This window comes from Abrus precatorius, unplaced genomic scaffold (genome assembly GCF_003935025.1).
Source record: "Abrus precatorius isolate BTA unplaced genomic scaffold, Abrus_2018 Scaffold5, whole genome shotgun sequence".
NCBI classification, from domain to species: domain Eukaryota; kingdom Viridiplantae; phylum Streptophyta; class Magnoliopsida; order Fabales; family Fabaceae; genus Abrus; species Abrus precatorius.
Window position 1 is genome coordinate 18,582,137 of NW_020874395.1, and position 72,089 is coordinate 18,654,225.

General features: G+C 33.3%; 2 protein-coding genes across 6 annotated transcripts; both read left to right on the top strand.

The window, feature by feature from the left end:
- The first annotated feature begins 16,181 nt into the window (after positions 1-16,181).
- On the top strand, positions 16,182-30,310 carry LOC113866996 (5-formyltetrahydrofolate cyclo-ligase-like protein COG0212). 5 transcript variants are annotated; one of them, XM_027501882.1, is made up of 7 exons: positions 16,196-16,592; positions 23,298-23,388; positions 28,000-28,226; positions 28,913-28,988; positions 29,513-29,638; positions 29,761-29,777; positions 29,859-29,967. In XM_027501882.1, exons 1-6 carry the CDS (start codon positions 16,245-16,247, stop codon positions 29,772-29,774), a joined length of 882 nt encoding a protein of 293 aa, XP_027357683.1. In that variant the 5' UTR covers positions 16,196-16,244; the 3' UTR covers positions 29,775-29,777; positions 29,859-29,967. The 5 variants fall into 5 exon arrangements, with proteins under 5 accessions (XP_027357680.1, XP_027357683.1, XP_027357681.1 ...); XM_027501879.1 differs by lacking the exon at positions 29,761-29,777 and having other exon boundaries at positions 16,182-16,592; positions 29,859-30,310; XM_027501880.1 differs by lacking the exon at positions 29,761-29,777 and having other exon boundaries at positions 23,322-23,388; positions 29,859-30,180.
- Positions 30,311-53,985: 23,675 nt separating this feature from the next.
- LOC113866859 lies at positions 53,986-55,360 on the top strand. Its single transcript, XM_027501658.1, has 5 exons — positions 53,986-54,153; positions 54,243-54,506; positions 54,601-54,887; positions 54,985-55,155; positions 55,255-55,360. Exons 1-5 carry the CDS (start codon positions 53,986-53,988, stop codon positions 55,358-55,360), a joined length of 996 nt encoding a protein of 331 aa, XP_027357459.1.
- Positions 55,361-72,089: the final 16,729 nt, after the last annotated feature.

The following is a 72,089-nucleotide window of genomic DNA, read 5'->3' on the forward strand; positions in this document are numbered from 1 at the left end:
TTCTCTCAGACAAAACTCCCTCAAACTCCGATTAGTCCACAAATCTAAGCTTGGACATTGGATATAAACAACTCCAAGTAAATTTCTTTGGATTAAACATTGTTTTCTCTGATCGTTTCTCATATTTTTTTATTCCTCACGGATATCTCTTAGTACTCAGGAGAACTTCCGTAGTTGAACTCTAATCTTTGTCAATATCTCTCCACATACTCTAGTTGAGATAAGAAGAGCTCTATTTTGTCGTTATAATAAAGTGTTTATTTTATGCTCATTAGAGCACTATTACATAAGGATTTTGTGAGAATGTGTTTGAAATACATTATGTATGAATGATAACTGAGAATATGCATGTTTGGTTGTTTGGATTGAATGACTATGATATGTTCACATGAAATATATGATGAGTACTCAATGTGGAATGTTATCAAAACATGTTGAGTGATTATGGTGTGATTATATGAAATATATCTATATGAGGTGTTATGATGAAGTATGATATTGCATTTGTGAGTTGAAATGTATAGACTATATTTCGAGATATGTATATGAACAATTGCGGCTATAAAGTATGATGTTGGTTTGAAGGAGTTAATAATTGAAACTATATTCTAATGGTGTTAGTGAGGTGGACTTAGTCGGAAGTGTTTTACTAAGCACGATCTTATGAGTGGAGAAGGAAATGATTATGAAATTAACTATAAATGTCAAATAAGGAATTGATCTAGTGTGAATAGTTACAGAGATACACTGGTGGTATATAGTCCAAAGACAATGGAAATATAGGGGAAACGTAGGATGGTGAGTGACATTCGCGTATGTGTACACACTCTTTTTGAGAGTGAATGCGTCACATGGTCTCACACTCATTTTCTGACTATACCTTTGCTAAGGGATCTGATTATTGTATACATTGTATCCATGTACATGGACTAATCGGCGACTATTTACCTAACTGAGTAAGACCTCAAGAAATGTCAGAGACATTGTTGTCTATGATCACAGTGCACTGTAGGGATAGCAATGGGTAGGATACTATAGTACCCATCCCCATACTCGCTTGGGTATGAACAATAATCTCTATACTTGTACCTATTACCCGCGCTTGTTTGAGAAAAAATATTTATTAAAAAAAAGTTTATATAACTTCACATAAGTAGCATAATAATACAAAAATGCAATATGTAGTTGCCGATCAACATACAAACATAGATAAAAAATAAATATTCAAATATCACAAGTGCTAAATATATCTTGATATAATAATTTTCTAAACTAAAATTCTTAAAAACAATAAGTGAAACTAAACACACAAGTTATTTGTCGGTAATAACCCTATCTTGTGTGAGATTCGATCAATCGGCAATGTCAGAGCGACAACGAAATATATCTGCACAATGGGTGGTCCTTCGTGTGAGATCACTTGGTGACTTCTTGTGGCGGCATTGACAACAAACTCTAATGAATAACATTTCATAGTTGTCAGGTTTTAATGAGACAGACTTTGAGAATGAGAGTAGAGTTAGAGCAAAGAAGTTCAAGTCCTAACAACGAAAAGTAAATATATAAAATATTTTTTTTAACTTTTGAATTTGAAATTGTAAGAAAAATAATAAATTTAATTAAAATAATATATATATATATATATGTATTAATACTAATATTTTTAACTCATATTATACGAAAGTATTTTGTCAAAAATATAAATTTTAAAAAAATAATTTTAATAAATTAAATATTTATAATGTATATAAATTTTGAAAGAAAGAATTTGAATAAAAAAAAATAGTCACAATAAAATTTTATAATAAAAAAATTATACTTTTTTATTTCAAGAAAAAATTAAATAAAAATTAACAATAATTTTTTATATTTTATATCTTTTCAAAAACTTCTCTGAACGTAAATAAATAGTAAGAATAATATTATTTAGATTCAATAGATTATAGTTGTCCTGGTAATGCATATGTTGCATAAAAAATATTATTTTAAATTAAAATATAAAAAATAAAATTTAAATATTATCAATAAATAATAAGTTTCCAGTAATAGTAGGTAATTGTAAAATTTATAAAATATTTACAATATGTTTATTATTTATTATTCACTTTATGATTTAAATATCAATATGACTTTATTAACAAAAATATTTGGGTGAAAAATATTTTATGTGTGTCATATATAAATAATATTTTTAAAAAAAAGTCAATCTCATATCAATTATGTAATAATTAAATTGTATTAGCCTAATTAAATGATATAAAATAGTAAATAATTTTTTTATTAAAAGTATAATCCAAAATAACTTTTTTGCTTTACTTTATTATTAAATATGTTTTTATATTAATCTTATATAACTTTACATAAGTAGTATAATAATACAAAAATTCAATACTTAGTTGTAGAACAAAGTTCAAGTGTGTGTGTATGTGTATATATATATATATATATATATATATATATATATGTGTGTGTGTGTGTGTGTGTGGGGGGGGGGGTATGGGGCGGGGTGGGTACTTAGATACTCATACCCGCACCTATTCCTATTAAAATTTGTAGGTTTTTACCCATACCCATACTCGCACCTATGTAGCAGGTAAATACCCTACCCATTGTGAGTAAATTTTGTGGGTGTCCATCGGATACGTTACTAATTGTCATCCCTATTGCAGTAGGAGTGCGTATTGGAAGGAGAAAATTGAATAACTTATAACAAATGGTGGAATTGTGTATATGTGATTATGTTTGTAGTGTGAATTGGTTGTGGAAATGAATATGTTTTTCTTATATGATAATTGTGATTTTTGTGATGTAATGATTTATAAATGATAGAATAGACGCTCATCCTTACTAACATTTTCAGAAAATCAGGATGATGGTACCTCAGGAAGTAATTAGACTAATAGATAGTTCTGTACATAATAGGCTTAATTATGTGTTTAATGAATACCAGATGACATGCTACTTCAAGCTGGCTATACATGTTAATGATATTCCTAGGAATATTACTATGCTAGAAATGATCTATATTATAGTATTTCTTTTAATTTTCCTATAAGTAGAATATATCATACTCTATGTACATATATCTATGGAGGCATGGCTAGGACCCCAACAACCTTCACGTATTTGTTCACATACCATAATCATGACCATCTTGGAAAATCGACATGAGTTCCTAATGAGCAAGTAAGAGGTGTTGAGGTTATGACAAATTCGGGAGATTTATATCTTGGATCAAATGATGACAAAGGGATGGCATGGGGATGACTAGCACCGCCCCAATGTTGGAATATGTTTTGAAATTGCTTTGGGACTTTATTTATTTTGGTTATGTAATTTTATTTTAGGTCCTATGTATTGTGATGATCATATATTTTAGGTCCTATGTAGCATCTACATAGAGAATTCAAGTATTGAATACATCATTAGTCTGATCCTTTGTAGGAATTACCCGTAATAATGAACTTGCAAAATGAATCTGTTTATCGTAAAGGGATTCATTGTTTTTGACTTTGCTTCACCTTAATTGTTATCTAAACAAGTAAAGTTATGTCTTGGTCTAAGTGGTAATATCATTTCTCTTCTACATGTCCATGGAGTTTCGAAAAATCCAAACATCTCAGAAATAGATAGAGAGATAGGAATTTATCGACTCTGTACTCATATTTGTAAAAATTATTTCCGGTTGATTATAATTTTTTTTTATTATGTATCATTATTACTTAATATTGCATTGTTGGAAAATTTTATGAAATAGATTTACTCATAAAAAGATCTTAGTTAACTGGTACTTATAAAGTCGATTATATACAAAAATCAGCATTTTATCCTGATTGTGTATAAAGAAATATGTCGTTTAAGGCTAAAATTTTTAGGATGTTACAGCCTGCTTATATGCTCTTAATGCCCTGAGAAGTACGTTAATTAATGCCCCTGTGGTTATATCTTTTGACTAGTCTTTGTCTTTTGAGCCAGTGATACAGTTGTTGGACCAGTTTTCGGCCAGCAGAAGGGTAAGATTTTTCAAGTCATTTATTATACTAGTAAAACTTTGGATGGTACACAATGGAACTACTAACATCTTTAACTAAAGATCCACTAACATCTTCAATTATAGCACTAGTTTAAACAATATGAGGAACCGTTCAACATACCCAAACAACTACTACCAAGAACATCATGTGATCACATGATACCTTTAATTGTAGGTAGCACTTCAATATCTGTTAGACCATACAAATATACTTATTATCAAAAGGAAGTCATTAAACAAATATAGAGAAAATGCTTAGTGGTATGATTCAACTAAGCAACAACAACTTTGGTAGCTCCATTGTGTTGATCAAGAAAAAGGATGGAAGCTAGTGATTTTGCATTGATTATTGAAGATTAAATGTCATTACTGTCAAAGATAAGTTTCTAATTCCTCTTATAAAAGATTTATTAGATGAGTTACATGATCCATGTCATTTCTCCAAACTAGACCTCTTTTCATGCTACCATCAAATTCAAATGGTAGATAATGATATTGAATTAAGAGAGAGAAAGAGAGAGAGAGACACACACACGTTAGTGTACTAGAATTAGATAGATACTCTATAATGTATATGGACGCTTATATTTTTAAGGATACATATGTAACCCTAATGGGTCAAGCCCATTATTATAATACTAACATAAATCCTAATTCTAATAAGTCTATTACAGTTATTCATAACACTCCTTCTTAAGCTGGAGCATAGATATTAATCATGCCCAGCTTGTTACAAATATAATGGCTATGTGTCCCATTTAAAGTCTTTGTAAACATATCTGCTGGTTGGTCATCTGTCCTAACATGAGAGATGGATATAAGCTTTTGCTGAACTTTTTATTAAATAAAGTGACAATCCATCTCAATATATTTCGTCTGTTCATGAAAACTGGATTTGAGGCAATGTATGTTGCTACTTGATTATCACACTAAAGTTGCATAGGCTTAGTGTTGCCAAATCCTATTTCTTTCAACATATGCTTCAACCACATTAACTCACAGGTAGTCTGAGTCATCGCATTATATTCTAATTCTGCACTCAATCTCGATACACGTTCTGCTTTTGCTCATTTATCCAATAGTAGATTTTTCTGTCCATAGATCCTGCCCAATTAGCATTGGAAAACGCCTCTATATGTACATGTCAATGATCTTTGTACACAATTCCTTTTCTTGGTGCTTTCTTCAAATACTTCATAATGCGGATTAGTGCTTATCAATGAGTATCCATCGGATATGACATAAACTAGCTAACAACACTCACTAGAAAAGCAATATCAAGCCTGGTGACAGTCAAGTAATTCAGCTTCCCTACTAATCTTTTGTATTTCTGTAAAAAGAGCTCAATTTGCTCTTAGTTTCACTCCTGGCTCTATAAGTGTCTCATATGATTTAGCTTCTTTTAGTCCAGTCTCAGTCAATAAGTCTAAGACATTTTCTATATGAAAGGAAGATTCCTTACTTGGGGTACATGACTCCAATACCTAAGAAGTATTTTAGAATTTCTAAGTCTTTTGTCTAAAACTTAGTTTGAAGAAATTTCCTTAGGTTGTTGATTCCTTCTTTGTCGCTACCTGTAATAACAATATCGTCAACATAAACAAGTAAAACACAACCAAGGTTAGTTTGTTTGCAAAACACTATATGGTCACTCTCACTCCTCACCAATCCAAATTTAAGACTCACATCACTAAATCATGCTCTAGGTGACTATTTCAAGCCATATAATGACTTCTTTAAATGACACACCCTTCTACACTTTCCCTGAGCAACAAAGTCAAGTGGTTGCTCTATGTACATCTCCTCTTGTAATTATCTATGTAAGAATGCATTCTTGACATCTAACTGGAATAATGGCCAATGATGCATAGCCGCAAGAGAGATGAAGATGCGAACAAATGAGAGTTTAGTAACTGGAGCAAACGTATCAGTGTAGTCAACACCATAAGTTTGGGCATACCTTTTTGCAATAAGTCATGCCTTCAAATGAGCCACAAAACCATCTAGATTAACTTTTACAGTGTAAATCCACTTGCAACCAATAGTCTGTTTTCCTTTAGGAAGAAGAACCAAATCCCAAGTATCATTTATCATAAGAGCCAACATTTCTTCCTCCATAGCATGTCAATAACCATTATGACTAAGGGCATCTGCAAGGGTCTTAGGAACAGAAAGAAAGTCTACACCAGCTAAGAAGGATTTAGACGTAAAGGATAAATAAGTAGACATCATATAAGATGAAATAGGATAGGTACAAAATCTCTTATCTTTACGAGTAGTAATAAGAAGGTCAAGGTCAGACATATGATCTGTTGACACCTGAGAAGATAATGGTAAAGGTTGAGTACCATCTTAAATATCATTAGGCATAGGGGACGCATCATCTGAAAGTTGTTCCATGCGGTAAGAGTGTGTTTGCTCAAAGAACTTGAAACATGTATCAACAGGAGCTAGAGGTGCAATAGGATGGGTAGATTGAATGATAATGTAAGTCAAGAAAGGTTCATCTACCTCATACATGGACTCAGAATATGAGGACTTAAAGAATGGAAGACTTTTAAGGAATGCACATAAGAAGAAATAAAATAACGACCAAGATCAGGAGCAAAAACAACGGTAACCTTTTTGTGACCAAGAATAACCCAAAAACACATTTTAAAGAATTTGGATCAAGTTTAGTTACCAGAGGACAAACACAAAACAAATGTAACCAAAAACTTCAAAAGGTAAAGAAAAAGAGATTGTGATGGGAAAAGTATAAAGTGAGAAACCTCACCATGTAACATAAATGATGACATGCAATTAATTAAATATGCACCAGTAAGACAACATCAGCCCAAAAAGGTTTAGAAACTTTCATTTCAAATATTAGAGCACAGGCTACCTCCATAAGAGAATGATTTTTTACGTGTAGCTACCCCATTTTGTTATAGGGTAACAATACAAAAGGACTGATGAAGCATGCCATGTTTATTTATAAAACTAGTGAGGAGGCAGAAAAATATTTTTTAGCATTATTACTTCTAAGAATGTGCACACAAGTATTAAATTGAGTTTTAATTTCAACGCAAAAATTACAAAATATAGAAAAGACTTTAGATCTATATTTCATAAAAAAAATAGCCACACTACACAAGAATAATTATCCACAAAGGTAATAAAATATTTAAAATCAAATTTAGAAGTAACCGGACAATGGATCCAAACATCAGAATGAACAATTTCGAAGGAGGTGTGAGCCCTTTTATTTAAACGAGGTAGATAAACATTACGATCATGTTTAGCAAACTAACATGACTCATAATAAAAATTAGACTCTATATTAAGACATATTTTCTTAAGAACTCCTAAAGACGGATGACCCAGATGACAATAAAGTTGGAAAGAAGATAATTTTTCATTCCTAGAAGCAATAAAAGCTTACGGAAGTCCTTCTTCTTCCAATAGACACAACCCATTAGATACTCTACCTCTACCAATAATCTTTTATGTCACCATTGTAACGCCCCAAATTTTGGTAATATTAATTATTATTGTTCTTATATATATATATATATATATATATATATATATTCATATGTGTGTGGATTTATTTGAAAAGGATGTTTATGTGTATTAAGTACATGGATGTGTGTATATACATGTATATATGACTGGATAGGCTGAATATGGGCTAAGTGCCTAAGTGCAGGGTGTAACACTAGGCTGTTCTCGTTGCAGCGAAAGGATTCTCGCTGTAACGAGAGGGCTCTAGGAGAAAGGACTAAAACTGTCACCTTCTCGCTGTAGCGAGATTCTGCAGAACCAGAGTGTAGTTTTCTCTAATTTTGTCGCTGTAGCGAGAAGACTTGTTGCTGCAGCGAGAGTGACACGACCAGAAAATGATTTAAAAGGGGTTAGGGTTAGGGTTCAGGGAGAGTTATTTCTCCCTCTGCCTTTGAAATTCCTTTGATCCTCTCATTTTCAAAACCCTATTCTACCGATTAATTGCTTCCAAAGCCGTTCAAGAGCAAGATTGGAGCTCGGATTTGTGTGAAGAACACTTAGAGGTGAGTTTTAAATAGTTAGGGTTTCGATTTTTCATCCCCTTTCTCTGTTTTCGTTGTTTCCTTGGGTTCTCATGGAGTTTCTCCATGTGTTTAGGACAAAATCCGTGAGGGAGAGCGCTTCTTGGTGGATTTAGCGTGTGGGACGTCGATCCGAGGTAAAGGGGACTCTACCCTACTCCTTTATGTGTGATTTGCTGATATTTTGTGTGATATTGTGATGTGGCTAAGTAGAGGGTAGAAAATTGCTGAGATATGTGATGTGGGCACTTGTGCCGTTTATACATGTGTGTATATCTGAATGAATATTGTGAAAATGTGGGCCCGAAGGCCGTGTAATATGAATGGAAATAGGCTAAGGGTCGTGTGTCTTGAATGAATTGTGGGCTATATGCTGTGTGTGATGTGAAAATGAAATGTGGGCCTAGTGCCGTAAAGTTGAACAAATATGGGCCTAATGCCGTATACTGTTAAATGTGGGCTATGTGCCGTATACTTAAATTTGTGTGGCTGGAGCATGTAACACCGTTGTAATATGCTATGAATGGTTTAGCGATACACTAGGAGTGTGAAAGATGAGGACGGTAGAAATACCTTGGGGAAGAGGGAGTGGTGGTGACACCGATTGTGGAACAGATACACCACAGGCCACACACTCTCTTCCTAACTAGACCTCTGACCATTACCTTTGCTGAGCGACCCGTGACTGCCCACATGGTATCCGTGAGACGGGGGTAACCAGCGACCATTCATGGTATAAATCTGTGATCACAGTGCTACAGTGAGTGTGGCTGGTGTGCATATGCATGGATTTGTGTTTTGTAATTATGAATATGATATGCTGCCTATGATTGTGATTGTGTAATGTGTTGGAAATGTGCCGGAGGTGAGACTCTATGTTTGATTGTATTTTGGTAACGTAGAGTACTTACCCTTACATTCATTTTTCAGGTAATCAAAACGATCAGCACCGGACTTAGTGAAAAGGGTGGATGGAACTGCTATAGGACTAGAAGTTTAATTTGAAACTAATGTATTTGAATGAGTCATATAGTAGTGACTTGATAGAAATTGTAACTCTTTTCCTTATTTTAAAAATATTTGATGAAACCAAGGGTTGAGAACCTTATTTGAAATGAAATTTATTTTATTCCGAATTTATGAAATTATGATTTATTGAAATTAAACATAAGGTGTTACAACTATTTTCTAAAAAACACAAGAATCAGAAAAAAAAAATGTTATTGAGCAATTTAATAATGAAGTGATTTGGCTAATGGATAACAAATTTAAGGAGAATTAAGGCAAATATGAAACAAAGGATAAAGGTAAGGTTGAAACTAGGGTAGTACACCTGCTACCCTTAATATGGACACTATAACCATTAGTGAGTATTACAGAAGAATGAAAACTAGGTAGACAAAAAGAGGAAATGATATCTAAATCCCTAGTCATATGATCAGTAGCGCCAGAATCAATGACTCAACACCTGGAAGAAGAGGAAAGACATGCAGTAGGATTACCTTTTTGGACAAAAGTGGCTGTAGAGGATGTACACGGCTATTAGGAAATCTAAAACTAAGTACACTAAACAAATTCCTCATCATTCATACGCACAATAAATTATTGAAAATAAACATTCACAGGTCACACCATCATCTCCTGATGAAGCACCTAACTATACCTTTGCTAAAAGGGGCCGGGGCGGCACACGTGTATCCATGATGTTGCGGCCAACCAACAGCTATCTATGCTAGAAGTCCTCAAGGGATCCCAGGGGCAATTATGATGAAAAGTGTTATAGATGGGATATGATATAAAATATGTATGATTATTATATATATATCGTAGCAGATCAATTTATGTTGTTATGATACTGTGTTGTAGTACATCGACGGGTGTCATTGGGACTTATGTATTGTGACATATGAATTGAAATGATATGATACATGTATAATAACATACAGGTCAACATAGAAATGCACGTATGATGAGTGAACTGTGGTATGTGCCTGATGGATGATTGTATGATTGTATGTATTTGGATGTGATGAATGTAAATATGGACTATACCTTGTTAATAATGAATTAGAATAGGATATTAGGTTATAACTCTAATTACTAGTAATTAATTTTATATTAAAAGGAACTTAGTGGGGCGGAAAGTACTCACCCTTACTGATTATTTTCAGGTAATGAAAGAGAAGAAACAGAGATGGTTGATCCGTTCTAGGGTCATACTCGGCAGAGATTGTGGGAAAGAAATTGCTCAGATAAGTTTGATTTAACGTAATAAAATCACTTATGTATTTTATTTATTGACAGTGGAAATCTTCTAAGGAGAAATATTGTAAATTCGTAAAGTTTATTAATTCATATTTTCATATTGTACCATTTATTCCAAATATACAAGTTTTTATCAATTTTTTCCTAATCATGTTTTAACAATATAAGTTATAAATGCAAATTATTTATAAATTAAAAGAAGAATGTTACATCGAACGGCTTTGGAGGCAATTTAATCGGTGGAAAAGGGTCTGGGAATGAAAGGATCCAAGGAACTTCGAAGGGAGAGGGAGAAATAACCTTCCTCGAACCCTAACCCCTTTAAATCCCTTTCTGGCCGCGACACTCTCGTTCCAGCGAGATATTCTCGCTGCAGCGAAAAACTCAGAGGAATATGTACTCTGGTTTCTGTAGAATCTCGCTACAGCGATATTATACCTAGAAATGCACCCTAAACTGTCGCTTTGTCGCTACAGCAAGACGTCTCTCGTCAGTGAGCAAACTTTGGACAAATACATAACATTAAACTTTGTGCTGATAGTGAGGCCAGTACTTCATCAGTTCTTGAAATTTTGTAGCTTATTCTCCCACTGTCATGCTTCCTTGATTCAAGTCAAGGAACTCCCGAGCTTCTACGTCTTCAGATCCTGGGGAAAGTAGTTTCCCAGGAAGCTCGCTTTTGAATGCCTCCCATTGAATATAGCCACCCTCTTGTGGCAAAGTTTGACTGGTAATCCTCCATCAGTCCTCTGTCTCCCTACATAGAATGTATGTGGCGTAGGTCACCTGTGCTCTTCCCTGCACCCCATTGCATGAAAGATCTTCTCTATATCCTCCACCCACCTCAGGGCTCCTTTAGGGTCAAACTTCCCTTCAAACTTCGAAGGGCTGTGCCTAGTGAAGGCAGACAGCCCTCGGTATTCAGTCGGCTCCACATCTTGGTTGTGCACTAAGGCCTCTAAAACTTGGGTCATTCGCTCTAAGAGGTCATTGGTGACTCCAACTCCTTTACCTCTACTGGCCATTTTTAATCTAATGTAGCAAACAATTCAACAAACCATATTCAACAAGTCAAATTAATAACAACCTTTATAATTCAGGCAAACAAAACACATCAACACATAGCTTAGACGCTTCAGCCCCAATACTCTAGTTCTGTTTGGATGAATTGCTCTGATACCAAAATTGTAACACCTTAACTTAATTTCTAAATAATTTAATTTATTAATAAAATGGAAATAATAAAATTTTCATTCAAATTATTCCCAATACATAGTTTCAGTAAAATATTTCAAAATATGGGAGGGTTACAACTTTGCATCAAAATAAATGCTACAAGACTAATTTGAAATACATCACAATTTTCAAAATAATATCCTAAGCCTTATAGCAGTTTCATCCCTTTTGTTCATTGAGTTTGGTGCTGATCATCTTAGTTAACTGAAAAATAAATGTAAGGATGAGTACTCTATACTATCAACACACACAAGCATAGAGACTCACCTTACATATTCCACATGTTTCTAACATAATTCATAATATAATTTAATTCATTAATTGAACAACCATAAGTCAATTTATTACATCAATACGCACATCAAGTCACATCAATTTACACACTAGTGCGCTCATTGCACCTCAATCAATCCACAAACACACGTGCGCTCATTGCATGTTAGCCATGCTCATTGTGACACTGTGATAACAATTTCCTGATGCTCTCAACCTCAGGGATTTACTTAGTTTCACACCATGAATGGTCATCAGTTAGCCTCTGCCTCATGAATACAACATGAGTGGTAACGGGCCCCTTAGCAAAGGCGTTAGTTAGATGTCAAGTCAGAAGGAGAGTATGTGGCCTGTGGTGCACCCACGTTCACTGTTGGTGTCACCATCACTCTTTCTTCTCCAAGGTATTTCTACAGCCCCCATCTTCCACACCCTCAGTGTATCACTGTAACCATTCATAGTTTTCAACATTTTACAATCACAATCACACTCGCATTTTTATGCCATTTCCAAACACATTTATTCACATCCCCAGTCACATCATAGTATTCATTTTCATCAAATGGCATGTATGCATATGTTCAACCACATTATACTCAAACACATAATTCCCATCACCATTATATCATAAATAACACATTTCATCACACATCATGCCCTTTATCAATTGCATTGCATTCCACACAAAGTTTCTATTACAATCCAATCATAATCAAATCATTCTCATTAAATACACATCTTTCTACATTTTATCCTAATCACATTGCAATACATAGCACAATAAATGAATTCTAAGTACAATGAGATAGGGTAAAGTATCCCCCTTACCTCAGATTGAAGACCCAACACAAAATCGACAATAGAAACGGTCCCCACATGGATTTTCATCCTAAACACATGAAAAATTTCATGAGAAACCGAGAAAATGAAAGAAAGGGATGAAAACTAAAACCCTAACTGCAACCTTTAATCTTGCTTAGAAACGGCTTTGGAGGCAGTTTAATCGGTGAAATAGGGTTAGGAATTGAGAGAATCAAAAGAGGGATGAAGAGAAAGAGTGGAAAATGAGTTTTTCGAATCCTAAACCCCTCAAATACCTTAGGAGTTGCGACACTGCAGTGAGGCATCTCTTGCTACAGTGAGACCCCTTTTCGCTGCAGCGAAAATCTCAGATGAATCTGTACTCTGGTTTCTGCAGAATCTCACTACAGCGAGACCCTCTCGCTACAACGAGACCTTCTTACTACAACGAGACTACGTCTAAAAATGCACCCTTATCTATTGTCCTCTCGCTACAGCGATGAGATTCTTGCTGCAGCGAGAACACAATAGATTCATGCCCTACGCTTATGGCCTTCTTGCTACAGTGAGAACGCACTTACAACACACACTTAGCCTATTTCTCAATTAGTTTCAGCCAAATCACAAGTCCACACTGACATTTCAACCATGATATACAAATATATACACATCCATATGTATTTACACATATATTCACGTCACCACACAAGTCAAATGCATATTCAATAGTAGTTCGCATATTTATATTAGTAATCAAATAGATTACAAAACTCGGAGCATTACAATAATAATTTGTTGTGTTAGATCCATAATAGTTTGTTCACTTTATCCATCTAGATTCCATTATACTATGTCACTTCCTCCATAAGAGTTTTGTACAAAATTAGGTCTTTGTTCTAATAAAACATCTGGTAATGTTGACCTGTTATAGTATAGTTTAATTTTTGGATAAGTATTATTAAAATTTATTTTATTTATCTTTGAAACATTTTCTATTGTATTGACTGAGGGTCTTTCTATAGTTAATTTTGTTATTTTTCTATTTAATTCTTCTATGTCTAATTCTAAACCTCTTTTTTAGTTCAAATTGTTTCATAGTTTCTAGTGAAAAGGCTATTATTTTGTACACTGATTTTTCTAAATAACTAAGAATTTTATTACTAGATTTTGATTTTGAACTACTACTTCCTTCTTCTTTTTGTTCTATTCTGGTTAAATATTTTGTCATAACTCCTAATACTGTGTTTGAATAATTTAATTGTAGATATATTTTATTAATTTTATCTATATTTTTATCAATTAAATTTGTTTTTTTTAGATGGGTTTGCTTCTATTTCTTCATTTTCTATTTTTAATTTAATCTGTTCTATTGGGAGATGTTCTGATTCTAATGTTTTTCCTAATATTTTTTCATGTTTTAGAGATTTTTTATAAATGATTTATTTATTTTGTGTAGAAATATTCTATATTATTTTTTAAACATTATTGTTCTAACATGGTAAAAAGTAAGTATTTATTTCCATTTCTTCTAGATAATTATAAAATTTTGTTCTAATTTTTATTCTTTCTTGTTCTAAAAATTTATTAAAAAACCATTCTTTTAATTCTTTATCATATTCTATGTCTATTTCAGCTTTTATCCATAGTTTAAATATTTTGAACGATTCTACTTTGGTTATTGTATTAAGTATCTGAGATTTTGTTGGACTATAATCACTATCGTTTTCTACAGATTTATAGATTGGTATTGATATTCCTAATTTTGATATATTATTTAATCTTTTTAATTCTATTGTTGAATTATCTACAAAGTATCTTGGAAGCTCTCTTAGAATATGGGGTTTTGTTATTCTGATAGATGAAAACCTATTCATCATTAGTCTTATTTTTCCATCAGATTCTATTATGTCTCTTATTTCTATATTAATAACTTTCTCGTGATTTTTAATATTTTCTAGTTCCAGGAATTGTTAATTCATCATGTCTTAATTTTTTAGGTGTTTGTACTAAACTTCTTTGTAAATTAGCTTGTATAAATATTGTTTCACTTGAAGTCTTGTAAAGAGCTCTATAATTGTAATCTACTTTAGTAACTTTGTAATATACCCTGTATATTAAATGAAAAGAATCATATGAATTGTCTACTATATTGTTTGATGTTTTAATAAAAAAAATTTATTGCTTTTGATATTTTTTCATTATTAAGACTCAACAAAGTTGGAAAAATAGTTAAAAAAAGCTAGTCCATCATGTAAATTTGTTTTTAAAGCCGCTTTATTGAATCTTATACTTTATTAAATTTCATATCTCTTAATAATACAAGAATAGAAAAGTTTATTCCTAATCTAAAGTTTGATTTTACTGCTAATTGGATTAACCCTAAATGAATAAAGTTAAATCCATCTTTTTTTATGTTTTTCTAATAAACCATCTTCTAATAAATGTATATCATTTTTACCTTGAGTTCCTGGGTATGAATATTCTATTTTATGAATTTGTTCACTATTATTAAAATTCTACAAAGTTCTTTTACTGTAAACTTCTTTTTCTTTTATTATTGGTATTGACAAGTTATAAAGATTGCTCTATTTCTTTTATAGTAATCTATTGTGGAACTGATTTAGAGGTTGAACTAGAGGTTGAGATTCCCTCCTCATTCATTTTTTTTTACTATTTGGTTCTCTTTCTAAGTTTAATTTACTAATCGTTCTTAATAAACTAGTCATTTTTTAAGACTCTTGTACTACCAAACATGGTTGACCAATGTCTAAACAACTCGCTCTGCTACACTTGGACACTCTTTTCTTAAAAACAAATAGTTTACAGGAACTCTAAGGAAATTATCCTGAAAAATTTATAACCTCTTAGTATTAAGAGAGATGAAGTGATGATTTTACCTTACTTCCCCTCTCTCTATATATAGTTAGTGTGTGAAATTTTTTTAATTATATAAGACAAAATATTTAAATTTTTTTATACTATTCTTTTCTTAATATTTTTCTTTATAACAAATAAAAAAATTAGAAAAAAAAACAAGTCTTTTTCTCCTTTTTATTTTTTTCTCATTAAATTTTTTCTCTCATAAAAAAATACACAATAAGTCAATAAATAATAAATTTTAAGTTTATTATATTTTTTTATTAAATGGCAAGTCATTTTTTTATTTTACATTATTATTTTTTCTTTTTATCCATTCAAGCACATATACTATTGACAAATTTTAAAGTAGATTGAAACTTTTCATATAAAATAAAAGGAATTATATTATTTATACAAATACTTGTCTACACCGTTCTTTCTATACTTTTATTTTTTTCTTTCTTTTTATTATAAATAAATAATTATACAAATACCTTATTAATAAAAAATAAAAACCTATTTTTCTAAATAAAATTTCTTTAACACGCGAAATATAGTGTGAAATGGATAAAAAAAATAGAAAGAAAAAAAAATAATTATAAAAAAATAGTATAATAGAAGAGGTCTTTTTTTCTTCAATCAAGTGGCTTGCACTTGTGCTTGCAACCAACCCAACGATAATTAGAAATCAAACCCAAAATTGGGGTAAAATGGATTTACATGCACTCCGCATATCACATCCATTCATGCTTGCAAACAACTCTACCTCTCTCTGGAACCTTCGGTCTCTCTCCACCAATCCTCGCAATCGCAGGTGGTTGAAGGTGGAAGCCACCAACAACAAGGCTTTCGACGAGGCGGCTTTCGAGGCGCAGCGACTCGCCCTCGACGCCGAGGCTCGCCGAGCCATGGCTGAGGCTTCCGACCCTAAGGCTTGGAAATGGGTAATCCGAAAGAGAATATGGGATACCATGGAAACCCGCAACTTCGCCATTAACCCCCGACCCGTTCACCACCGCATTCCCAATTTCGTTGGCGCTTCCCTCGCTGCTGATAAGGTTTTCTTTTCTCAACACATTATGCACATGTCGTTTACATTACTAAGAAACATGCAGAAGTAACTAAAAGCTGTCAGTAGCTGTATAATTATCTGGTATGATCAACTTAAACGTGATAAATGACTAAAAACTACATGCAATTGATGTGTGTGTAAATTATTTAAGCTAGTTTTTTATTTTTATTTTTAAAACTACATGTTTTTCTAAAGTTAGCTTTTAAAAGTTACAAACTTTATCTCACCATCACCAAACACACTCAATATCATGTTACGAATGAAAGAGTCATCAAGTCGAAAGTTAAAGGTTGAAAAATGCACGTCTGGTCTCCGTAATTGAAACTCATTTATGAAGCAGTCTCTGCACAAAAGAAAAATGTAGATTTTAATTCTTATACGTGTGTGTCTACATGCTTTGATTTTTGCCATTTTAGTACTGTTAGAAAAATGCTGATGTGATTCAGCAAAAGTAATTTAATGGACAGTAACTTTTTCTAATGATGTTAAAACGACAAGAATTAAAGTGTAATAAAACATCTGTGTAGAAACTAACATATAAGTTTTTATAGTAGAGAGAGTAATTGATAGCAAACCATTAATAAAGCAAGTATATATTAAAAGGATTAAAAAGGGTGGGGGGGGGGTGCCAGAACCCAACTAACTAAATTAGTTGGAGGTGGTTAGTAAGAAATAATTTATGAAAAGAATATGATAGGATAGAAGGTAGGGAGGAAAAGGATTGTTGTAAGGTTGGGGATAGTCCAGGGTCTCTCAAATACCCTGTGAACAGTGTAGCATTTTCCTTTTGTTTTCCATCTATATTGAACCATTTCTAACAACTGGCATCAAAGCTCTACTTTCCTGGGCATGATTCATGGTGGGAACAAGAATGAAGGGACAGGTTTGCGACTTTGTGGTGAAGAGGAGTTTATCAGAGTTACGACAGCAAGGAGAAGAAAAAGTGAGTGACGTTCTTTAATTGAAGCATGTATTTGTGTCACCAAAAACAATGTACAAGAAATCTTGTGGAGGCTGGGAGCATGGTAGTCAAGATTGAGATTCTACTTAGGATTGAAGAGTAGATGAAAGATCGTAACTCGGAGGATCGTAACACGAATCGTAAGATCTTATAAAATTGTATAAATGCATGTAAAATAGTATAAATATAAAGACTAGAGAAGCTAAACAAAGACAAATGAGGGAAGGGAGCCGCCCCATCTCAAAACAGAGACAGGGAGGGAAAAGATGGATTAAGTAATGTATTCTGATGGAAAGACTATTTTATCCTTAAAGAAACTTAAAACAAAGTCACTTTAAGGGAAAAAAGGGAAAGTCAGATTATTTTTAATAGATAAGAAGTCTTTTTTACCCTTAAAAACCCTAAAATCTGCTTCATTCTGGGGATAGAAAGGGAAAGTTGACACCTTTTACTCCAGTGGCACTGTTGCACTGTGAATTAGGCTACGATGGCTGCAAATACTGTTGTGGTGGTAGCCAGCGTAGAGCAGAGTCACTGGCACAGGCAAGGTTGCAGAGCAGACATAGTCATTGGAGCAAAAGCTATAGGGATCGCAGAGCAGAGGAGCAAAGTCATGAAGTCTGGGTCAATTGGGTTTTTTTGAAAAAAAAAAAATGGGGTAGAAGCAACTCGCCCAGGATCGCACGATTCCATGAAAACGCGTCCTAGCCCAGGATCGGGATCGTTGGACCTGCGGCAAATCGTAAAATCTTATCGTAAGATACAATATCTTACGTGTTAACTCGCAATTTTGACTACCATTGCTGGGAGAGATTCAAGAAGGCTTAAATTGCAATTCAAATAAGGATGCGGGAAGAGAAAACAAGGGTGAAGAAGAGGACAGGAAAAAGAAGAATGATCAATGGAGAAAACTTGAAATCCCAATTTTTGAGGGAGAGGATGCATATGGTTGGGTTAACAAGATCGAAAGGTATTTTCAGTTACGTGGGGTGCTAGAAGGAGAACACATGTTAGCAATCATGGTTGCACTAGAAGGAAGGGTATTAATGTGGTTTCAGTGGTGGGAATCTTCTTTCAAAAGTGTATAATCGGAGCAGTTTTGGCAAGCAATCAGTCGGCAGTTCCAACCCTTGATGATGCAGAATCCATACAGATTAAAACATGAAAACACTGTACACAAATACTGTGAACAATTTGAGATATATACGAGACCGCTAAGAATCACTGAACAAGAATATTTGAAGGGAATTTTTCTGAATGGTCTCAAAGAAGAGGTGAGGGCTGAATTTAAGTTACACTCGATGGGATTTGCAGAAATGGCACAATTTATCGATGAAAAAAAATCAGATAATCTTGAGAAAAGGAAGTGTGGGGAATATGGAAGGAGCAAAATGGGGAATCAATAATAGGAGTAATTTGGTTTTAAGAACATATGCAGGAGATTACAGTGGCAGGCTGAAGTTGGGAGGAACAACACTAGGAAATGGGGTTACTCGTGTTGAATCTACAGTACCCAATGGTACAGGTTATGTTCTATCAAGAAACCTTTTGAAAATACTGGAATTAGTCGAAGAGAAAGGAATTTTAAAGAACTGATTGCTGTGGAGTATAATGAAAGACAGAGGAAAGGCCTTTGTTTTAGGTGTCATGAGAAATTTTCCCTAGAGCATGTATGCAAGAACAAACAATTACGGGTCATGCTGTTAGAAGAGGAATTGAAGGAAACAGGGGAAGTGACAAGGAGAAAGAAGGGGATACTACAGAATGGGGAGTAAAATCTATTCAATTGGATCTTAATACTATTGCTGGTCTTATGTCAAAAAGATCCCTCAAGTTGTGGGGATCAATGCAAGGGAAACAGGTGTTGACTTTAGTAGATTGTGGGCTTCTCACAATTTCATATCAACACATATTGTGAAAGAACTTAATCTGCCAGTTATTCAAACACCTTAGTATTGGGTAGAGGTTGGAGATGGCCACAAAATGAGCAGTCAAGGGTATTGCAAAGGTTTACTTGTTAAGATACAGGATCTGCTAGTACAACAAGACTTTTACTTGTTTGAGTTGGGTGGTGCAAATTTTGTTCTTGATATGGAATGGTTGGCAGGACTTGGTGAAATCAGAGCAAATTTTGGCAAGCTCACTCCAAGATAAGATACATACTATAAAAGGGGATCCTACCCTTTGTAGATCAGCAACAATGCTTAAATCCATGGTGAGAGAATTACAGGAAAATGGGCAGGGGTTCTTAATTGAGTGCAGAGAAAGGAAAGGTGAAGATGCGGAAACAAATAATATTCCAGAATCATTAAGGGAAGTTCTAGAACAGTTTGAAGATGTGTTTCAACATCATCTAGGATTACCTTCTGACCTTATAGATATCCACTTTATCAAAAGACTGAAATAGAAAAATCGGTGGTAGAAATGTTACAAGCTGGTTTCAGTCCGACCTAGAGTGAGTGCTTTTTCTAGTTCCATTATTTTGGTTAAGAAAAAAAATGGAAGTTGGCAATTCTGTGTGGATTACTGAGCTCTAAACAAGGTTATTGTTCTTGATAAATCTTCAATTCTAATTATTGATGCATTACTAGATGAGTTAGCAAGAGCTGCCATTTTTAAATTAGACCTTAAATCTAGCTATCACTAGATAAGGATGAAGGAGACAGACATTGAGAAAACAACTTTTAGAACCTATGAAGGCCATTATGTATGGCTCGTGATGCCATTTGGTCTTACTAATGCACTATTTACATTTCAAGCCGTAATGAATGCTATGTTGCAACCTATTTTGAGAAAGTTTGTGCTGGTCTTCGTTGACATACTTATTTTAGCAAGGATGAAGAAAGTCATGTTAATCATTACAACATGTTTTCCAATTGCTGCGGGTTCATCATTTGGTGGCTAACAAAAACAAAAGTAGTTTTCGGGTGCGATAGGTGGAATACCTAGGCCATGTTATCTCAGCTGATGGAGTGGCCACTGATCTAAACAAAATTGAAGTGATGGTGGACTGTACTAGTCCCAAAGACGTGAAGGGATTATGAGGTTTCATGAGACTCACAGGGTATTATAGAAGATTTGTCTAGAATTATGGAAAGATAGCCAAACCACACACAAAATTGCTGCAGAAAAATAATTTTCACTGGTCAGAAGAAGCACAACAAGCCTTTGAAGCATTACGATCAGCTATGACATATTAGCTGTCCTGGCTGTTCCAGACTTTACCAAACCATTTATGATAGAGATTAATTTGGGGGGGGGGGGGGTGGTGGTGTGTGCTAGGTGCTGTTTTGCTGCAAGGGGGGCGCCCAATAGCTTTGCTTCGTCATTCCTTGTCAGAAAAGCTCAATGGAAGTCAATATATGAAAGGGAACTAATGGCCATTGTTTTTGTTCAAAAGTAGAGACACTATCTCATGGGCAGGCACTTTGTAATTCTAACTGATGAAAAAGGTCTCAAGTTTCTGACTGAAAAACATATACTGGGTGAAGACCAATACAAATGGACAACTAAATTATTGGTTGGGTTTTGATTTTGAAATCAGTACAGACCAAGAAGTGATAACAAGGTGGCAGATGCTTTATCCAGAAAAATGATATATTCAACCATCTCCTCTATTGGCTTTGATGAGTTGGACAAATTAGAGGGTCAAATTCAAAGGGATTTCAGGTTGCAGCAGTTATGCAAAGATCTAATAGCAGATCCTAGTTCACACAAAGGTTATACCTTGCAACAAGAGAGACTTTATTATAACAGTTGACTGGTTATTCCAAAAAGTTTCACTCACATTCCTTTGTTACTGGCCTAGTTTCACGCATCAGAGTTGGGAGGTCATTCTGATCTTTTTTGAACATATAAAAGGCTGTCAGGAGTAGTTTATTGGAAAGCCATGAAGGGCAACATTCAATAGGTATGAAGTGACATCTCCATGGATTTTATTATGGGCCTCCCAAAAGCTAGAGGAAAGGACACCATTTTCGTGATTGTTGATGGGTTATCCAAATATACACATTTCTCTGCTCTAGCTCATCCACTCACAGCAAAGGATGTAGCACAACTCTTCATTTCAGAAGTTGTACAGTTGCATGGATTTCCCACATCCATTGTTTCAGACAGAAATCAACTCTTATAAGTCAGTTTTGGTCAGAACTTTTTCGACAAGTTGAGACAAAGTTGAAGTACAGTTTGGCATATCACTCTCAGACAGATGGCCAAACATAAGTGGTAAATAGGTGCTTAGAAACCTATCTAAGATGCTTTGCTGGATCAAAACCCAAGCAGAGTTAGGCTGAATTTTGGTACAATACCAATTATCATAATTCTACTAGAATGATTCCTTTTAAGGTGGTGCATGGCAGGGACCCTCCCATCCTTTTCAGAGGCACTACATATCCTTCTAGCATTGATGCAGTTGATCAATTGATTACAGATAAAGACCTTTTGTTGGATGAGTTGAAGCCCAATTTAACACAGGCCTAGCATTAGATGTAGGTACAAGCAGATAAGAAAAGATAAAGAGTTGGTTTTTCATGAGGGAGATTGGGTTTATTTAAAAGCCCAACTCTACAGATTGAGGACTTTAGGTTAGAAACAAAATGAGAAGTTTAGTCCAAGGTTTTATGGATTGTATCCGATTGTCCAAAGTATTGGGGAAGTTGCATATAAATTACAGCTTTCAGCCACTTGTTAAATTCTCCCAATTTTTCATATCAGCAAGCTGAAAAAGGCTATACCAGCAACACATCAACCTCAACCACTGCTAGAGGCCCTAACCAAGGATTGGGAATTGCAATCACAACTAGAGGATTTATTGGCTCTTTGCCATAATTCTTGAGGGGAAGTGGAGGCTTTGGTCAAATGGCATTGGTTACCAACTTGTGAAAATTCTTGAGAATCTTTATCGGCTCTACAACAACAATTTCTTACCTTTCACCTTGAGGACAAAGTGCATGCTTTGGGGGGGTCAGAATTCGACTAACTAAATTAGTTAGAGGTGGTTAGTAAGAAATTGTATATAAAAGGAAATATGATAGGATAGAAGGTAGGGATGAAGTGACGTGATCATTGTAAGGTTGGGGAGAGTCCAGGGTCTCTCAAACACCCTGTGAACCCTATAGCATTTTCCTTTTGTTTCTAAGGGGCGTTCTTGTGAATAAAATAAATCAATTGTTTTGTTTTCCATTTATATTGAACCAAAATAAAATTTATGGATTCTACACAAATAACGGTGGGTGTAACTTTGATTCTTGAGTTTGTCTCCATTATTTTAACATATATGAGGGGAGCAAAACCAAAAAAAAAAAAAAAAAAAAAAAAAAACTAAATTTGGTCTTACTTAAAGTGACTAGATGAAACTAAGTTATTTGATAGCTCTTATTTTATTGATTATGTATACCAAAATTGGAATTAATCTAGCAGTATCAATAGACATTTAAATTGATAGTTGATTGTGTATACTAAACATGAGGTCAATTTAGCATTGATAGACATCTCAATATTTGATATTTACTCATATTTTGAATGAATTTTATATGTAAAAATAATGTAGTTAAATGAAATAATTTTTAAAAATTTTGTGTGTGTATTCAATAGTATAAGTGTAACAGGACTTACTTCTCAAGATTCTTCTTCATTGGTGGTGTGAAAGTTTAATGTTGTGTGTTGGGGTGGGATGGGAGATGAGTGCACACTTAGAATTTGAGTAGAATGCTTTGTTGTGGGTTTTGGCAGATGAGGGAGCTAGATGTGTTTCAGGTTGCACAGTGTGTGAAGGTTAATCCAGATTCTCCTCAGAAACAAGTCAGGTTTCTCACTCTCTCAGGTCAGACTTCATTTGGGGTTTGTTTCTGTGAGTTGGGAGGGAATGTTATTTATGAACAAGTTGTGTGATTGGTGCCTTATTGATTTTGTTGCTAACTTTCTCATTTTGAGATGTGTTGGTATTAAAGGAAGCTGAGAAATAGCAAGAGAATTAAAGCATTTGAAAAAAAAAAAATTATATGCTCATAGTCATAATAAGTGGAAGAGTAATGCTATTAATGCTCACATTCACAGTCATACACAACTCGCACAAGTGGTTCCTTCTAAATCTGGGTCTGTTTCAACTTTGTCATGTTAATCTCAGGTGTTGAACAGCTGCATACAATTGTGACTGCAAGAGTAGTTTAGATAGCGGCATTGTTCTAACTGTAAGATATCAAAATAGAGAGCAAAGACTACTTTGCAGTTTAAGTAGTTCAAAGTGTAATTAGATACATGAACCTGCATGCAGAACAGCACTAGGGGGTTGCATGTAAGTTCAGGTGTATACGCCTGAAGCTTAACTTCTCCGTAAAAACTTGGTGTCACTTGCAAAGTTGTGTAAGTTTGTGATTTGTGCATCTAAGAGTTGTGCTGCAGGCATTACTCAAGGAAGTAAATATTATCCCTTGGGGTTATTAATTTTGATTGGGAATTGGTATGTCCCTGTTACAATAAACTAATGAAATTTCACCTGATATCCCTCCTTTTTTTTGACCATACACAGCAAGGTTGTTAAACTCGAGAGTTTAAGTAAACTTGTGAAGTGCTTGTAAAATTTGACTAGTAAACTCATGAGTTTACCTCATGCAAAAAAATATTAAAAAAATCAAAGTAATGAAGCAAAACACAATAACAAAGTTAAAAACACACAAATACAAGTAACTTTGGAGGTTGAATGTGGTTGTTTTCCTTCACAAAAAATCCGCGGCTGCAGGAAGTTCTGTGTTCACACAAACCAGTTGAAGCTTGGAGGTTCTGCTTGCAGTTTGCAGAATGTCACTGGTGTTGTTGCTCGAGGTTATGCTTGCTGTTCAGAGTGTTGCTGGTGCCACTGTTTGTTTGTTTGTGATGGAGGGTTAGACACAAGGGAGCTGTGGGTTGTTTTGATTTGCACTCAAAATGGTAATCCTAACAACAGGGTTCAAATGCTGTGTTCAGCAAAACTTGGGCCTTTAAGCTGAGTCGCTGACTCATAAACTTGGTGGGTAGATTTGTGAGTTCAACTGAGTTCAGCCAAAAATGAGTTTAGTGTTTATCCAACACGTTATGCTTTCTAAGATCGTAAACTTGTATGATTTTACAAGTTAACAAGTGATTTTAACAACCATGCTACTCAGACCTCTCTTAATTTATGTAACAATATAACATGCATATCCATTTCGATTATACAAACCACACTTATTTTCTTAAATAGTCATATGAATTAGGGGATGTCAAAGTAATGTTAGAAAAGGGACGAGTATTAGGTGAAATTTGGTTAAATCTCGGGCTGTGAATGTAATTTTCCCTAAACTATAATTAGTTTTGCCAATAATTTATATATGATTTTTATTGTGTTGGAAATGACATATAACCATGTACCAAGAGAAGTATTTTGGAAAGCTTTAGAAAGGAAAATGGTTTGTGTAGCATATATTTGGGTTATAGAACACGTGTATAAGGGAATAATTACATGTGTGAGAATTCCTAGAGATGTATTTAAGGACTTTCTTATAAGAATAGGTTTATATCAAGGTTTCACCATGAGATTTTATTTGTTTAACCTAGTTTTAAATGTATTTACAGGTGATATACAAAACATTATCCCTAATTGCATGCTGTTTGTAGATGACATATAATTGGTTGATAAATCAAAAGAAATTAACATTAAACTTGAGTTACTGAGGATGACTTTAGAATCTAAGAGTTTTTGCTTGAGTAGAAATAAGACAAAATATATACATATTACAATTTTAGCAAAAAGCAAAATGAGAACCATGCGTTGAAAATTAAAATTGAATATGATATTATACTATAAGTCTCCAAGTTCAGGTACTAAGATTGATTTTAAAGAACGATAGAGAAATTAATTAAGATGTTATTCATAGATCACAACTTGGGTAGTTGAAGCAATGGAAGGTATGAGGAGTTATTTGTGAATGTAAAGTACTTATTAAACTCAAATGAAGGTCTTATCTTATGGTAATACAACCAACTATTTTACATGATAATGAATGCTTAGCCTTAAAAGGCAACATGAAAAAAGGTGGGTGATAGAAATGAGAATATTAAGGTAGATAGTAGTCACATAAGAGATGACAATATAAAATATGATCATATTTTTGAGAATATTGAAGTAATACTTATCAAGAAAAACATAATAGAAAATCATCTACAGTAGTTTGGTTACGCGGAGAGAATGTCATTGGAGTTACTGGTGAGGAGAGTGGATGATATAACTTATAATTTTTTAGAAAAAAAGTACAGAAAAATCTATAAGAACTTTAGATAGAGTTATTAAAAGAGTTTAATGATACTGTGTGATCCATATAATTGACTTCACATGATTGGATAAAATTTGATTGTTACTAAAATAGAGCTTTTGATCAATTTAATAAAATCAGTGATTTTTATCAATACACTACATGGGTTTTATTAAATTAAAAATAATTGTTTTAAATAAAAGATTTAACACATGTTATATGGTTATTTTAAATTTAATAAATGTTGTAAATTTAAAAATGAACATATATTTTATTATATTAAGTGAGACTAAATTAAATAGATAGAATTTTTAAAACTAAAAAGTAAATTATAAAAAGGTTAAAATCAAAATTGAAAGATGATGAAATTAAAAAAATGGTCTAATTATGTTTTTATCCCTATAAAAGTAACATCTTTTGGAATTAGTCTTTAAAAAAAATTGTTAAAATTTAGTTCATAATATTTTTAAAATATTTGAAATTAGTTAATTGTCATATGTCATGTATTAAGTGATGAGTTGGGTAATGGAGTTTCATCTCATCATTGCTACATCATCATTATTTTAAATATTTTATTATTTTAAAAATTAATATTTGAAAAAAAAAAAAAGTCCTCCCAACCTTTTTCCTCATTTCTACTTCTTCCCCGTAACATAGCCTCTTACTCTCTCAATATCCAAAATCCATTCATCTTTCCTCCAATTAACGTTTCCAGCTTCCACCAACCCAATAACCAAAATGGAAACATATAATTTCCATGCAATTTTGCAGTGACATTGAAGCTTATTTCGATGCACAAAACAACAAAATCACCATCATGTTTTGAGGCCAGGTTGAGGGTGGACAAGCATTTGGGTAGAAGTTGGGTTTTGTGGAAACTGGTGAGTGTAATGAAAAGCGAAGGTTTATAGATAGAGAAAGTTTAGGAGGGAAAGTGTTGATGGAACCCAAATTGTATAGAGAGAAAGTAGCATTAAGGGATTGAGAACAACTGCTTTGGCGAAGATTCTGTTTTCCAGCTGCTTCATCCCATAGACCAGCAGCATCAATCCCTTTTAGGGGTCAAATAATATGTTTTCTTCTGAGAACTCGCTCGATATTGAGTGTCAGTTCCTCGTTCTGGAGCTGCCTACTTTGATCAATTAGCCAAAATTTTGACCAGATATGAATTCACTGGTGCTCGTTCTAGTGGTATTTTTTGGGGGCAGTCCCTGTCTCTGAGCTTAGTTGCAAGGTCAAGGATGGGGATCAGATGCTTTCTTTTCCAAGAGGAGAGAGGAAGGAAGAAGATGAGCTGAATGCCGGGATGGCCTTAGAAGATGAAGAAATCCCTAGATTTATACCTTGCAATTTTCCGCTTTTTGTAATTTGTTGTTACCTCCAGTCAGCCAGATATTCAATCTTAATGCATGTTATAGGCTTATAGTATTAGCAATTAAAATCCATTGTGGATACTCTTTTCTTTTTATTTTATTTTATTATAGCATCCTCCAGATTCTGTAATGATGTTCTAAGGTACAATCGGATTTACTTGAATAATCTGTTTGATTGTCATCGGGTGTATCTCCTCCCATCTTTGGATGCACACACAGCCTTGGGATGCACTTGTAAGGCTGGTGTTCTTTTCACAGTTTCAGGGTACATAGGTGGTTTGATTGGAAAAAAGAGGTTGAAGAAGATGACAGTGGAGGAAGAAAGGTGTTTAGAGACTTCTTTTTGTAAATACTAATATTTAAACAATAAAATATTAAAAATAAAAATGACATGTGATAGTGATGAATTGGACCTTCTTTATCTAGCTCATCACTTAAGAGATGATAGTTGATAGTAGGGATTGATTTCAAATATTTTGAAAACGTCAGGGACTACATCCTATCATTTTTTTAAGGATTAATTTCAAAAGGCGCTGCTTTTGTAGGGACAAAACACTCAAGTAAAAAAAGAAATGAATGTTCAATGTAAGAGAACTTAGAGAAGTTACTTGACAAAATGAGAAAGAAAATTACCCCTTAAAAATATTCTCGAAGTCTCATACACATTTTATATATAGAGTTATACTATAATTAATAAAATGAGACTTCGAGAATTTAATCAATTCAAGGCTTGTGGTTCTTGTCTTCTCCTTCCCCTTGTGAGACTTTTTCAATCGTATAATCAATATATTGCAGATGGTAAGAAGTTGTTGACTCCTCAGCCACGGCTGAGAACAGGTTTTTTCTCTGCACTTGAATCCAATATGTTAACTTTGGATACCATGAAGGAAGCCTGCACTTCTGTTGGCGTTGCCAAGTATGGACGGCCCATTGGATTGGATGAAAAGATAAAGGTAGATCTTATTGTTATTGGATCTGTTGCGGTTGACCCAAGTACAGGTGCTCGATTGGGAAAGGGAGAGGTACAGTTACTTGTCAATACTTTTCTAACTATCCTTTTTGATCTCCTGTTCATTTGCTTATGATAGAACCCTTGATTTAGAAAGCAACACAAAGAAATATGCTGTCTACCAATTGAGAAAAAGAAACAACAACCCAGCTAGAGGAGTGGGTTCCTCAGCTAGAACATATGGAAACCACCACACTCCACGTGCACACACACTTATCCATTAAAAGCCTTGAGCTATAAAATCAGATTTATATTTCTTGGCAACCTGTGGGATCAAGGGTTTAAAAGTTTGTTTTAGCATACTACTTGTTTAGATATCATAAATTTCTAGCCAAGGAACTGATAGCCCACAGAAGGAAGCCGACCACAGTCTAGTAGAAAGGCCTCAAATGAAACTAAAAACAAAAAACCATACTTCTCTCGAACATTATAAGAGTGTGAGCCTCAACACAATGGTAGGGTTACGAAGTCATGGGTTCAAATTCTAGAAACATGCTTTTCAGCTTGCAGGGGTGAGGCTGTGTATACCTATTCCCTCCCAAGACTCCATTAAGTGGGAGCCTCATCCACTAGGTTGCCCTCTCTGACATTATATACCAATAAGAATGTACAAAATAGTTAATTTGCCGAGTGACCACTTAATCTATTTTATGGAGTTTGAACTTGAATGTTCCTTCAACTAAGAGGATTGAAGTGCAGGGATTTGCAGAACTTGAATACGGTATGCTACGATACATGGGAGCCATTGATGATTCAACACCTGTTGTTACCTCTGGTAATTTTGGTTCCTGGCCACCCTTTGCCACTTTCCCTTAGCCATTGCCTTAAAAGTTTCTTTTCAATATTTCAAAAACGTAAGCTAGAGTAACTACTTGTTTGACACAACTTGTTTATGGAACCTCAGCCTTTGTTTTTTTAAAATGGAAACATTTCTTTCCTTTATGATAATAATATACCCTGGATTTTTTTTTATTTTTTTTCTGTTCTCACTTATGATTCTCTAGCCCCTATAATAGATAAAGGTTTATTTGGGTTGAACAGATCTACGTTGCGAAGTGTTCTTTTTGTTGATTTTAGAAATTGAAAGTGGGGCAGGGGAAGCACCTCAATGTAAAGTAAAAGTGAAAGTGATTTCCTTGCACCTATACTGACATGAAAACTGAATTCAATGCAATACATCTCACACTCCCTTCATATTGTTTTGTATTGTGTAATCATATTCATTGCACTTCATTGCATATGTAAAATTTTTCAATTTTTCTTTTCCTGGATTATAACATGATGAAACTACCCCTACAGTGCATGACTGCCAGTTGGTGGATGATATTCCAGTTGAAAAACTGTTAATTCATGATGTACCAGTGGATATCATTTGTACTCCAACCGAGGTCATTTTCACGCATACATCTATTCCAAAGCCTCAAGGTTAGTGAAACAATGCCATCTTATCTTGCTTCCTTTTGCAAATAAGGGTGGGTGCTAGTGAGTGAGGATTATCCTTATTTTGTAAATCATTAGATGAGCATTCAAAGATGTATTCTGTGCAGGAGTTCAACCTTGAATGGTGTAGCTTCAATTTCTCTTTCCCTCGTTAGACGTTGTTAACCTATATTTGTTCAAAAACTAACAAACATGGTTACCGCAGGGATTTATTGGGACAAGTTATCTCCTGAGAAGCTGGGACAAATTCGTGTACTAAGGGAGCTTAAAAAGAGGATTGAACAAGAGACTGGACAGAAGCTTCCTACTGGTCCATCAGAGAAACTACCCCCTACTGCTCAACGAAGTCGAAGGGGTTAGCTTTGTAAATGTTAATTTTGATGGGTATATGTATATACCAGAGTTTTTTAGCGACCTATGTGCTAAAAGAATGAAATGTTTAATTTTGATATTGTTTACGTGTATGTAAAGTATTGATGTTTTAGGCTATATGAATACCAAATCTAAAGAAACGCATGTGAGCATTTAATCAATCTGAATATTGCTAACGAAGCCTTTTCAAGCCTAGACTCTGACAACGTGGAAACATTGGAGATACGAAAGACCTCCAGTGAGTAATTTTGAATATTATAAATTCGATTACTTACATGGTTTGTTGTAACTTTTATAAAGTATTATGTATAAGATACGTGCATTGCATGGGTGCTATAAAATTGTATAAATCACGTTACTTTTAAACATTAATTAGTAAGTTATTCATTAATGTTGTATTCAAATATAAATAAATAAACAAATTAGGTATAAAACATTAAGAAAAATAATTGATACAACTGATATTTGTTGTCATATAAGATAATAGGAGAGTTATGTAACAAGTTTATGTAATTCAAATTTAAGTTGCAAAAGCTTATCATTTAATAGTTTGACCCTCGTCTACATTTAGGTGGCATGTACAAGTACAACACCAAACACGCTAATGAAAGACATTTCTTTTCTTATTTTCAATTTTCATTCTAAAGTTTATGTGCATTCTTTTATTATGGTACCGGAGTGGGTCGATGGGATCCGGAGGGAAAGATGGATAGACCTCAAAAAACATTGAGAAGAAGAATCAAGCCTTGGAATTGCCCCAACACGGTTCACTATATCACACCATTTTCACCGCATTTTCTTTTAGTAATGCACCTAGAAATGCTCCTGTGTACCCGTTTATTCTTATAAGTATAATAAAGAATCACTGATCCTTAATTTTGTTACTTAAAGATAGTTAGATCCAACATTTTAGTTTTGAAAATATTTAAAATGTCACGTTATTCTTTAGTTTTTATATTCATCGAACATTTTAGTTTATATGTCTAGACACTGTTAAGTGATGTGTGTACAAGGTAATTGGACATCTATGATGTTTCACATGTTTAAATAATTAAATATAACCAGACAATAGTTATTAGAACTTTTCCCTTTTCTCTTTGAAGAATTCTAATTTTTTTCCCAAATCATAAAATCTAATTTGCAAATTGTAATTGTTGGCATTAGAAAATCTGAAAGCAAAATTTGTTGTCCTCGCAAAAAGGAGAATCATACGAAAGATTCAATATTATTCTTTTTTCTAATTTTTTGTGAAGTATTTTGTTATAATGAACTTGAGTATTAAAACCCTAATTTTTTTGTAAGCCATTAGAGATGAAGACATGCTATTAGTGTTAGGTTTGTTTTGATTGATTAGGTTAATATTGTTTCCTTTCTCCTTCGTTGGTGTTAATGTACTTTTCAAAAAATGATTTTTGTTGCTTTATGAGAAGAAAGTGGTAGAGTAAGTGGAAGTGGTTCCCCTTTTGTATGGTTTTACCCTACTCCTATGTGTGCGTGCATTACTTCAATTGTTTGTTCATTTATGTAATGTGCACTTTAAAAATATTTATGTATTGTCGACTAATCTGACCATTTTGTCTCCATCAATGTAGACAATATTATTTTACATTTACCATTGAGGTAATTTTGTAAAAGAAAATGAGAATAGCAAAGAATACAAGTGGGATAAAGTTGAAGTTTGGAGTGATGTTGATGAAGACATGATAGGCATTTTCAGTTTTGTAAACTTTAGTAAGAAAATGAGGGTAAAAGAGATTACAAAATATTTTTTGGTTGGATCTTGCTAAAGAGTTTATGGAGGATTTTTAACCTATTAAAATATGGTGGTTGTTGTTAAGAGGAATAAAGGAGAAATGCATGTATATTGTGGGCATGAAATTGCAATACCATAACTACTTAATGAGGATGAAATTAAACTACTGGAAGGGAAAGAAGTAGAAGTTAAAGATGCAGTAGTAGAACAAGGCATAGAAGTTGAAGATATAGCAAGAAATAAACAAGTAGAAGTCGAAGTTGATGAGAAACATACAAAGGAAAAGGCAAAGAGGGAAAAAAAAATGCAAGGGTGAGTGTTAAATTAGAAAAGGAACAAGAAAAAAAAAGTAAGGAAAAAAGGAAAAGGAAAGGCAAGGGTGAGTATGCTGAATCAAAAAGGGAAAAGAAACAAAAAAGTAAAGAAAAAGAAAAAGGGAAAGGCAAAAAAAAAAAGACCATAGTTATTAAAGATGGTTTAGATGATAAATATTTTGAAAATATTGTGGAAGATGTAGGTCATAAGGATAGTTACTTGTTACAAAGAAAAGGAGAGCACTTTCAAATTCATGGAGGTTTGAGAAATTGATAACTCCACCAAATTTAAATGATAAAGACAATAAAGAAGATTTTCCCTAATTTATTGAAGTTTCCAAATTTGGAAATGTGAATTTGGAGTTAGGAATGGAGTTTGGAATCCTTTAAACAAGAAGTCAAAGATTATACAATTCAGATTGAAAGAGAAATTAAGTGGGTAAAAAAATAAAATTCTAAAAAAAAATCTTTTAAGATTAGCTTTTGTTTGTGAGACTAACAATTGCTCTCAACCTACAATAGCAACCCATGTCATTTTGCCTTCTATATTGTTGTGGGAACGACCTTGAAGATGAATTCATAAAAGAACTTCTATCACTATTAGTAGCCATTCAAACCGCAGAGAGCCCAATAGTGGAAGGAAGCTAATTAGAGGCGTAAAGTGTAACACCCTAATTTTTTATCATTCTTATCTAAGTAGAGATTCCATTATTCTAATTAAATTTGAAAATAAAAAATAGAGGGGAAATTATAAATTAACTATATAAGTAAAATTGACCCAAAATCAAGCCTAATTTAGGATTGTGAGTTTTAAGTGTAATGTGATCCAATAGGAAAGGGACATTATTTTTATAAAAATCATTTATGATTCTTAGTTATCCAAAGTGAAATATGAAAAGATTGAATTTAGTTTAGAAGAGACAAAAATAGAATTTGACAGTTACAAAACTAGCCTAAAAATAAGAAAAATACCTCAAAATAAGCAATGGTGGCTTTTTTGGACAAGTAAATGAATGAATTGTGATTCAAAATTTTTATGGTATTTAGCCTAGTGAGACAACATCTTGGACTTGTAAATAGAAGTACCAAAAATCCTAAGGAAAAATTGCACAAAATTATACCAAAGAAGCCTTGATTTCATGTGATTTTGGACTAAAAACGCGTGAAAACTTTGGCAACAAACCAAGACCCAATTGGGGAGACTTGTATGGTCGATTTACACATAAATGATAGGCCAAAGTACCACTAATTAATTCCAAACCCAGCTAAAAAGGAAAGAGCCAATAGAAAATAAGATAAGTCAAACAAGGCAATATAATATGATTATGAATCTTGAGTAAGACCTAGACTTAGCTCCAATCTAATTGAAGAACAAGAAACCATGAACCACCTTATCAAAATTGGACTAGAAGTACACAATAAATTAACTAAAAGAGATGGAAAGGAACCATGAGAGTTGAGGCACAGATGGATATCGAATCAAGTACAAAGTGTAATTATGAAAGTATTTATGGCCATGAAATTTGAGGGTCAAATTAACTGAATGAAACAAACTCAAAGTGGACCACTTTGTAAAGCAAAGATACTTGGCACATAGAAAGGAAGCTGGTCTACATAAGAAAAAAGGCCAAAAGAAAACAATTACATGCATGAGAGAGAGCCTATTTCACGTGAAAATGGAAGCATTCCATGCAAAGTGAGAAGTTCTTATTAATCCTTGCCATTTTACATCATCTAAACACTTCCAAGTCATGAAAATATACAAAACTTGAACCCTACAAGGCTGACCTATACAGCAACCAACCTTATAGATTCCAAATAAAGCAACAAATCCTACCTAAACACAAGCCTACCTCGCAAAGAACCTTACACCAACCAATTTCCTTGCTTAGAGACTAGGAGCACATGGACTTGGAGATAAAAAGGGAGTGTGGAATACTTTAAAAGGAAGGAGATAGAACAAGTGGAGGAGTGGAGAAGGGTATCAACAAAGAAACTTGCAAGAGCCATTACAAAAACCATGTAAGGGGGGAGTTTCAAATTATAAATTACGAAATACTATGCTAAATAGATTTTGCGGTAAGGGGAACCTTTAATCCTTCTTATTTGGTGATAAAATTTTGTGACCTTGGTTGACTACGTGAAAAATATGTTGTTTGATAAAGAAAAACCAAAAGAACCACTAAAAATAAGATTAAGTGTTTCTACAAAAAAAATTTCAATGAATAGTATATAAGTATTTTGAGGGGATTTTATTGATTAGTTTTCTTATTGTGTGTTATATTGATATTATTTTGATGAATATATGTTGTTACAACTTACATGACTTGAAGCTGTTTGAACAATCTCTTGAAATGTTTTACAAATTTCTGTGTTTTTTATGTTAAAAGTCGTGTTGTTTGCTATAAATATTTTAATAAGTGTATGATATGAGCTATAAACCTTTGACTTTCATGTATATGATATTAGTACAGTGTTGTTGATGAGAATCTTGACATATAATCATCATATGATTTTGGTTGCACCTAAAAAGGAATTTTTGCATAATTTTAAGAAAGTTTACAGTTTTGAGTGTATAAGGCTATTTTAATGTTATTTTGGTTCATATAGACTTGATGGAATTATTTTGGAATTAAATGATATTTTTGGTTGAATTTTTATGCAAACTTTAAGTGATTTTTTTTTGTGAAAACAAACTTTAAATAAAAAATGATAATGTAAATGGGATATTGTGAAAACAAACTTTTTTTTTATGACTTGGAAATAGATCTCCACTATGCATGAAATATAGACTATGTGGATGGGACTACTTAGCTAAATTTAGAATATTTAAGTTTAGAAAATTTTCCAAAGGAACTAAATAAAAACATGCCACATGAATAAGTTTCACTAACCTGCATAAAAAAGACCCACCTGATATACATTTGAAAAATTTTCAAGTATAGAAGTTGTGGCAGATTTTGATGATGCTTGCCTTAAAGATAACAAAGAATTGAATGTTGAGGATCTAGCCAAGATAAAGGGTTGACACGATATTGATGACTAGGATCGAGTCTTTAGTGTATAGGGTGCATAGGGACTACTCTTAGGACTTAATTTATTTTGGTTATGTAAATATTTATTCTAAGTTCTACAATTTTTTTATCAACAATTTGTAAATTATTATAATGTTCATATGTAAATGAAATTTAGTATCTGTATATTTCTCTAACTATTTCAATATAATGTAATTACTCAGTCACGATTTATTTTGTACATTTACTCCCTTGTTAAATTTGTGAACAAATTCATCCACAAAAAAGTTTAATTTGTTCTAAGTTTTATATTGTTTGTTTTAATTGAAATTTATTTTATGTCCTCTAAAAATACACAAATTATAAGGTATTTGAGAAGTCAAAATTTAGGGTGTTACACCGACCTTCAACACATTGTATTAATCTATATGGTGTGAAATTTTGCGATGATTAATCTATGTTAGACTGATATGATACAATAAATATGAATGTTTATCTGATAACTGATGTATGTTGAGATTGGTGGATTTGGTTAGTTATTAGAAGTGAATAATGTGACATAATTGTGGAATTATGAGAGGTGTTATTATAATACATGAGTCATATAAGGGTGATGAATGTGATTATGATACATATATTGTAATACATTGAAGAGTGTACTTATAATACATGAATTTATATAATCATAACTCACGTATTATGATACGCTCATCTATGAAAAGTATGTGGAAATGAAATGAGAATATTTGAGAAATGCTGAGAAAGAGAATGATATGAGAAATGTTGAGAATAAGTATAGATAGTCACAAAGATACATTGGCAGTGTGGAAGACGGGGAAATTTTGAAAATCTGGAAGAAATGAGGGTGGTAGATGCTTTTCTATAATTGTGCATAATTAATGAAAATAAAGGGAAAAGACAACACAAGTCTCACACTCATTTCTTGACTTAAACTCCTTACCAACACTTTTGCTAAAAGTGGCCGGGTTAAAACACGTTGTATTTGTGTATAGCGGCTAACCAGCAACTATCTATGTTATGAAGTTCTCAAGGGATCCCAGGGGCAGTGATTATGAAAGTATGATGAATGTGAAGTAGTATAAAAATTGTGTGATTATAATATATGCATGGTAACATATCAATTAGTATTGTTATGATATATGTGTTGTAAGACATCGACGGGTGTGATTAGGACACATGTATTATAATTTATTGATTGATGTGATATAATACATGTATTATAACATACAGATCATTGTAGAAATGTGGTTAACTTAGTATATGTGCTCTGCTATGATAATTATTGGTGTGATCTGTGTGTTATTAGTAACGAGTATATATTAAAATGTGTTAGATAATATTTTTAGTTTCATTTGAATTATTCTATTAAATAAGAGATTTAGTGGGTGGAAAATACTCACCCTTACTAATTATTTTCAGTAAATGGATTTCGAAGAAAATTAAACAAGATTAACCCAATCTAGAGTCATATTCTCAAAGAAACTGTAAGGAAGGATTGCTTTGTAAGGTTTAGAAAGGAAAATGGTATAAATATTGCATTACGATCTAAGAAACCTTTCCTAATTCTTTTTCTCTAAACTCTCTCTTCCTTTCTCCCAGAGAAACTCCTCTGAGCTCCAAACTTACCCTAAATCTAAGCTTGAATCTCCACTCTATTAAACCATTAGTGGGTATCTCAGAGCTTGGTTCTTCAATCTTGTCTTTATTTTTCTCTCTTTTCAAAGGGTACTCCTCTCTATAATATGTAATGGTATTTTGATTATTAATATAAATTATGGATTTCTATTTGAAGGTGCATTTTGATTTATGTAATGATGATGTGAATATATATGGGTATATATGTCTATGACCATGTGTGGGTAGACACGTAAATGTGTATTGAGGATGTTTGATTTTTAATTGGACTAGATTGATTGAAAACATAGGTTAGTGTGTACTTCAGGGGTATTCTCGTTGTAGTGAGAAGGTCTTGGGCAAATTGGGTGTCTCTGTTGTGTTCTCGCTGTAGCGAGAGAGCAACAGAGAAGGGTAGTTTCTGGGTGCAGTCTTGCTGTAGCGAGATTATGCAAAAACCAAAGTGTAGTTTCGTCTATATTTTCGCTGTAGCAAGAAGGGGTCTCGTTGTAGCAAAAATATCGCAAATCTTAAGGTATTTGAGATGAAACGTAGGAAAACGTGTGTTTTAATGGAAATTTCATATGAAGCATGATATGGTAGTTATTAGGTGATGTGTGTGATGAAATGAATTTGATTGATATAGAATTATGATAGAATTATGGTGTATTTGAGTGTAATGTGACCAATTATTGTGTATATGTAATGTGTAAAGATGAAAACTATGATGTGATAAAAAATGTGGGTGAAGAATGTATGTATTGACATGCCATTGGTTGATGATGAATAATATGAAATGGTTGAAAATATGTGTGAATGGCATGATGAGTGTGATTGTGGTTGTATTTGAAATGTTGGAAACTATGAATGGTTACAGCAATACACTAGGGTGTGGAAGATGGGAGCGGTAGTAATACCTTAGGGAAGATAGGGTGGTGGTGATACCAACAGTGAGCGTGGGTGTATCACAGGCCACATACTCTCCTCCTGACTCGGCTTCTGACTAATACCTTTGCTAAGGGGCCCATGACCGCACACGTTGTATCCGTAAGGTAGGGGCTAACCGGCAACCATCTATGGTGTAAAATTGAGTAAGTCTCTGAGGCTGAGGGCATTAGGAAACTATGATCATAGTGCCACAGTGAGCATGGCTAACGTGTAATGAATGCACATGTGTGTGTGGAATGTTTGGAAAGCATGAATGTATGTTGTTGGATGGATGATTTGAATTATGTGAAAAATATGCGAGATATGCAAGGTGAGCCTCTATGCTTGTGTGTGTGTGTGATAGTGTAGAGTACGTTGTGGATTGATTAGAATTTGATGATTTGGATGACATGTTTTAAGCATACAAGTATGTTAAATTTGCTTTGATTTATGCACATTAGATAGATTAGAATCAATATAACATTTTGTTGTTCTGCATGATTAAGATTCTGCATTCTGCACTTGCTCTGTTTTGTATTTTGTCCTATTTTGTTGCTGCGTTTTCTGCATATTTCTGTAGATCTTTAGGTAGAAAACTTCACACACTTTTGCATATTTTTTGCATTTTTATGTTTTGAATTATCTTATCCTTTTGCATCACATTGTTGGACATTTCCATCAATTCTTCTGCATAATTTACATTGTGCATATTTTGAATTTTTAGTCACTTCATTCAATAGATTTCACTCTAATTCTCATAGTTAGTTCCTAATGCATGACCAGATTAAGGTCTGGAGATTTGTATTCACTTGATCCAGAAATAGATATAACTTTTTACAGTAATATTAAGACACATAGAACCCATTTTGAGCATTTAGATAATCCTACTTCTCTTTCATCTGTTTATTCCTCCCCCACTCTCTTGACTCTGAATCTGATAAAATGGTCAACAATGAAAGAACACTTAAGGAACTTGTTACACTTGGTGTCACTTATCAAACTTTGTGCATTAAATATCCTAACATAGAAGCTCTTTTTGTGTTAAAAACTGGTTTAATACATATGTTGTCCAGATTTCATGGCCTTGCAGGTGAAGATTTACACAAACACCTCAAGAAATTCCACATAGTTTACTTAACCATGAGGCGACACGGTGTTCCAGAGGAGCATGTTGAATTGAAAGCTTTTCCTTTTTCACTAATGGACACAGTAAAGGACTGACTTTATTATTTTCCTCCTGCATCAATCAAAAGCTAATACAACCTCAAGAGGCTCTTTTTAGAGAAATTCTTTTCTACATCCAGAGCTGTATCCATTAGAAAAGAGATATGTGGAATAAGACAACTAGAAAGGGAAACACTATGAGTACTGGGAAATGTTTAAAAGGCTTTGTGCTAGTTGCCCTCACCACCAGATTAGTGATTAACTCCTCATCCAATACTTCTATGAAGGATTACACCCAATGGATAGGAGCATGATAGATAGCCAGTGGAGGAGATTTAGTGGACAAAACACGGTAACAAGCAAAAACTTGATTAAGAACATGGCTACCAATTCTCAACAGTTTGCCACTAAACAAAACTCTTGTGTGACTAGAAGTGTGAATGAGATTCAAACTGCAGACCCAGCCAAGTTGGAACATAAGATTGATGAACTTGCCTCCATAGTCAAGCAACTAGCATTACTGCAAAAGACAACAGTTGCACCTACTCTAGCCATGCTGTGTGGGGTATGCTCTACTATAGACCACTACAAAAATAACAGCCTCACACTGTAACAAATTGATGCTTCAGAGAATAACCTCCAAGCTTATGCTGCAAACATTTATACTAATAAAATTTCTTTTCAACAACCACAGTAATAGCCAAATTGGGACTTGTCTTCAAATAGATACAACCCTGGTTAAAGGAACCATTAAAACCTAAGATAAGGAAACTCTTCATAGAAACACAACTAGCAACACAACACCCATTACCAATTCCACAATGTTGGATTGAGCAAATCCTACCAACCACAACAAGTCTAGCAACACCATCAACCTTCTTCCTCACAAATAGCTGCACCTCAAAAGAATGAACCATCACTAGAAGAGCTTATGAGACAAATGACAATGAACAACATAACTTTTCAGCAAAGGATAGCATTAAGACTTTAAAGAATCAAATGGGACAATTAGCTTCTTCCTTGAACCAAATTCAATTTCAAGGTTCTGGGAACCTACCTTCACAAACGGTGGTAAATCCAAAGAATGTGAGTGCCATTACCTTAAGATCTAGGAGAATTATGCAAGGACCTAAACAATCAAAGTAGAAAAAAGATAACAGTTGCACCTTAGCTACAGTAGAGAAAAATAGCCTAGAAATTCCAGAACCTGCACTCACTCAACTCTCAAGTCAACCAAGTGTAGTAGAAATTCTTGAAAAATCAATTCCTTTCCCATTTCCTCAAAGAGCGATATACAAGTAGAAAATGTGAGGAAACTGATAAGAAAATTCTGGAGACCTTCAGAAAAATGGAAGTTAAAATACCCCTGTTAGATGCCATCAAATAAATCCCAAGATATGCCAATTTTTTGAAGGATCTATGCACCCATAAAAGGCATTTGAAGGGTAATGAAAAGGTGAATATGGGTAGAAATATATCAGCTCTATTTGAGAGGCAAAAGACTACCATTCCTGAAAAATGGAAGGACCCAAGAACATTTACAATTCTATGTACCATAGGCAATAACATAATGCTATGCTAGATTTAGGAGCATCTATTAATGTTATGTCTATGGCTATTTTCACCTCTCTGTCTCTTGGTCCTTTGCAGCCCACAGGTGTAATCATTCAATTGACCAATAGGAGCACAACAAACCCAGCTGGACTCATTGAAGATGTGTTAGTGAGGGTGAATGACCTTATCATTTCAGCAGATTTCTACATCTTGGACATGGAAGAGGGACATTCCATGAGCAATACAGCACCAATCATATTGGGAAGGGTATTTTTTAAGATTGCAAGAACAGAGATAGATATTCATGCAGGAATACTTACAATGGAATTCAGACATAGTGTAGTCCGCTTCAACATCTTGGATGCAATGAAGCACCCTAGTGAAAAGCACTCCATTTTTCATGTGGATTTACTTGATGCATTAATAGATGATAGTTTGTCTGAGTTTTTAGGAGGAGATAATTCTCTTGACTTCTCTTATTGTATATACACTCATGTTTGTGATTCTTTTAACAATTTCTTCCTATGTAATACTTGTGCTAAAAAAGCTAAGTGCTTAAACCAGAAGAGCTATACTTTAGAAAGCGATTCACACGTAGAACGTCTCTTCCAACTTTACAGAGCGGTTGATAGGTGGAACCGCTCTGAAAGGTGTAAATTAGAGATCAATTATTTCTTAACCGCTCTCAGATGCAATATTTCAAATTAAACCCCTAAGCCCTAAATCTGGTTATCCTTATCCCCGTGTTAAGTCTCTACCTCAAATTTGTTTGTGTTCAGTGTTTTCTGAGAAGTTTTTATAGAAGAGCAAGCACCGTTGACATTGCATTCCCAATTTTAAGGTATATTCATAATTATTTCTTTGTTTTTGGCTATGTTTGGACATTCGCTCTCTCTCATTCTCTTTATTCACTGAAACACATCTGTATTATTGACGTTGAATAGTTACAAACTTCCCTTCTCCATACTTGGCTTCAGGTGAACTGCGACAAATTAGTGAGACTTCTTTCATTCCAGGTTAGTGTTGTTGTGTTTGTATGAACTGATTATATTCAAATGTTGACCATTGCTGCATGACAGAGAACATGAAATTAGTTGTTATTTTGTAAAAGTTGATTTGGAAAGGTTGAACCTTAGGTTAGTTAACCTCTGAAATATTCTTGGAATGGTTATTTAGGATTTGTTGAACATGATATTAGGACACTAGTTGACTGTAATGCAAGAGATTAATGTGAAAATGCAACTTGTGATATTTTTGGAATGGTTATTTAGGATTTGTTGAACATGATATTTGGACATTGATTGACTGTAATGTAGGTAATTAATGTGAAAATGCATTTGATTGTTGTGGAAATTGATATTCTGAATTGAAGTCTCATGTTCAATTGTGTTTTTTTTGTTCCAATATAAACAAAAAGTAGGGAATATGTTGCTATGTTGTTTTGGGAATGGAATTAAGTTTATGTATTGAACAAGATATTGGTGTTTATTTTGCCCCTATTATGTATATTTGCTCTGTGTATGAATGAAATTGATGTTCTACCTTTATGGAATGTTATGAATGCATGATTATTGTTAGTGATTAAAGTTTGTAAGGTATGATTTGAAATCTAAAATTGAGTGAAACCTTAGTTTCCCATTTGAGATTGAAAATAATGATTTATTAATCATTATTATCAATCTCAAATTGTCTAAGTTGGACAATTTGTGAACAAACTTATTCATTCATTGGTTAGCATTTGGTTCTCATAATGTTATATTTAATACTTGACAAAATTTGAGTTTGGACCATTTCTCATTATCTTTTGGTGCATGCTTGATTGAGGTAAATCATCTCATATTCAAGTTATGTACTAGGAGACTAATGCAAAATGTTGCCCAAATTTTGTCATGTAAAAAATACAACATTTAAGTAGCAATTGTTAATTAAGGTATGAAAAAGTTTGTTCTCAAATGGGATAAGGTCCTACCATGTGAGAGTTAATAAGACATTCACATTTTTAATCATAATAACCATAGTTAGAGCAAATATAGGTCGAACTTGGATGGTAGCTGATTGTTTAAGTAAAAAATACGAAGATAGAGTCAAGGAGTTTATTAGATGTGCGATTAAGCATGCAACTGATGTCAACCTTATTCCCTATCCTTGTTGGTGTTGTTTGAATATGTTACAAGTAAATGTGGAAGAATTGGAAGAACATCTAATATGCAATGGGATAGATGAGAAATCTACTTGTTGGACAAAGCACGGTGAGATACAAGGTGGAAGTATATCAACTAACATGGAATCGAGTGTCAATTACTCAGAGACATTTAGAACAAATGAGAGTGATCATGCTGAACAAATTTCAAATGTTGTTGAAGAAGATCTTAGAGATTGTCCAAAGATGTTTGAGAGGCTGAAAAATGATGCAGAAATACCATTGTATAATGGATGCACAAAGTTCACAAGATTGAGTTCTGTTTTAAAGCCTTATAACTTAAAAGCCTCGAATGGATGGACTGATAAGAGCTTCAAAGACTTGCTAAGTTTATTATGTGAGATGCTACCAGAGGATAATGTGCTACCAAAGAGAACATATGATGCTAAACAAGTACTTGCTTCCATTGGATTCACCCATGAAAAGATACATGCTTGTCCTAATGACTGCATTTTGTTCTGAAATGAGTATGCATCACTAAGTCAATGTCCAAAGTGTAATGTATCATGATACCTAAAAAAAGAATCAATACCTGCGAAGGTCGTGTGGTATTTTCCAATAATACCCAAATTAAGATGCTTATTTTGCAGTACAGAAAATGCAAAACAAATGACTTAGCATGCTGAAGGCAGAATTAGAGATAGAAAGCTTAGGCATCCAGCAGATTCTGAATAGTGAAAAAATTTTGATGACAAATATGAGGAGTTTGCAACTGAAATAAGGAATATACGTTTTGTGTTAGCAACTGATGGAATGAATCCCCATGGCATGCAAAGTAGCAGCTATAGTACATGGCCCATGATTTTAATAATGTATAACTTACCTCCATGGCTTTGCATGAAGCAGAAATATATGATGCTTTCTTTGTTAATCTCTGGTTCTAAACAACCTGGAAATGACATTCATGTGTACTTGTCTCCTTTAATTGAAGATTTGAAGTTGTTGTGAGATATTGGCATAGAAGTATATGACGGGTTTAGAGATGAATCTTTCACGGTTAAGGCAATGTTGTATGAAACAATTAATGATTTTCCTACATATGTAAATCTTTTTGGTTACAGCATAAAATGTCAATGTGCATGTCCAATATATGAGGAAAAAATATATTATATAAGACAAAAGCACTGTCACAAGAATGTTTTCATGGGGCATCATAGGTGGTTGACATGAAATCATCCTTTCAGGAAAATGAAAAAAGCTTTTAATAGAAGTTGTGAAGAACGACGATGTCCTTATTTGAAAAGTGGAAAAGAAATCTTTGATGATGTTAAGCATATAAGAACAACATTTGAAAAAACTTTTGCCAAACAAATTCCAACTGCAAGTTGGAAGAAGATGTCAATTTTCTTTCATTTACCCTAGTGGAAATCTTTATACGTAAGACACTTTGTTGATGTTATGCATGTTGAAAAAAATGTTTGTGAAAGTGTGATTGGTATGTTATTGAACATCATGGAAAAAAAGAAAGATGATATCAATGTAAGATTTGATTTCGTAAAGTTAAGAATACGATCCGATTTGGCTCCAATGAAGAAGGGAAAATGGACGTTTTTACCACCCACAACATGTATCCTTTCTAGAAATGAGAAACATGCTTTATGTGAGACTCTTTATTCAGTTAAGGTTCTAGAGGGATATTCATCAAACATTATAAGTCTTGTATCATTTAAGGAGCTAAAGTTAAAAGGATTGAAGTCTTATGATTGTCATATCCTAATGAAGAATTTAATTCCTATTGCTATACAATCTATTCTACCTAAAAAGGTTCGCATGGCAATCATGAAGTTATGTTTCTTTTTCAAAGTAATATATAGCAAAGTGATTGATCCTGGGAGATTACCAGCTTTGCAAAACCAAATAGCAGTGACTTTATGTGAACTTGAAATGTATTTTTTGTCGTCATTCTTTGATATCATGGTTCATTTGACCATTCACTTGGTGGAAGAGACAAAGTTGTGTGGCCCTGCATATATGCGATGGATGTATCCCGTTGAAAGATATATGGAGATTTTAAAAGGGTATGTTAAGAATAGAAGCAGACTAAAGGGTTGTATTGCTGAACGATATTTAGTGGAAGAAGCAGTTGAATTTTGCAATGAATACCTGTCAAATGTTGAATCATATGGTATTCCAAAATCACGTCACAAAGGAAGGACTTTAAGAAAAGGTAGCAGTGGTTGTCAACAAATAGAGGTTCCTAGACTACAATGGGATCAAGCTCACTTGTATGTATTACAAAACACCCTTGAAATTGAACCTTATATAAGCATGCACAAAGATATTCTGAAGTATAGAAATCCTAACAGAGGTGAGAATTGGATAACAAAAGAATATAACTAGCGATTCATTGGATGGCTACAATAACATGTAGCCGAACAGTTGATACACCAAAATAATTCTGTTTCAGAAAAGATCTGATGGTTGTCAAAAGGTCCTTATATTGATGCTTTTTCATACACTTCTTACTTAGTTAATGGGTTCACATTTTTTACAAAAGAACATGACGACCAAAGCACAATACAAAATAGTGGGATAACTCTTGTTGCTGAATCATTAAATATCTCCAGTGCAAAGGATAGAAATCCAATATATGCGAATATGTCATACTTTGGAGTCATTGAACACATATAGGAGTTGGACTACACTAAGTTTTGAGTAGCAGTTTTTGGTTGCAAGTGGGTGGATAACAATAATGGGGTTCGAATTTATGATTTAGGCTTCATAAGGGTCAGTTTTGAAAAGGTGGGTTATCAAGATGATTCGTTTATCCTTGCATCACAGGCTCAACAAGTGTTCTACATCCCAGATTCTATTGACAAGTCATGGTCAATTATCTTGCTGTCTAATAAAGTAAATGCTAAAACCAATGGAGAATTAACAGAAGAAGAAGTTAATGTGGAGGATGATCCTTTGAGAAGTGTTGAACACATGTTAAATGTAGATACACTGACTGATGATGGGGATTTTTATGCAAGACATGATCATCAAGAGGGTATTTGGTTAAATCCATCATTTCATTCCATAAAAGGTCATAAGAAAGTCAATAAGGCTCCTAAAAAAAGAAAAAGGTGCATCTATAACTAAATTTGAATTGATTATATTATGCTTTTATGATTTTATGTCTTACTTGTATGTAATTATTTAATGTTCAACTTTTTGTTATTGCTTGTAGAGATGACTCATTCAGATAACATAGACGGAGGTCTCCCACATCACTGCGCAGAGGCAAAAAAGTAAAAGGGTCGAGGAATTACGAAACTAAAGTCCATTAGCAAATCAAGGAAGTTAGGACAAAAGCTACAGGTAATTTGAAATGTCAAATTAATATTACTGATCTTTGTTGATCTTTTATGTTGATATTAGCAACACTTGTATGTCTCATCTCATAAATTTGCATATAGATCGGTTGGAATGCAAAAGGCAACTGATTGACTCTAACAAATCAAAATTTGCACATTTCATTAGATTTGTTACAAGGAGCATAGTGCCAATCAGTTATTCTGATTGGACAAATGTCCCTAGTAATATTAAAGAACACATTTGGGAGCAAGTTGAGGTACTCATAGGACAGTCAGTAATTTTATTTGGTTTAGTGTTTATGTGGTATCTGATATGTTTTTTAAATCCATTGTAGCAAACTTTTAAGGTGGAATCTCACTACTAGAAAAGCGCTATTTACAGACGAATTTTACAGATAAATTTTAATCCATCTGTAATACAAACAATTTTATAGACGGATTTGTGGATTTTTTTTTTTTTTTTCTGAAATATCCATCTGTAAATCCATCTGTAGTTTGCCCGTCATTTAGCGTGAAATCGTATAGATAGGAATTACAAATGGATTTTTCTGTCTGTAATTTGAAAATATGAGGGAATTTTAGAGCGGGAGTTTATCCGTCTGTAACTATGGCCATTTTTAATCGACCTTTTAGGCTGCAAATTATAGACATATTTTTTTGTCTGTAAATGGACTTGACAAATTTACAGATAGAAAAATTCATCTGTAATTTGCCACCTGAAACACACCGTTTCATTAAACCCTTTACAGAAAGAAAAATCCATCTGTAATGACTGAAACCTATAAAATGGCGCCTCCCCCTTCCTCATTTTTTCATAACTCTCTCTCTCTCTCTCTAGGAGCTCAGTGTTTTGGCCTTTGCGAGTGATTGGAGCATCCATTTAAAAGATTTTTTGCATAATTGTATTCCTGTTACGATACTCTAATTTTTAATTGGTTTAGTTTTTAATTTTTTTTTTAGAGACTTAAAATTTCTAAGATAGAGTTGTAGGATTGAAGATTGTATGACTGGGAGGAAGGGCATAAAGGTCCTTCTCCGAACCTGATTATTGTGTGTTGTGGGATTGTTTGTGTTTATGGAGTTTGTAGAATATGCATGTTGTGGAGTTACAAGGGGATGTGCTCTAGAACGGTTTACGATTGTGATGTATTTGTGTTTGATGTATTGATTAATATATTGTTATATAATATATTAGTTATGTGTGGTGAAATTTTGATTTTTGTAAAAAAGTGGTAAACATTTGTAAGGAAATTGACATTTATTAGGGGATATTCTGCCAAAATTTATATTAAAATTAAGTGTAATGTATAATAGAAGGTTGATACCACATTTAATATTTGTATTAGGTTTATATAGTTCTTAAGGAAGATATTTCTTAAAAATCGTCAGTGGATGTATGATAGGTTGCACCCAAGTTAGGGGGGAATAAAATCTGAATTCTTTGACGGTTTAGAGGAATTCATACGTGTCTGTTGTAATTCGCAGTAATTCATCACCAACCAAAAAGTTAGGTGTCCATGTTCTAAGTGCAAATGTAGAAAGTTTTTGGATATTGATTCAATTAGATATGATTTGTATAAGTTTGGATTTAAACATGATTATTGGATATGGACTGAGCATGGGGAAGTAGTTAATTTGGAAAATCAAGTAGGTAATTCAAATATATTGCAATCAGGTGAGGATGTAGGTAATGTAAGTTGGGAAGAAAGCAATAGTCGTTATCAAGAAATGGTTTATGATGCTGTTGGTCCTCAATTTGGAATTTTTTTGTGATTTTGAAGTTGAACAAGAACCTAATTAAGAGGCCGCAGAGTTTTATAATGTTTTAAAAGCAGCAAACAAGCCTTTATGGGATGGGTGTGTGCATTCAGAGTTATCTTTAGTAGTAAGAATGTTAAGCATAAAGTCAGAAGGCAATCAAAGTCAGAGTTCATTTGATCAATAGGCTACATTAATTAGTGAGCTTAGTCCCCAACCTTACTCCATCCCAAAGGACTTTTACCAAGCAAAAAAATTAGTTTCCAAACTTGGATTAAAAGAAGTCAAAATTGATTATTGTTTGAAAGGCTGCATGCTGTATTACAAAGATGATGCTGTTTTGACCAATTGCAAATTCTGTGGAGAGCCTAGGTTTAAACTAAGAAGAGGTGGTAGAAGTGGTAAACATAAAGATGTACTGCAAACTAGAATGCATGTTGTATGTATCTATGAGTTCAGCTCCTTACATGACGTGGCATGCTGAAAATAAAAGGAGTGATGGGATAATGACTCATTTATCTCATGGTGAGGCTTGGCAACGTTTTGATCAAATGTATCCTGAGTTTGCATCTGATCCTAAAAATGTAAGGTTAGGGTTATGTGCTGATGGGTTTACTTCAAACAATCAATTTAATAAGCCATATTCTTGTTGGCCTATTGTGGTTACACCTTTTAATCTTCCTCCTAAAATGAGCATGAAAAATCCATATTTATTCTTGACTTATATAATTCCTGGTCCAGAAAATCCAAAGGCTAAAATTGATGTATACCTTCAATCTTTGATTGATGAGTTGAAAGAGTTATGGTGTGAGGGTGTAGTAATTTATGACCTATCAAGGAAGCAAAATTTTATCATGAAGGCAGCACTGATGTGGACAATAAATGATTTTTCTGCTTATGGAATGTTGTCTGGATGGATGACACAAGGGAAGTTAGCATGCCCAATTTGTATGGAGGATAGAAAGGCATTTACTTTAAAACATGGAGGAAAAAATTTATGATTTGATTGCCATAGGAGATTTTTAGATATGGAACATTCTTATAGGCATCAAGCCTACAAATTTAGGAAAGTAACTGTTGAGAATGAGGACCCTCCCATCCATTTAAATGGTCATCAAGTATGGGATAGAGTTAGACACTTGCCAAAAATAACAGAAGTAGGAAAATCCATTAGGTTTCCTGGTTATGGAATGACACATAATTGACCAAACAAAGTATATTCTGGGAGCTCCCATATTGGAAGGATAACTTAGTTCGTCATTGTTTAGATGTGATGCATGTGGAGAAAATGTATTTAACAATATCATGAATACTATAATGGACACTGATCGAACTAAAGATAATGTAAAGGCAAGGCAAGATTTAAAAGAATATTGTAGGCGTCCAGAATTGAGGTTAGAACAACTTGCAGATGGTCGATGGTCAAAGCCAAAGGCAAGTTACACTTTGACTTTACCACAAAGGCAAGATGTGTGTAAGTGGGTGAAGGACTTAAAAATTCTTGACAGTTACGCTTTAAACCTCGGTCGTTGTGTGAATGTTGAACAAGGAAGATTTTTTGGGATGAAAAGTCATGATTGCTACATATTCATGGAGTGTCTTCTACCTACTGCATTTAGGGAACTACCAGACCATGTTTGGAAGCCATTGACTGAGTTAAGTGAGTACTTTAGGGACTTGTGTTCACCTACTCTTAGGGTTGAAGATCTATTAGTTATGGAGAAAAATATTCCTGTGATTTTGTGCAAATTAGAGAGAATACTTCCCCCTAGTTTCTTTGACTCCATGGAGCACTTGCCTATACACTTAGCGTATGAAGCACGTGTATGTAGACCAATACAATACAAGTGGATGTATCCATTTGAACGAGAAATTGGAGGGTTCAAAAGGACTGTGAAAAATAGAGCACAAGTGGAAGGATCCATATGCCAGGCATATATATCAAAGGAGACATCAAATTTTTACACATACTATTTTGAACCTCATGTTTAATCTAGGAGAACTCGGGTTGGTCAAAATGATGATGGGGGAGAAAGTAGTAATGAGCCAACTCTATCTATATTCAACCAAGCAGGTCGTGTATTTGGAAAATATGAAGAACGATGGATCTTAGGTGATGAATCAGAGACCGCATACTTACACATCTTATTAAATTGTGATGAAGTTCAACTATTCAGAACGTAAGTGACTTATGATTGCTTTAATGACTTTTTCTGATCATGGTGATTCAAATCTAATTAATGATATTGCAATGTTTATAGATATTTTGAACAATTATATGGTCACGAATCCCTTAATCAATTTCCATCATGGTTCAAAAGTTATGTACATCATGAAATTTCCTTAACATTTTAGTTTATCGACTTTTGAATATTATTTTGTATTCAATCAATTGATATATTTAATGGTATGTGTAGGTGCGTGATCCTAGTAATGGTATCACAGATCTTGACCTATATAACTTGTCCAGAGGTCCAAAAAATAAAGCATATTGTTGACCAATTTACTTTGTTAATGGGTATAAATTCCAAACTATTGAATCATGTAAAGGGAGAAAAATAGATAATAGTGGAGTTAGTGTGAGAGGAAATTCAAGTGATAGTGACTGTGATTGGTATGGAAAAGTTCATGAAATAGTTGAGCTTGAATATGCTGGTGAAACCATAAAAAGAATTGTCTTATTTAAGTGTGAATGGCTTGACCCAACACGCCCAACAGGGACACGTAAACATAACCATTGCAATATAATTGAGATTAATCATACCAAAAGATATAGAGGTTTTGACCCCTTCATCATTGCAGAAAATACAAGACAAGTATATTTCTTATCTTACCTTGGAAAATGTAATAGAAGTTGGAGGATTGTAATAAAAACTAAATCAAGGGGTAGAATTGAAAGTGATTAAGTAGATGATGAAGATGCATATCAAATTGATGACTCAATCCTTTCATGTGTAGTAATAGACAATGTTGTCCCTCCAAATTTATCTTCTCCTTTGAATGAAATTGAAATAATTGACCTTCCTACCCAAGTTTTGAGAAATAATGAATTAGATAACATGACTGAAGATGAGGAGAAAGGATTTATGGATGAACTTTCATCGACTGATGATGAAGGTAGTCTTGAATTATCAGAGTAAATGAGATAAATTAAGTATGTTTGTCAATTTAATATGTTTCCATGATTATTTATTGTGTTATCACAAATATTAATTATATTTTATAGCGATTATAGTATTTGTCACTAAACATATATTGTATTTGATTCAGATATGCCAGGTAAAGGTAAGAAAGGTGTTACTCAACATCCTGATCGTGGCAACACTTCTTTACCCAGCGCTTCCACTTCGACCTCCACACCAGCTATAGTGCAAACTTCCCAGGTTAGGGGACAGGAGGAAATTATCATGGTGCCTAATCTAGGGTATATTGCTCCTCCCCCTCCAATACAACGAGTTTCACACTCCGCACCGCCTATTACACAGGCCACACAGTCACCTACTACACAGGGCACAGGAGAAGGATCCACTGCTGTCCCAACTGTAAGTGGGCAGCAGTCATCACAGACCCAGGCATCATCGAGATCGTTACAAACTTTGAGATGGGATGGGTCCACTTGGTAAGTTTCCTTCAAAATGTTAGTCCTGATGTTTTATTTTATTGTGTTATCAGTTGGATACCACCACAGAAAGGTCTCCACCAGGTCACAGATACGATTAAGAAGATTTTTGATGCGCCTTACACAAGTTTTGCAAAGATGCCGAAGGATGCAAAGATGGAATGGTTCAAAGATTGGAAGGTAAGTGTATTAATTTTAACTAACTGTAATTACATATGACTGTTTGTACCTTCTCTAATGAAATTGTGTTTTTGTAGAGCAACTTCTTCATTCCCCCAGGAAGAAAAAATGATTTTCAAGGCCTGAAAGAGTCGCACTGCAAAGCGACTAAGACAGATGTACATTGAGGCTCATTAGGACCCTTCTACTGCTGATTGGATAGCACCCAACTTTCTTCATGCCTTGCAGGAGTATTGGGGTACGGATGAGTTCAAAAATCTCTCTGTAAAGAACAAGACAAAATCTAATAAAGGGGGGTCACTGCATACTGGTGGGTTTACGACTTTGGCTGACACTAAGGCGAACTTGGTATGTGATTTTAAAATTCAGTTTACTCTATCTATAATTTCATATTTAAGATTGTGATTTATTTTGAATTGCAGGAGAAGTTGTTAAAAAGGCCACCTACGATTGGAGACTTGTTTAAGGAGACACACACTCGCAGGCAGGACAAAAACTTGTGGGTTGATACACAATCTTAGACCACATATGTAAGTCATTAATATATTGATACTATATGTTATTATTTGTGATTTATTAAATAGTTCTCCAAACTAATATCTAATTATCTAAATTGAACTAAACTGTAGGATGATTATGTTCAAAGGCTTGAGGAGGCATCTTCTCAGAATCCAGAGTCAGTAGATGAGGATGCTATGTGGTCACAGACAGTGGGTGGCCTTTATAAAGGTCACATTTATGGCATGGGGGGTCGCTTTGCAGACTCCATGTCCCCTGCATCTACCATTGTAGATACCCCTTCTCTTGCACCTGAGGAAGTGGAGGACATGGTCCACACTCAAGTCCATGCCCTCAATGAAGAACTCTAGAAGCAGAATGAGGAGATGTGGAAGAGCAAGGAAAGTGCATGGAAGAAGAAGTGGGCAAAGAAAATGGATAAGTAGATAGAGAAGAAGGTGGCATTAAGAATGCAAAAGGAGGTCCAGCAGCAGATGAAGCAATAACATATGCAGATGCAACATGCTTATTTTGAGCTCATGAGAGCAAGCAACTCCACACCTCTTCCTTCTCCTCCACCAGCTCCAGCACCACCGGTTTTCATCTACATGCATCATTCCTCTTCCGACTGCTCGTCTACTGATGATGATGCTCCTTCGGATGATGATCATACAGATTATTCATGATGAAGTCTTGTATTTTATTTTTAAATGTATTTATTTGGATGTTTTTGTCTTCCTTTGTAATAACATTTAAATTTTATAAATCATTTTTAAATGTTTAGATGCCCAATTTATAGTTGTTATTATGTTTATAAATTGTGATAATCAGGAATAGTCAGAAATAATTATCTATATAAACAAAAAATACTAATAATAGTAAAATACATTACAGATGGATTTTTTTCGTTTGCAACGTACAGATTAATTTTTTTGTCTATAATTTATAGACGGATTTAATTTTTTACTGACGACGATATCACAGATAGTTTATGTCCGTCTCTAAATCCGTCTGTAATTTAAAAAATCGTCCGTAGTGATTTAAAAATCCATCTGTAAATCGGTCTGTATATACATACTTTTTAGTAGTGTCTATCCACAAAAATATTGTTCTTTCATTAGCTGGATGAGATCTTTGTGCATTCTAAACACGGACGAGGAAACATATCTTCGACAAAGATGGAAATCGTGTCCCCCAACCTCCAGAGAAGTATCAGAGATTCATCATAGTCACTGATCATTGGATGAACTTTGTCAACCAATCCTGTACAGAAGATTTTAAGGTAATTTGTCTCGGGCTAATACTTCAATTATCATTTCATGTACACATGGTTATTGATTTGGTACTACCTATGAATGCCTAATTTCAGAAAGAAAGTGAGGCTAATGCAGTAAGGGCAAAAGGAATATCGTATAGATACAGGCAGTCAACTAAGGGATATACTCAGTTAAAGCAAGATTTGGTATGTGATTTTATGTCATATGTAACCTTGTAACAGTTTTTTTACTCTTATGTTTTCTTTAACGAGGGCATTTAATCTTAATTTTTGTATAGATTGCTACATCTGGGTCTAATTTGACCTCAGTACCTCGTCATGTCCTATGGAAAGCTGCTAGAGTCAACAAACAAGGTGGCATTGATGACGAAGGAGTTCAAAAAATGGTTCATGAATTTGTAAGTGGTTACTGCTAATGTGTTAGTATATTCATTATACATAATGTTGTATATGAATTCTCCTGTAATGACGTGCAAGTTTATGCTATGTTTAATGTAGGAAACCCTTTCACAGGTCACTCCAGACGCTGAGTCTGAATCAACAGCCTGAAATGACATACTCTCTCAAGCACTTGGTGTAAGAGAGCATCAAGGTCGTGTGAGGGTTGTAGGTTTTGGGGTGACCCAAAAATCTGTATTTGGGCCAGCACCATCATGTCTACATCCATCATTTACGAGTGGCTAAACATGAAGCATTGGTAGCGCATTTGACCAATGCAGTGACACAGTTGACAGAGGGTCAGGGACTGCCCCCATTCATGTCAGGTTAGATGCCGTTCAACCCTACTGCCTCTCCACCACCATGTATGCCACCCCTTTTCAATATTGCTCCTCAAATGCAACCAATGGCGGACATTGGTCCAAAAATGACTGGAGATGCACCTTCTACCAGCCATAAAGGCAGCTGCACACCAATTGCATCTGTTGACATTCCAAAGGTTTTAAACTCCACAGTTTTATTATTTACCTTTTAATGTTTACACTTTTTTATTTAATTAGAAAAGAATAAACAAACTTGTTTTTGTAGGGTGATCATGACTATTTGCTATACTTGAACACTCCTTTTCGCCTTGTTGCAAGAGGGAGAGTATATCATACAGTGGTTGGGGATTCCTTATATAATATGACTTTTCCTCCAGAGTATGGTAAGGTTTCACTAGAGATAGTGCAACGACATGAGGAGGAGTCTGCATTGCCTATCCTAAATGAACAAGCAAACCTAATTTTCCTGAGAGATGCAATTGGTACTTATGTTGCTTGGCCATTTTTCCTAATCACTTTAAGACTCAAGGTATGTATGCAAGGTTCTTTATAGTTTGGAACACTAGATGTTATAATTGATACATATATATTTCAGGTTGCCCCTTCATCAAGTAAAGGGTTAGGAAAAAGAGACAGGCTACTCGAAAGAGTCCATTGCTGATCCATCCAATAAAGGTCGCAGTGCTTGTGTATCATTAGAGATTCTTCAGTTGACAAAAGCCAAAGGTGCTACATGCTTGGATATAATGAAGCTTTTTGTGAGAAGTGATCAAACCATTGATATAGCTACAATTCATATAACAACTCTGCACTGGGGTAAAGAGTTTTATGACATTGTGGGGAAAGAAAACATTTTAGAGGTCATACGTCGACATTGGTTGAGTGCCTCTAGCATTAACCTTTACATACGGTAAATTATTTTACAAATTTTGTAATTCTTTAGCAATTTATAAATTTTTATACATTTCATTGTATAATGCATTTCAATTGTACTTTTGCAATACAAGATATTTATGTGAAGCTTACTTGCATAGGACAACAATGACATATAGATTCTCATTTATATCTCCGTATGAAATGGACAAAAAGCTCAACCCGAACCCACATCAACATATAGCTGAAATGTTGAAGCATCATATGGGTGAAGATCACTTGATTTTTGCACCTTATAATGTTGGGTAAGTCAATTAATGATTGTGACTCTGCTTTATGTTTTATAAATTAGCATATAACTTTTAATTCTTGTAATCTTAACCTTATATTTATACTCTTGGCAGGCAACATTGGGTCTTGGTTGCAATCAATACCTCTAACGAGACTATATTATTTGGATTCTCTATGCAAGCAGCTGAAGATCAGAACACATATGCAGAACTTATTTAATAAGTAAGCATTCATTTATGTCAAACAACTATGATTAATGCTATGTGGTTCAAATGTATCTAAGTTTTTTCATGCACCATTGTTAGTGCTCTTGTGATGTATCAAGCAGAGAGGGAAGTACAGCCTTTTAGGACAAAGATGCATCAAACAAGATGAGTCACTGTACAGATAACACTATATCATACAATATGTTTTTAATTTTTAGGTAAATATTAATAACACTGTATATCTTTCGTAGTTAATGTGGCTTATTTGTTTTTATCTTCCATACAATGTCCAAAGCAAACAAATAATGATGATTGTGGATATTATGTGGGTCTATTCATTAGGGATGCTTTGCATCATGGACAAACTGTAATCCCAGTTAATGTAAGACCCTTACATATGCTAACTGTCTGCCATATGCTTATTATTTGACTTAATTAATTAATTAATTTTTGTGTTTTATTGTTTTGTATTCAATACTTTCTAGAGGTGCAGATGTCAACTTTTCCTAACAACAGAATTCATCAAGTGCAAAAGGAGTGGTATGCATATCTGTACCATAGATATTTAAAGGAGACATTAAGCACAATAGATTTGTAGTATTTTCTTACAATACTTAGACAATTTTCTTTCAAGGCAATAGGCAAAAAGTGTAAATATGAGATTATTTTCGTCCTGTCAATGTAAACCTCTGATTGTAATCTGTACATGTGAATTGTAATTGAATAATGTAATATGCAATTGCTTTGAAATTCTGGTGTTCTACTTGTAATTTGTATTTTGATTGAACTAGTTTTGAATACTATATGCTTTATCAAGTATGCTAAAAATTGAAATTATGACGGTTTTATTAAAAAATTTCAATAAATTTCTTAACTTTGGAGAGCGGTTCACATAAAACCGCTTTGTAAAGTTCACTTGTGAGAGCGGCTTACCAAATAACAGCTCCCAGAAGTACCATAAAGAGAGCGGTTAAAGTAAACTGCTCTCAATTGAACTTTGCAGAGCGATTATGAAAGAACTGCTCTTATAAGTGCAAGATAAGAGAGCGGATAATTGTGCGGTTCACTCATAACTGCTCTCTTTGGTCCACCTTCTGAGAGCGGTTCACTCATAATCGCTCTCCAAAGTGCTTATGAATAGAGAGCGGTTATACAGTTAACCGCTCTCTTTAGGTAACTTCTGAGAGCGGTTATGCGCGTAACTGCTTTCCAAAGTAAATATTTCAAAGCGGTTAAATAACTGCTCTCCAAAATTCAAGACATTGCATAGGGTGGGCTTTGATAGAACTTATAACCGCTCTCTATGAACAACTGGAACTGCTCTAACATCTCATTTTTGGCGTAGTGCTAACTGTCATTGCTACTTTTACGAAACCATCAAGGGTCCTTAAAGTCCAACCGTTACACGAAACTGCTTGTTGGTGTCAAAGATGAGGAAGAGCAAAATTATTTAAAATATGTTTAAAAACTTAGTTATAAATATTAATTTTAAATAATAAAATATTAAAAAAAATAATATAATAGTAACATGACATAATAAATAAATTAATAATAAAAGTTAAATTCTAACTTTTTAATAAACTAGTCATTGAATCTTAACAAATTTTTTAAAAAAAAATTATTACAATTTATTATTTTTAAGAACAAAAATATAATTAAATTTTTTCATTAATCTTAATGTGCTTGCTTCTATTAAAAAAAGTTCTCAATTGCTAAAAGTATCATGTATACTATAATTATTTTGCCACATATCAGTTTGATAATGAGGTCATTTATTATTTTGATTTTAAGCAATCAAAGGTCATAAGTTCTATATCTCGATACAAAGTTATGAAAGGGTGAGAGAGTATGAGCTAAGACACGTGTTTGTAGTTATATATGGATATAGTGTTAGTTGTGGTATCCCAACTTTCAACTTGATGTTTGAGAGCCTTTTTCTGTCATGCTAATCCTACCCTCGGCCATGCAATAGTCCAAGTGTGACATGATAAAGAGCAAAGCAGAGGAGCTCAAAAGATAGACTCAAAGAAAGAGGGTGTCAGGAATTAAGGATTATGATTAGGGTTTTTGAATAATACACAATTACACACCTTTTATATCCCTTTTTGGTCGAGTTTGGGTACTGTTCGGTTGAATTTAAATGACAGAGCCTGCATGAACCTATGTTTAGTAATTTTTGCTTTATATTCTTTTAATTAATATTTGAGCATATTTATTTATTCAATTTATTTTAATTAATTTTCTTTTGTAATCTAATTGTCATTTTGTCTAGGAAGTAGTGAAAGGAATCATACTCAAGAATTTGTTTTGTGATCAATGGATTCCTGAGTCCTGACCCTTATATAGAATGAGTCTGCGATGATGATGGATTATGAATGGCCTATGTTTAGTCCTTATCAAGCTCCTAGTTTACTGATTGTTGAGGGGAACAATTAAAAAGTTTCCTTGTTATATAAAAGGAAGTTAATTTCCTAACAATGATTTACGATTTAATCAATAGATGCAATATTTCCATCATGCATATTTATGTTACAAGTACAACATATTAATTTTTATTTTTTTTTTGTAATTTTCGTAGTATATAACAATTAGATTTCATGTATTTATATAATAAAATTTATTTTTAAAATTACATTGATATATAACTGAAGAGTGTATATAAAGAGGTCATCCTATACATAAATATAAGGATTCAAATTTATTAAATATAATTAAATAAAAAGAAAGTAAGCAAAAATTAAATTTTGCATACTATATATGTATATGTCAATTAAAGGGATAATTTCTTAAACAATCCAACTTTTAACATACATAACTTTAAGATTGTAAAAAAATTCCAAACACAATTACTTAAATATTATTTTAATATAATTATTCATTAGTGTAAAATTAAATTTAATTATTTAAGCATTAATATAAAACCAATATATATAAGTTATTCATTATATTTTATCAAAAAGAAATAAATGATACTTAGATTAATTCAATATCTTGGCAAATTATAGCCTTAAATAAATAGGTGATTTCTATTTATTTTTATTTAACAACGTAAAATTCACGGTCATCTTTTATTTACTTGAATGTAGTTTTACTTATTAATATACATTGGTTTTGAACATCGGAAAATATGAGAATTTGAAATAGCATAGGTAAGTGAAAAATTAGAAAACATTTCCATATATCTTGCTTTATATGGACAAATTAAAATTGTTGTAGACCAATTTTAGCCAATTTTTGTTTTCAAATTAGTTAGAACATCCTATCTTTATTCTTGACCGCTTCACCATCTAATTAAAGATTTCTATTTTAAAGATCATCTAAAGATTCTCTTAGTAAAGTAGCAAATATAAATAGGCCCACATAATCATTGTTCATATCATCATCTCTCAACATCAATCTCTAAAATAAAATAAAATAAAATGGATCGCTTGACTTGTTCTTTGGTCTTGATCTCGATCTCTTTGTGCTTATCCATTGTCCTTGAACCTGCACTTGCAACCACGAAATTGCCAAAAGATACCTTTGACAATTACATTGCTCCAGCAGCTGCACCATTTGCCTCTGCACCATTCGCCTCTGTTAGCCCAACACAACAAAGTTCGGCTAATAAATTATGTCAAGACACTAGAAAGCCCAGATTGTGTCTTAAAATTCTCCAAGGTAACATGGACACTTTGAAGGCAATGAAGCCAATCACCATGGCTAAGGGCTCTATTGATCTAGCTACATCAATTGCATCAAGGGTTAGTGCATACATGTCAAGCCAACTTGATAAGAATAACGTTGATGTACTTTCAAGAGGTCCTATTGAAGGATGCAAATTAAATTATGAAGGTGTAGTTGAAGCACTTAATCTAGCATACATCAATTTCAAGATCTACCCTCAAAAGGCCACTGAGAGTCTCCAAGAGGTAAATAATAAGGTTAAATTGTGCGATTCTAATTTGAAAACAGTAGACTCAAAAGCTGATGTTCATCCCATTGTTGAGAGCAACACAGCGATAATAGGTTTAGTAGAAATGGCTCAATCTGTTTCTAAGGAGCTAGCACACTAAGCAGCATATTAATTCTGCCCAGTCTATTTTATCTTCTTATTATGTTTGAGAGATGTGAAACATGTTTCTCTCCTTCTGTTGTTTAGAGTAGAGAAACATATTTTTGTCTTGTTTTGTATTTTTAATGTTACTTTTCTTTGTTGAATTGTAATCACAATATAATTATTAATGAAAAATAATTACTTTTTAATGTTACTCTCCTTTGTTGAGTTATAATCACAATATAATTATTAATAAAAAATAATCACTTTGACTAATAAGAATATTTTTCTTTCTTATATATTTTACTGATTGTTGCTGTCTTTAATTTAAGAAAATGATTTTACTATAAATTTTTTAAGAGAAATATTTTAGATTTTAAAAACTGGCAAATGTTCACTTTAATTTTTTGTTTCAAAACCTTTGATTTTAAAAAAGTGATTGAGTACATCTCGTAATAAGCGTCATTTCAACTTTGAATGTTTAAAATCGAATCAAACCAAATTGCATTATTGCAACTTTGAACGTTTAACATATTTATCATATTTTTTATTATATTCTTACATAAAATTATTTTTTATCGTAATATTGTATAACGTTACAATACACTATTTTTATCAACTTTAGAAAAACTTTTGAATGTCTAATATATACAATTACAATTCAATTAAACAATGAAAGAAAAGCAAAGTGCTTGACGAATTGAGTAGGGTTTTATTGGCCAAAAATGAATTAAAAAAATTGTTAAAAATAAATAAGGATAGAACAAAGAAAAAATAGAATAAATGAAAACTAAATTGATAAAATTGATATTTCATGAAATCTAAATTTAATCTATAAGACTTAAATCCTAAAACTAAGTAACTAAGTCATACAATCTTTTGGGTAAATAATCTCATTTTTGTTATTTTTAAAAAAATTGTAAAATTCTAATTAATAAATTCAATTTTTGTAAATAAATTAAGAACAATTTTAATATATTTCTTTATATAAAATGATTGAATATTTTTAAATTTTATAACGATTTCTTTATATATTTCTTTGAAATGTAGTTATAACTTACTTTATTTTTTTGTTGTTTAATGCATGATAAAAATTTGGATAAAATTATTTCTAACTAACAGTGATGTTAGGATGACAAAAAGAAATATTTAACAATATTGTAAATATTAATTGATGAGTTTAAATAGTATTTAATTCTTATGCGAAATACTATTTTTAAAATTTGGTTCTTATAGAAAAAAATTATAAATGAAAATTTTTTTAGAATAACTCTGGTAGTCAACCTCAATTACAAAATTCTTATCTCATATTTATAATTTCTTTTATTTTGATCCCTATACATATAATATTTTTTTATTATAGTTCCTATATAGAACACAATTTATATTTTAGTCTCTATACAAAAAAATCAATTATTAGAATCAAAATAAAAAAAATTATAAAGGGACTAAAATGAAAAAAAAGAGAGTATATATAGAGATGAAATAAAACGCCATCAAATACAAGTTAAAAAAAATTATAATATTTCATGCTAGAATACAAAAAATGATATGATGATTTTAAACAACATTACTGTAATTTAACTTGGTTATGAAGATTATTATGAGACAATTGTGTTTGAGACTTAAGAATTTGTTTTTTTCATTATAAGAGAACGTGAATTACTTTTTAATGGCTAACGCCATTATTTTTTCATTTAATAAAGTATTAGCAACCTTTTAGTTTTGTTCCTTCATCTTATAAGCCAAATTCTGTAAGTAAATTTGCTCATAATTCTAAGTACAATTTTAGAAAATTACTTATTTTATAAATAATATTTTATAAACAAAACCTAAAAATAGTCCTATAAGTATTGGTTTTTAATTACAAATTTACTTTAATAACCAATATAATAAAGTTTAATATTAAATGATACACTAATATCAAAGATAACTTCTACTTTTAATGGGAGAAATGTAACGCCTTTAATTTTTTTTTTGATATATATATATATATATATATATATATATAATTTATGATAAAGTGAAAAATAATAATTTATTATAGAAGATGTAACAAAATTAAAATTTTCGTGTCAATAAGTCTATTAATGAAAAAATTGAAGATATGAACAACAAAAGTTAAATTGTAAACTTAAAATAATTATATTTGCATAGGAATCAATAAAGAAATAATGCACATATCCAGATTTCATTATATACGCAAGTTTAATATTTACAAATTGTTTTCAAAATGCATTAGGACTTAGAATGTATATAATTACAATATCAAAATAAACTAAATCCTACAAGTAACTCTTCTCCACACCCAAATCACTGAGTACTCAGTCATAGTCATCATCGTCATGCCAATTCTATATTTTTGCCAACTTTTTTGGAGTAAGCCTGTAACATCCCTGTTTTTGTATTAATTAAAATTGCATTATATGATAAATATGCATATAAGGGTATGCTGGGAGAGTTTTTGAAGTGTTGAATTGTAAGGCTCTCGATGTAACGATAATGAGGAGTGAAAATGGAACATTATGGAGCGTTCTTGCTATAGCGAGGATGTCTCGCTATAGCGAGAATAGTCTCATAGTAACAAAAGGTCCTTTGTTGTAGCGAAAAGTGCAGAAAATAAATTGTAATTTTGTCTGATATTTTCACTGTGGCGATAGAATCTCGTTATAGCGACAATCTACCGCTGTAGATAGGAGTGTTACAATTAATCTCTCATTGTAGCGAAAAAAGCTCGTTGTAGCAAGAATGTCTCAATTTTGAGGATATTTAAGGATTTTTCTGCATGAAAAATCATAGTCCTACCATTTTCACGTTCCCTCTAATTTCTCTCAATTTTCACCCATCCTTTTTAGATAAAACTCCTCAAAACCTTGATTTTTCTTCAAATTTAAGATCGTAGAATCATTCTACACGATCCTAAGTAATTTTCTCTAAGTTTAATCGTGTTTTTACCGTTCGTTTTCTTTGAATCTTGTTCTTAAGGAACAAATTCATGTTATCTAGGTAAAAGTGCTATTTTAGGATGTTCTTGATCAGCAACCTCCGTTTAGATCTTCATTATAAGGTAAATGGAGCTCTATTTTATCATTATGTGTTATAGGTCATATGTTGAGCCCAGGAGAGTATGTTTACATAGCATTTTTATGATATATATATATATATATACATGAATAGTAGGTAATAATGCAGAAAGATTACTGATATGAATATGTTTGATATTTTGGTTGAATGATTTTACTTTGTAAATATGAAATGTATGATGAGAAAGCATATTATTATTGTCGAATAAGTTTAATGAATGTACAGAATGTAATATGATCTTATTGTTGAGATATATCTGAAAATGATAAATATGTCATCCATGAATTGTTGAACAATGTGATTATTGAGATCATGAGTAAGTGATGAGCAATATGGAAATAGTCTAGAAGTGCCAATAAGCATGATTTTATGATTGGATGATGGAATGAATATGAGAGCTAAATGGATTGGTGTAAATAGTTACAGAGATACACTAGGGGTATAGAGTCTAAAGACAATAAGAAAATCTCAGGAAAATGTAGGATAGTGAGCGATACTCGTGATTGTGCGCATATTATTGTTGAGTGCGAATTCGCCACAAGGCCTCACACTCGTTTCCCTACTAAACTCCTGACTATACCTTTGCTAAGGGGCTCGTGATTGCATACGTTGTATCTATATTGTATGAGCTAACCGACGACTATTTACATGATTAAGTCCTTAAGAACTGCTGGAGGCATCGAATGACTGGATCACAATGCACTGAAAGTGCATATTTTCAAAATAGAATGATAAGAATATAATGAAATTGCATGAATTTGTATGTTAGGAAGAGAATAATTGATATGTGGTATAAAGTGGTGATTTTTGCATATTTATAATTATTGTGATAAGCTGGTGCAATTGTTTTATGTTTGAAAGGTAGAATAGTTGCTCACTCTTACACCATCCTGCAGGTAGTAAAGATGACAACTCATCCCATGTGGATTGATGTAGTAGATGTTTATGCTAGTAGTAGATTAAATTATGTATTTAGAGAATATAAATGTGTTGTACATTTATATTTTAGAGTATATTTTGGAAGTGACAGGGAGTACACATTAGAAGTAGTCTATAATTATGCAGTTCCTTTTTTATTTCCTGACTAGTGGACAAATTCATCAGTCCCTCAGTTTTTATCTATACCAGGGAATAGAAAGACTTTCTGGGATCATGAATAATGTATTCACTTATCATGGATAGGATGATGAATTAACCACTAAGCAATTGGCGAAGATTGAGGGTTAGCATGATATGGATAATTAGTTTCAGGTCCTCAGTATGTGGGAAGGACTATGAACTGCTGTAAATTTGGATATGTTTTAGATAAAAATATGTAAATATTAATTTGTAATATATTCATACAATTGTCTTCTTAAATTTATTTTGTATACAAATTTACTATTATGGAAGGTTTTATTTTTATAAATTTGATTAATGGTTATATGAAAAATTTGATTATTCTTTCTAAGATTTTATGAAAATGAATATATTTAAAATGGAGAAATGTAGGGTGTTACACACCCTCTCCAAGGTCTCCAAAATCAACCTTGACCTCAACACTCATTACCCGCTCAACAGTCAATTGGATTGGTCTTCTAATAAGATCGTGATCCAAGAAAGTATATAAATAATCGCAGCTGTTGGAGTCCTGACTGTCCTTCTATAGACATGTATACTAAGGGTGTGGCGAATCTTATTGTTTACAGGAAAATCTAAAGGTACATTATAGTCTAGATCTATTTCCAAAGTAAAAACATTACTCTATACATTATCACAATCTACAGGAAATTTAAAATAACAAAACCGTTGATATTTGTTAAATACATAATTAACCCTATAATTTACATGGTAATCTACTAATCTAATTACCACTCATGATTCAATCATCCTTGTTGTCAAACCAGTATATTTATATATTATTGTTCCTTTTAAATTCTGTTGTATATGCTTGGGTTATGTGAATTTTCATATGTTGGAATAAAAATATGTGAGTTGTATAGTTATTAAATAGAGAGCCGTGCATTTGCAGTGTTGTGTAGTTATTTTGTTTATTGTAATTAACAATGGGGTCTATGATTCACTGTTAAGCATTTTGTGTGTGTATTAACGTAAGAAATATAGTAGAGCTTTTCGTTGTAAAACTTTCTTTCTGTGAAAAATGGGAATTCTAGTGCAGGGTTTCTCGCATAAGCGAGGTGTGTCTTGCTCAAGCGTGATTGAGTCGTGCTAAATTAGGTATTCTGGAGTGATCACGCTCAAGTGAGATCAATCTCACTCAAGCGTGATAAGATAAAACTGCCCTAATTGTCCTTATGCCAAGCGAGAGTTGGCTTGCTTAAGCGACAACTTGCAGGTCTAGAGGGGTATTTAAGGAACCTTAGGGCAAAAAACATTCATTTTCTTACAAAATAGCTTTTTCTTCTCTTTTTTTCTCTGTTCTCTTACCTTCTCCCCTAAAAAGAAAAAATCCTCTTCTAAGCTGAACTTCTTCCTAATCTAAGTATGAACGTCTATTTCATACAGATCTAGGTGAGTTTCCAAAGCTCAGTTCTCTGCTTCACTCCTTATTTCTTGATTTCTCATCTCAAAAGTTTTCTATTTGGTAATAATAAGGAGGTTTGAGTTCTTTGGGTGTTGTATCGTTCTTTGGTACTCACGAGGAGTTCAATCTTAGAAACTCATTCCAAGTAAGGGGAGCTTATCCTAGATGGCCTTTACTATTTACTCAAACATTATGATATTTGTATATAAATCTTGTTTTACCTGAGAACAGGTTGATGTATGAACAAACCTTAGGGTAGAACACAGAGACAAGTGTTTGAAATACTTAATATATGTTGTAAAAATTGTTATGCTAAGACCGATTGATAAGAGCATCATGCTGACTTGCATCATTCCAGAGCCGAGTTACATGTTTAGGTGGTTAGCCATGTAACGATAGGAAAACACTGAGTTATGCTATGTCTGAATCTAAATACCGGAATGGGTCACTCCCAAATTAGAAAATTTTGAGTTCCTTCTAGATTATTTGAGCTATGAAACCAGTTGAAACTAAATTGTTGCATTAGATAGGCTGAGAATGGGCATAATTGCTGCATTATTTTGCTGAGCATTTTGATGTATTAATGTGTATACGTATATATAATTACATTTGTATTAACATTATGACTATGGTTGTTTGTTATGTAAGCCCATTCTTGCATTCTGTCTGTGTTGGTGTGTGTGCTACAATGACCGTACAGTGGTACGTGAGCAGGCGTGACAGGTGGTACGTCCACTTCCCATGTTGGACGGCTTGGCTAAGGATTGATCTGAGTCTAGTAGTTTTGGGATCTATAGCCTTACTTTTATCAATATAGGTCTTAGTTGAGAGTCTAGACTATTTAGCTATAAGTTTAGTCATAAAATGTAAATGTTGATTATAATTTTTATTTTGAGCTCCGTGTTAGCAAATCTTGTGTAAATTTTGCAAAAGGTTTATTATGTATAAATGTATATTCAAAATTTTATTAAAATGCCCTTGAGGCTTTACTCCATCATTGAAGTGCTAAATTTTTATTTTCCATTGATGGTTCTGAATTTAGTACTTGATATTTCTTTAAATGTTTAAAAATTATACAAATATTAATTGGATAATATGTCACAAATCCTTCTTAAAAAGGGGTTGTGACACTTGTTCCCTGAAATGTTTAGTGATGATGAGCATCTATCCAACTTTTAAACATGATGCTTATATTAAAATAATTCACATCACTTTACACATGAATTAGAAGGAAATATTTACACCTTAGATACATAGATACAATTTCATCAGCGAATTTCACTAAATCATACATACTCATTTACAATTCATAATACTTTTATCTCTCAAATACGCACTCTCCAATGCATTGTGATTACAAATATTTGATGCCTTTAACAGTTTATAAGGTCTTACATAGATAGGTAAATAGTCGCCGGTAAGCCCATGCACACGGATACAACTTACACAATAACGTACCCCTTAGCAAAGGTACATTTAGGAGTCTAGTTAGGAAACGAGTGTGAGGTCATGTGATGCATTTACTCTCAGAAAGAGTGTGTACATATACACAAATATTGCTCACCACCCTACATTTCCTCCAAATAGACAATAGCACTTTCATAAGTACAAAATATTTGCTATGTTCTAATGATGGAATAAAGCTTTCCTTACCTTGAGAATGAAGTGTAGGAAGGAAATTGTAGAGAATATCTTTCAAAGGACATAACTCTTCCTACATACCTTCCAGACTTTTGTTATTTTGCGTAAACACTTTCAGTAGCTAGAGTGTTAACATGCATGTGTTTTCTGAGGTTTTACCTTGCGCGTGGCTACTATTAGTATTTAGAGTGTTTATGCGCAGCTACGCGTGGCTACTCTCAGTGGCAAGAGTGTTTACGCATATGATTCTTGGGCAAATTAGCCTTGAGCGTTATTACTCTCAGTAGCAAAAGTGTTAATACACAGGCTGATAAGTCTGTAATTAGGCCCTCTTTTACAGCCCATATATTCATATTTGATCTTTATTTTATTTGGATTTTATACTAATTTATATATTAATTGTGCAGTTTGGTATAAAGAGGCTGCAAGTGAATTTTGGGTGCATTCTGGGCCCAAATTGATGGAAGATTAGTGCTTCAAAGCAGTCAACACGCCCAGACTCATTCAATAAGCACGGGGGTGCTTCGAGCCTATGCCTGGCCGTGCTTAAGGCCTTGCACGGCCGTGCTCATCTGCGGAAAGCCTAATTATGAAGAGTTTGTAGGGTTTTCAAATCCTATGGAAGGGAAGATCTCAGACACCGTTTTAACACTGTTTTTGACATCTTGGCTTTTGCTTTGGGATACATCTCTCATCTCGTCTCTCTTGCATGGGATCCTTGGCACATGCTTGGAAAGACTTGGAGCTTCAAGCAATCGTACTTGAAGACTAGGAACACATCTCATACTCTAGTTTCCTATTTCTTTTGATTATGGCTTTGTTTATGGTTGTTTTAGTTTTTTTTCTTTAGCATGAGTAACTAAGTCCATAGTTAGGGCTATAGGAACTATTGTTCATGAATTTATGGGATTTTGATGTTTGAATCTAAATTTGATTTCCGTTTTGTAATTAGATTTTATCCTATTGCACTTCTCTCTTAATCCTAATTAATTATATCGTTAGGCGACCATACCTCGGTTAATTAATAGATCTATAGGGTAAAACGAGACAAAGGATTAGGTGGACCAAACCAATCTTTCTCTTCTAATCGTTATTAAATTAACAAATTCGTAGGCTCCTAAAACTTTCTTAAATTAATGTCTTGTATGACCATTGGAGATGTTGATTTAGAGAAAGAAATATTAATATTACATGACCATTGGGTATTAATAGTATTCGTATGAATGATTGGTAATCACAAGGAAATTGAATTTAGAGTTAAATAGAAAAATAACATAAAGGATTGAATGAGAAAACCCATATGCCCTAGGTTCCTCTCCAATAAGTTTAACCAAGACGTGCATTGTATTCCTTGCTCTTAGTTTTATAATTGATTTTATAAATTCTTATTTTTAATTAATCTCATATCTTTGAAGCTTAAACAATTGAATTAGGAAACTCTTAGTAATTGGAAAACAATCCTTGTAGGACGATATTTCGGGAACTTAATTTAAGAACCCTTTATTACTTCTCGATGGGTACACTTGCCCTCCGAACACAGGCCCTTCATAAAATCTGTTGCTGGAGTGTTAACTTTTAGCACTTAGAGTTGCTACGCACTTGATCTTCATAGATTTTCTTTTTTAAAGTGTTAACTCTATCCACTCAAAGTGGCTACACCTAGCACTTATCACTTGATTCTTGGTCTTTTGAGCTCAATTCCTCAATTTTATTCACTTCAATATCAACTTCAAAGTCTCAACTCAAGTTTCTGTACAAAAATTATTTCTTTTTAAGTCAAATTTCTCCAAAATTAGAATAAAATCCAAAATTTCAAGCTATCTACATAATAATCAATATTAATACAATTTTTATGATATTTTCAAGTTTATTTAGTACTTTACTACTTATTTATTAACAAAAACTTCTAAAAATGTAGTAATATGTGGATTTATCATCTTCAATCCGAGGTAAGGGGGAGACTCTACCCTATCTCTTTGTGTTAAAAAATTTCATATATATTGTTTTTTGTAGAGTTGTGATTGAAATAGAATGTAGAAAAATAGGTGTACTTGATGGAAATTTCATGTTGTTTGTAGTGTGGTAAACATTGGATAAATATGGATGATGAGTGTGACTAGAATGACATGATTGTAATTGTATTGAAATGAAAATCTTGGTGTGGAATGCAATGTGATTGATGTTGAGCATGATGTGTGTGATTGTGATGTAATGGTTGATTACAATGGGGTGAAAATATGAGAATATGCAATTGGTTGATGATGAGTGATATGAAATGATTAGAATGTGTGTGAATGGCATGTGACTCTGATTGTGGTTATGTTTGAAATGTTGGAAAAACTGTGAATGATTCAGCGATATACTTGGGGTATGGAAGATGAGGGTGGTAGAAATGCTTTGGGAAAGAGAGGATGGTGGTGACACCAACAGTGAGCGTAGGTGCACCACAAGCCACATACTCTCTTCTTGACTCGGTCTCTAACTAACACCTTTTCTTAGGGAGGTTCAATACCGCACATGTTGTATCTGTGGAGCGCGAGCTATTTGGCAACCATCCATGGTGTGAACTAAGTAAGTCATTGAGGTTGAAGGCATCAGGAATCTGTGATCACAGTGCCATGGTGAGCATGGCTAACGTGCAATGAGCACACGTAGTAAGAATGGGTTGTCCAAAACAAGGCATTTTAGAGCTCTCTCGCTGTAGCGAGGAGGTATCTCACTGCAGCAAAAATGACAGATAGAAAAGGATTCCATTGTTTGGTATATCTCGCTGTAGCAAGAAGTGCTCACTGTAGCGAGAATATTGCGAACTAAGGGGTATTTAGGGAGTTTTGAGCTGAAAACCTTCATTTCTGAGGACCTTGAGCGTTATTCTCTCTTGGGAACTCACCAAAGTTTCGATCTAAGGAAATCTTGCTCCAGGTAAGGGGAGCTTACCAAAGCTGGCCTATTCATTCACTAAATGTTTAGACCTTTATGTGTATAAGTTCATTTTAGTTGAGATTGAGTTGATGGAGGGACAAACCCTAAGGTAGAATACCAAGTAGCTATGTGATTGACTGTGAATCTTGTTTGCCGAAATGAATGAATGAGTGTTGATATGAATGTTGATTTGTCATTGTATATGTATATGCATTGCTAGACATAGCTAAGCTGTTAAATACATGATTATGGCTGAGCTGTATTATTATGCTGACATTTATCATTCTAGCGCCTAGCTGCACATTTGGATAGGGTAGGCATGTATCAATCAGATAATATGCTAAGTTGTACTATGCTGTATATCTAGATTCAGATACTAGGATGAGTTGCTCCTAGACCAGAGAATGGTAAGTTCCTTCTAGATTATTAAGGCTGTGAAACCAGTTGGAACTAAGTTGTTGCATCTTCCATTAAATGAGTTGCATTGTTGTGCTGTGTGCTGAAAATATTGAAATATTGTGCTATATGAATGATTATATCCATATTTTACTTCTATAGTTGTGATTTTTATTTCGTAAACTCACCCTTGCCATTTTGTCTATGTTGGTATGTGTGTGTATGTGTGTGTGTTGCAATGATCGTACTATAGTACGTGAGCAAATGTGACAAGTACTGTAGCTACTTCTTATATTGGAAGGTCTGATTGAGGAAGGCTTGGAGTCAAGTGCTCTATAGAGAGTGTAGTTTCATTTATTTTGTTAGTCTAGATCATAGTAGTGGGTCTAGACTATTTAGCTATAGTCTTCAATGATGTAATTATTATTCAAAGTCTTGTATTTTAAGCTCCTCACAGAGTATCTATTGTAAATCTATACACAATTATGTAAATTTTTGGATTATATGAAAATGCCCCTTGGGCTTGTTATTCTGTTGATGACGATGTTGAAGTCCAAATTTTCAAAAATTATATTCCATCCTATGCATGCATTATCCCATAAGTGAATAACTGAATTAAGAACGGTAATGCAAGATGTCATTGATCCTCTAGAAAAAGAGGTCGTGACAAATTCTTCAAGATTTTTGGTTTTGAATAGCGTAGCCATTACCGGATTGCCCCGATTATCTTTTAATCTAGACTATTGTTTATCCTTGATCTGTGAGGAGATGACATTGGCTGTAGGATTACTAATAATATCTACTTGCCAAGGATAATCGATATTATTTTTTGGTGGTATGCGCATGAAACCAATCAAAGAAAGGAATATTTTGTTCAACTTTTTTGAGAATTTTGTAAAATTTCTCTTGAATATCTTTCCTATTGTTACCCTTGTAATTATAGAAAAATCACTCTCTCTGAGGTTTCCACTCCTTAGAATAAAACTCTTTCCTTTAAGGGTTTCCTTATTAATGACAAATTTATGAGATGATATCATAAGACTCATTGAGGGAGGAATATGTTGGAGATTGGATACTCTAGTTTTCTTCTTCCTTATCAATTTGGTAAGTTGTTCTAGGATTACTAGAAGAAGTGTCTAAACCTTATAGGTTTATGTGAGATGGAACGTGAGATACAGATCTGGGTATCTCAAATATAAATGTTTGGGATCTGGAAGAGAAAGATCTCCTCACATAGATAAAATCAGATTGTCCCTTAAAGGCTTCTATCCTGGAAGAGAAAGAGTTTCTCCGATTAAAAGTTATTTTAACTTTCCCAAAATTGTCTTAAAAAATCTCTTGAATTTGAGGAGCAGGTCTGGGCATAGAAGATGTAGCTTTATCCATAACCAATTTCTTTGGGAGAGTTACTTCATCCTACTTGATTGTCCTAGGAAGGGATAAATTGGTCCTAGTCATATATGTGATAAACAGGGTAGTCTCACCTTTCTAAGGTTTGAGAAGGACTTTAGATGCACAGGAGTTTATAACTTTATACTGCATCCTATAAATTAGAGCTGCAGGAATAGATCCCTCTTTCATGTCTAGATCATAAAAATAAATATTGAGAAACAAAGAGTCTAGAATATTTCTACTCATAAGACTCACTGTTTTGTTTGGGTAACAGTTGAAGTAGACAGGACCTTCCCCTAGACTGGTTTCTATTGTACTTTAAGGAATCTTCAAACCTATTGTGTCTAATATCTCTAAGACATATTAAGATAGCGACATATATACCCATGTCTATCAAAGATTTAAAAGCTACTTGAATACATCCTATATGGAGGTATTTGTATTTTCTCATATGCTCACTCACTGAATGTTTCGATAAGAGATGAAATTCTTCTCCTATATCTTGTCCTAGGGGAATATTGTTTTCTACAGTCTTGATAATGTAATTAGAACTATTTCTTTTAACTTGATCATCAGGAATATATAATGTATCCTGAGGGATTTCTGGAATGGTCCACCCATCCATACTTTGGTTAATATCTTCAAAACAAACTTCTTCATCAAAGAGATTATGTTTGGGTGTGATTTCAGAAGATTGTTTCTCCTTATCATTGAGGAGTAGATTGGTTTTGGAAGGAGAGAATGAAG

Coding starts and splice junctions, on each gene's coding strand:
- LOC113866996 (XM_027501879.1), top strand. CDS start 16,245: ATGGATTTACATGCACTCCGCATATCACATCCATTCATGCTTGCAAAC. Junction 16,593..23,297: donor CTTCCCTCGCTGCTGATAAG/GTTTTCTTTTCT, acceptor GGGTTTTGGCAG/ATGAGGGAGCTAGATGTGTT. Junction 28,227..28,912: donor CTCGATTGGGAAAGGGAGAG/GTACAGTTACTT, acceptor ATTGAAGTGCAG/GGATTTGCAGAACTTGAATA.
- LOC113866859 (XM_027501658.1), top strand. CDS start 53,986: ATGCCGTTCAACCCTACTGCCTCTCCACCACCATGTATGCCACCCCTT. Junction 54,888..54,984: donor AGCATTAACCTTTACATACG/GTAAATTATTTT, acceptor TTGCAATACAAG/ATATTTATGTGAAGCTTACT. Junction 55,156..55,254: donor TTTGCACCTTATAATGTTGG/GTAAGTCAATTA, acceptor TACTCTTGGCAG/GCAACATTGGGTCTTGGTTG.